General features: G+C 33.0%; 1 pseudogene; it reads left to right on the forward strand.

Moving 5' to 3' along the window:
* The first annotated feature begins 9,079 nt into the window (after positions 1–9,079).
* LOC117020660 (protein EURL homolog) lies at positions 9,080–52,836 on the forward strand (annotated as a pseudogene).
* The last annotated feature ends 19,253 nt before the right edge of the window (positions 52,837–72,089 follow it).

Raw genomic sequence — 72,089 nt, forward strand, 5'->3', positions numbered from 1 at the left:
AAGGTTGTGTAGTAACTTGAGAAAGTTAAAAACAATGCTTCACACTAAGAGCCCAAGTGAAAGTTATTATTTGTTTAATTTACTTGTTTTAATGGGAAGGGAAATGAGCAATTCATTTTGCAAGAACATTAGAACAAACTAGTATATAATCTATGTTTAAAAACGATAACATTTAGAATCACAAGGATAAATTTGTGGGACTAGTTTTAATATTGAGTGGGATTTCAAAGGAAGATAGTCACAGCAGACAATAAGAGAAGATCCCATTAGGAAGGCAATATTCCAATGTATAGTAGTTCTGTTCTGTCTCTTACATTTATTCTTTCCAATATATCAGAAAGTAATGTCTGGCATTGTTTATAATCATTCAAAGCATTGTGATTTCAAAGTTTCAAAAGTAAAACTTAGACCTTGCTTTACTTCAATTTTAAAAAAGTTGTATGAACAATTTATATTTGTTTTATTTAGCTAAATTACCAAGACAAAATGTTCATTCTGAAAGTCTCTCTCAACATTAAGAGTCCTCCATGTGAATGTTCAGATTAGTTCACTAATCTTACATTTACATAAATGTCTAAAATGTAGCACCCACATGGAGTAAGCATTACAACTGATTGCAACAAAATTTTTATTCATGTTATGTTGAATAAAGTATTGTTTCTTTATTCTTAGTTTCCTTATTCTTCAGTAATTTCTATCAATATGGGAAAATCCCTTGAGGTTGTGTCTATTGTGTATATACATGGTAGAAGTATTACACACTGCATGTCTTCCCAACTTTGTGTCCAGTGATATCACTTTGGTAACTTGAAGTCAACCACAGTGGTAGTATTTACACTAGAAAAATCAGTAAATACCACAAACAAAGGCCCCATTTCTTTTATCCCTTCCCTTCTCTTCCCTTCCTTTTCTCATTCTCTCTCTCTCTCTCTCTCTCTCTCTCTCTCTCTCTCTCTCTCTCTCTCTCTCTCTCTCTCTCTCTGTTAAGTATCTGCTAACAAAACACTAGTGGGGACCAAGAGAATTGGATGCCAAATGACATCAATTAATTGCCAAAGATAACGTTGACATATTTACCATAAAGGGCAAAAAGGATATGTTAGAAATAAGAATTCCTTGGTTTTCAGGGATCTCTGACAGTGGTAAATCAACCCTGGTGTTCCTAAAAATAATAAATAAATAAATGGTCAATCAACTAGAGTGTTACATGATCTATTAATATATAATAGGGGAAAAAAAACCAAAACACCTCTATCAGGTAGACAGGAACCTAACTTGAGCAATCACAATGGAGACTCACAACCATATAAATTTTTAGGCCCAGAATCCCTTGATTTAAGGGGACAGTGAGTTTCTTTGAGGAACGACCCTACACCATTGCTTCCAGTACATGTAGTAAATATTCCAGCCCTTCTCCGAAGGGACCTCAGACTATTTACTAGAGTTACTGTGCATTGAGGAAAAGGAAATGCCCAGATTTTTCAGGTAGTGCTTAGATACTAGCTCTGAATTGATGCTAAAACCTGGAGACTGAAAATACCATTATGGCCTATGTATCAAAGTAGGGGATTAGGATAATCAGGTGATAGAGTCTTAGCTTAAATTTGATTCATACTCACTCTAATTGTTTTTCCAGTTCCTGAGTATATAATTGGAATATATAATAGACAGAATAGGCAACTGGCAGAATCCTTGCATGTGCTCTCTGAACCATTGGATGAAGGATATTTTGGTAGGAATATTTAAGTGGGAACTCCTGGAACTTTCTCCTCTTTATGAATATTATTTTATGTTTCACAACAGAAGAAATTTTTGCAGAAATTATTGAGATTGATGCTACCATCATGTCTTGAAAGACACAAGGGTGGTGATATCTGTCACATCTCTATTTCGCTCATAAGTTTAACCACTTGGCTTGAGTAGAAATTGGATGGGTCTTGGAGAATATCTGTAGAATATCATAAACTTAATCAGGTGGTGGCTCCCTTTACAGCTTGTGTCCTAGATGTAGTTTCCATGCTAGAAAAATCAATATGGCCCCTGCCACTGGGTACATGGCTGTTGACCTGAATAATGTCTATTCCCATACCTATTTGTAAGGACCACCAGAAGCCGTTTGCTTTTTATTTTACAGAGTCAAGAGTACTGCTTCGTAGGCAAGTTCAAATATATCTATTTTCCTGCTCTCTCTCATAATATAATCCCTAGAGATCTTGTTCCTTTGACATCCCACAAAATTTCACCCTAGTCCTTCACTGACTACATTCTGCTCTTCAGATCCTATGAATGGGAGGTTCAAATACCTTAGGTTCCTTAATAAAACATATCAGACTAGACAGTGAGAGATAAACCCCACATCAGCATCCAGAAGTTGCTGGAGTAACTAAAAGGTAGAACAGCTTTCTAAAGAATCAGTTACAGTGCCAATTGGATGAAAACCTCTGAACGGAAAAGATTTTGCTTTAGGTTGCAGTATGTTTTAAATCAGAGATTATTTTATGGCTCTATGTTTCCCATTGCCAGTATACTTGGGTCTGGGAATAAAGGGTGGAAGTGTGAATGTCTTCTTTCACTATTCTGCGCAATGAATTGAATAAAATAAACATATTTACCAATATAAATAATAAATTAATAGGGTTAACAAAAAGCTTTTTAAATAATAAAGTGCCAACTAATGCATTTAAAAGGAAAGCTAGAATTAGAAAACTATAATTTGACAGCTATCACAGTAATAATTCAAACATAAAATAACAATGGATGTTATAACAAATAAAAAGTTGGTGAGGATGGCTACTTATGTAAACTTAAATACTTCATTACAAATTATGTATTTTAACTATAAATGGGAAATTAATGGCTTTACAGTGAGAGAAAACTGGCATATAGAAGCTTAACCAAATGATCAAAAATAACATCATCAGTAATGGGATAAATCAAAATATTGTACCACCTGATGAGATACAGCGAGACAAACCAAGGATCACTTCTGTAATAGTCTGCCAAAAATGCTTAGTATGAAAATACTCATGAGGCAACTTCTGACTAACCCAACTTGGGCGACAATCTATAAGGTACTAATGTTGTGAAAGTCAGGGAAAGACTGAGAAACTCTTCCTGGTTGAAAGAAATCAAAGAGACATGATAATGAAATGTAAAATGTGGTCCTAAGGCGTAATCCTTTGCTCTAAAGGACATTAGTAAACTTGAAGAAACTGGAATGTGGTCTGTGATTATATGGTAGTAACCAGTGTTAAGTTTCTGGTTTTGATTGTAGTATTATATGCAGTCCTGTGAAAGAATATCCTTGTTAAGAGAATTAATATATCTGGGAATGATGAGGCATCATGTTTCTAACTCATAAGTGTTTCAGAAAAAAACAGTTTTTGGATTATTGTAACTGCTGTATAAATAAGAAAATGTTTCCAGCTTAAGATTGTTTTTCACATTTAAATAATTGTATATCTATAGATTACTGATTTTAGAGTTTTTGTTAAAATAGAAATTTAACACATAGGACATAGATTTCTTTTATATAATTATTGTAGGAAAATTGTCCATCACTGTATTAAGATTTGGAAAGGGCAATAACTATCCATGTAATAATATAAATATATATTTTTCATTCAATTTCAAGTTAGTAGTGTATGAAGGTGGGGAGAGGAACAGATAAGGAGAGGGAACGTATGCTCTTCACTTATTAAGCCAATTTCAATCTCTGTTAGTCTGCAGTCAGATTACTGGCATCATAATAATCATCACCATTGCCACTATCCTCAAAATAAATTAGCGAATTGTGTACAGTTCTCTATAAAGGTGCAGAGAACAGTATCAATAATTGAAAATAATCTCTCCTTAATTCAAGACAGAAATTACAAAGTGAAAAAGGTTGGTGATGCCAGTGGGAAAGTTTTTAATCTATAACAATGTGACATCTCGCTTAGCATAATAATTTCAAGATCCATCCATGTTGTCGCAAATGGCACTATTTCATCTTTTCTTATGGCAGAATAGTGTCCTATTGTGTATATATACCACATCTTCTTTATCCAATCATCTATTGAAGGACACTTTGGTTGTTTATGGAAACCAGACAACCAAAACATCGTCTTGGCCACTGTAAATAAAGCTGCCATGAATATCGGAGCCCATATATTTTTACAGAAAAAGTTGAGAACCATATGATTTCACTGATATGTGGTATATAAAATTGAAAACGATGAAGGAAAAAGACAAACAAATGAAGAAACAAAAGCTCATGGACAGAGACAATAATTTACTGGTTACCAGAGGGTAAGGTAGATGAGGGTAATGAGGATCGAATATATGGTGATGAAAGGAGAACTGACTCTGGGTGGTGAATACACAAAGTGCTATATAGATGATGTATTACAGAATTGTACACCTGAAATCTATGTACTAACAATTGTCACCCTAATAAACTTTAATTAAAAAAAAAGTACAGGTAGATCTCATGTTAAGTGTTCTTAACTACAATAAAATAAAATTTAAAAAAGTAAAATAAAACAAAAACACACAAAAACCCACAATGTGACATCTTTAAAATAAACTATTTCTGCTTTTAAATATATCCAATTTAACTCTTTTTTATTAAGTTCCTAATACATTAAAACTTTTTCCTATTTTTGCTCTCAAGTCTTCATATTTCCTGAAAAAGAATAGGAGAACGGGGAGGAAAAGAAAGAAGATAAGGTGTATTGATGATAATAGAACACCCAACAATTGATCTATTCTCACTCTATGTTAACAGAATGTAATTTCAGATTAATCATTTATCTAGTGTGTCCCCCATAGGGACTGGTCAGAAGTTTCCTTGAGAGTATTTTCATGTTAAATATTTTGGCATGGATATCACAGAAGTGATATTACATTTAACTCATTGAATTCTGTCAGGTGGCACAAGATTTTGATTTATTCCATTAGTGATAACCTGTAATTTTAATTATTTGTTTAATCTAGTGTATGCCAGTTCCCACTGTAAAGTTTTTGCCATGACTACTTTATTTTCACGGGCTCTTTGAGCAAGAACTGGATTGGTTGAGCAAAGAAAGATGTCCACAGAGTCTACCATTATGTCTACCTAATAATTAAGATTCTCCTCTGTTGTGGATCCTTTTGATGAGTTTTGACATTGGACAAAAATATATTTGTAATCTGTACCCCTATGATTAGTTTAATTGAAACCATGTAGGAATTTTTGAGTTTATCAATTAAAATTGATAAATCGGATTTATAAATTATAAAAAATAAATAAATCCACATTTTAGTTACCATGCGTTGTATCACACCAAGAATGTAAGGACAATAAGAACACTAAAGCACTAGAAATCAACAGGCCATGTTTTTTTTTGTGACCTGGGAAAAGTCTTTTATTTTTATGTGCTTAATTTCTACATTTTCAAATTAAGCAAGTGGACAATCAAGTAATAAGCATTTTTAATGTTTACCATATGCCAGCCATCATACTAAGTTTTTTTTTTTTATTATATTACTTAATTTAAAACTTATCATAAAACTATGTAGATGGTATCATTCCCATTTTACAGATAAGGTTATTAACACGGAGAGAGATAGATAAATTTACCACAATCAAACACTGAGTACATTGCACAGCTAGGACTCAAGCTTAAGAGTGTCTAACTTAGAGTGCAAGCTCCAACCTTATTCTACCTCCTTGCTGACTTACCCAGGATCCATTTTAGCTCTTATAGTTTTTTTTTTTTTTTTTAATTTTCATGAATAAGAAATAGCAGATAGAGCTGAATTTTGTAATGTCACTTGGAATCAAGTAATTATAGTGTACAATATAAATTTTGTGTCCTCTTTCTCAACATATTTAATGCTCTATTTTTAGATCCCTGTCCTCCTTTGCTCCCAAATATTCAAAACTGGTTTTAATCTTTTTACATGTGTTTTAGCCTCATTCTTTTGGCTATCTCTCCTGAAATCTGTAGCAACACAATAGTGCCACAGATCAGTTGACAGCTTTATGTAGAAATTTCATGTTTGGCAGTCTTTAATCTAGAAAAGCCTAGAGGATATTTGTCGTCTGCCAAGTGAGAGCCTCACAGCTTCTCTTCTCTCACATTCAGAAATGATATATTGTGACCTTGTACACTCCTACACTCCTGGGATTTCAATGAGATGCTTATTCTACTTCCACAAGCGTTGTTGCTAATCTTAAAACTGTAATAACATTTTTCACATTTAATTTTTTTCTGTCTTTTATTCAAGTTATTTTTAAATATTTTTTTTTTACCCTGCATTCACATTTCTTAGGACTTGCCACAGGAACATCTGTGATTCATGTATTTGAATGAATTTTGGGGAAAACTGAGCCAAGGAATGGGAATCATATTTATTTGTCTTGTTAAGAATGAAGGTACTTATGTATTATTAGTTTTATCCATTTTTGTATTTTTAAAATGGAGCTTATTGGATATCGCATATTAAAATAAGCAAAACAAAGCACTTTATTGAGGAAAGCTTTATTTCTGTCAAAAGATTTGTGATCTTTTAATGTAAAAGTTTTAAAAATTGCAGGGGTTCAGAACAAGTTACCCCAAGATGTGCCTCTGTGATATGCAGATTATTTTGAGCTAAAGGCAGCCGAGACCCTGCAGGCTCATGAGAAACTTTTACCTCTCTCTTAAAGAATTTAAACTAGGGACCCTGTCCATGATAGGAGTTATTACCAGAAACAACATTTTTTTTTTTTTTTTTTTTTACCTACATGTATGGCAGGGAAAAATACTAATTACTGAACATCTAGTCTTCTTATCTTCCTGCAATGACCTTTCATCCTCTGACGCCTCAAAGTACTTTACCTCATCTTTAGCTCCGAATGTCATATATATTTCATTTCCCTTTCTGTCTTTGAACCATATGTATTTGTCTAATTAAATTTGGTTATTTTCTCTGGTTAATCTGTCTTATGTAAATTTAATTATTAGACTGACTGAAAGAACATTGAAGTGTAGAGGAAAGTTTTTTTCTTCTCCAACACAATCAAGACTTTGTTTTGCATACAAATGGATGCTTTTTCATAACATTAAAATGCAGTGGTCTATTTTTTTCGTATGAAAATAAAACACAGCCATGATAACTTTTTTACTGTGAAAGCAATGTATTTCTTGTATTTGATATTCTAAATATTCATATATTTTTGTTAGTTTATTTTAATGTGGCATGTATAACATTTGGAAAGAGGATAAATAAATGTCACATATATATTGCTGTGATTTTATTTAAATTTTACATGTAAATTAAACCTGTACTCTCTGTTTTTTAAATTTAGTTTCAAATGATAAATGTTGGAGAAAATATTTGCGGTAAAACACTGGCATGTATTGCTACATCTTGGTGACTAGTTTGGATATAATTTATTATCCAAACTGGAACGCCTTTTAGAGTAAAGGGAGGTACTAATCAGAGGATGACAGGATAACAGGTGTACACTGGGAAATGACCAGAGCAACGGGGACATAAATTTACTCTAGATGTAAGGGACAAACTATCCATACATTCAAAGATGAAGTGCAGAATTGTACAGGCTAAAGGGTCTATATATCTATCCCAACACTTCTCAGATTTTGTTTCTTATGGATAGAATTCCTTTCTTTTGTCTACACACTTGAGTCTCAATAATGCTCCTGGCATTGAATTGATAAATAATAAATGAAGTGAAGCAACCATTTGATATCCAGAGGTTATTTAAATTACGTTCCTTAGGGCTTGACGGGATTATTTTCCTTAGGACCTTGACAGGTATATGGCATGGAAAACTACTAATTACTGAACATCTGCTCTTGTTATGGTCCTGCGATGATCTTTCTCCCTGTGAAGCCCCAAAGTACCTTGCCTCATTTTTAGCTCCAAACGTCATACATATTTCATTTTCTTTTTCTGCCTTTGAACCTCTCAAAAGAGAGTGTATCAGTTTGCTCAGGGTGCCATAGCAAAGTACCACAGACTGGGTGAGGTAAACAACTGAAATTTATTTTCTTACAATTCTGGAGGTTGGAAGTCTAAGACCAAGGTGTCAGTAGGGTCGATTTCTGCTGAGTCCTCTCTTCCTGAATTGTTCTATGCCATTTGAAAAAAGATAACTCATAGATGCAGCAATAATGCTTCCAATGTGGCAGGTGTGAACCCATCCTGGCACAGATGAGTTATCTTAGTGGATAAGTACTTTTCTTACCATTGGCTCCAAATACACCCTCTCTCCTCCTCCCTATTCAACTTAATATCCCTAGTCAATTATTATAATTATTTCATGGTAACTCCTCACCTTCCTTACCCCTTTCCTGCTTCATGTACTTGGTGAGTAAAAACATGACCAACTCAATCTATCTTTCCGTGTGCTCTCCACCTGCAAAGTAAACATGACTGGAAAAAAAGACATAAATCATACTGACTTTTAGTTTATGACCACAAACTTCAAATGAGCCCCCAGAGCTGCCCAGAAATCACTATATTTCTAGTCTATTCATTCTCCTACTCTTTTCAATACTACACTTTTTTCTCATTAAAATTCCAGAATCTCCTCCCCTTCATTCAGTGTCTGCTAATGATCTTACTTCCTAGACCATTGAGAAAACAGTAACAGTCAGAAAAGGGCTTCCACAAACCTCTACTATCGCATGTGCCCAACTAACGTATTCTCCACCCTGAAAATTTCCCTACCTTCTTGACACTGTAGATAAACTGTCCATGTTCTCCACTAGGATACTTGATCCCATCTCCTATTACACATTCAAGGACATCTTTCTACCAATTGCCCTGTACATTATCCATTTTTTTTCTCTCTACACTGCAGTTATTTCTTTAATTTCAAAAACCATTTCTTGACTTCAGTTACCCTCCAGCTACTGTCTCATTTTTATGTAATCTATGCATAATTTTATTGTAGTGTATATAATTAGCATATACTTAGGAAAAAATGGAAAATTATGTGACCAAACTTTTAAAAGTGGTCATCTTAAAGTAATGGAATTATCAGATAATTTATATCTTAACCATTTATGTCTATAAGTTTAATTCATTTAATATGTATGTTTTCATGTGTGAGCTAAATATTGAAGGAGTACTAAAATCTAATCTTTTGTACACCAGATCATGAAAGGGCCCGTAAACACTGCTTTGAAAAATACCATTTGATTGCAAACTGGGATTGTCCTCCATCTAAGTTTTCTAAAAGTACTTAAGAAGGAGTTAAATCCACCCCTAAGAGGAGAGGGGGTGACAGATGAGGGTAAAAAGGATCAAATATATGGTGATGGAAGGAGAACTGACTCTGGGTGGTGAACACATCATGTGATATATTGATGATGTATTGCAGAATTATACACCTGAAACCTATGTAACTTCACTAACAATTTTTATCCCAGTAAACTTTAATTAAAAAAAAAAAAGAAGTTAAAACCATTTTGAGTAAGAAGCTAAACTGGATTGTACAATATGCATAAAATAAGAAATTTTCAGGCATAAGTCAGATAAAAAATTACTCCCACTATTTGACTTCCAACCACCAAAGTATTCTGCAAAGTGGATAGATGGTAGCATGGGTGGCCTCACAGACTGTACACAAAGAATAGTGGAGCAGAGGGAAAACATGGATTTAGGGCTTGCTCTGTCACAAGATTCAGGTACCACTTTATGCCACAGTAGTGTATTGTGGCCTCATGGTTACAACCAGGCACAGAAAAAAGAAGAGATAATCTCTAATCCAGAGGCTAACATCCTGACCCTGCATCCACATTACAGCAGAGAGGAATTGAATTTGATGACTTTGGTGAGGTCAAGGGACCGAATACAAAGCTGCAACAGCAAATACAGAAAATTGTTGCAGAATTAACACAGGAAGTGCAAGGAAAAGATTCTTTAGCCTCAGAACTCCATGTTCGCCATGCCGCCATGGACCACCTTTGCAAAAACTATTCCACGTGACCACGTCTGCCAGTGGGCCAACAGGAATGAGCACCTACCCATAAACAACTGCACTAAACCTGCACTTCATTCCTATGGCCTCCCATTTACTGGTCCGTCAGTCATGCCACCTTTGAAGAAGTTGAAGAAAATGATGGTCCATTTTTTTATGGTCATTAAACCTGCAAAACTGAAAAGCAGTATATTTATTTATTTATTTAAATTACAGTTTATTGGGGTGACAATTGTCAGTAAAGTTACATAGATTTCAGGTATACAATTCTGTACTACATCATCTATATATCACATTGTGTGTTCACCACCCAGAGTCAGTTCTCCTTCCATCACCATATATTTGATCCCCATTACCTTCATCTCCCACCCCCTCCCCCCTTACTCTCTGGTAACCACTAAACTATTGTCGATTTCTATGAGTTTTTGTTTCTTCATTTTTTGGCAGTATTTAACATCTTTGCAAAAAGAAAAAAAGAAAAGATCATTACATTCTGGTCTTCCAGGTTTAATCATTTTGGTTTATTTGGGGAATCATTTTTTCCAAAATTACTAAATGACCCTCCCTAATTTTTACCACATGTAACTACTGAAACATACTGTTAAAGTGTGATTTTTATTAAACATAGTTTAATGTAATTCACCTTTCAAAATAATAGAAGGTTAACAAACTCCTTAGATTATTCTGAACTACTAAAGATAAATTTTAAGAGGGAAGTGGATTTCATAATATTACCTCTTATTTATTCTGAGCAATAGTTTAGTATGAAAATTTTATGTATAAAAATGCTATTTTAGGTACCTTTCCATTCTCTTTATAAATGTGTATTTGAATGCCTCCATATATTATAGTTACACTTTCATGTGTGAATGTTACTTGTATTTCAGATAACTGCATTTCATGCTCATAAGACACTGTTTTTGCAACTATTACCTTGTTTTCCAAAGATAAATGTATTTCAAAGTAGAAATTGATCTAGTTGGATTGTTTGACTTCTAATAACTTATGAAGGAGAAATTAATAACTTTTTAAAGCAAATAGTCAAGAAAATAAAACACAATGTGGAAATATCTAGCAGACTTGCAAATGTGTGTACCCAAGTATCCAATAATTCTATGTCTGGAAACATACTCCAGAAGTAAAAGGACAGCTAAACAAGGATTTGCATTGCAGAAATAATTGTAATCTTGGAAAATTTAGATCAACCTAAGTATCTGTTGATAATAAGATGCTTAACATGTTGGTGCAGTTCCAGGTAAATCAACATGGGAGATGTTAAAAATAATGTTGAATGAAAATGGAAAGATAGAGGATGATACGCACAACACATTGTATGTATTCTTTTAGAACACATGAGATAATCCTATAGTAAATAGATTGCAGATGTAAATAAATATACATCTAGTAAATATAGTAAATAAAAGTCAGATGGTGATTGTCTGGGGGGTTTTTGAAGGGGAATAGTAATGAGGATATTCATTACAGGAGACTAGCCAATCTCTAAAGTTGTATTTGATTTAAATAGAAAGAATAAGAAACAAATATGACAAAATATCAGCTGTAGATATTTAGGTGGTGAGAATATGTTTACATTTTATGTAAATCTTCCCCTTTATTTTGAAATTTCTTTAGAAAATAAGAAAACAGGGAAAAGAAGAAGGGAAACAAATCCATGAAATTGAAAATGCATGTTCCATAAAGTTTGGGAATATAAATAATCTTAAGAGATCTCACAAATACTGAGATGAAAGTTCTTTCAATTTAATAGCTTCAAAACTTTATATTTTTTCAGATCATTATTTTGTAAATGACATGGACAGGAAGAGTCATTTTTATGTAATTAAGATGACCAACAATAATAGGGCACCAATAACTCCAAGAATGAGAACTATTCTGAGAGGCAGCAAAATTTGTCACCCCAAAATATGCCTATTGAATGAACTCGGCCTGGAGGCTTTGCTAGGAATAAATGTAAAGATTTATTCAAGGGTCTTAGGGTTTTCAAACCAGAAAAACAACCAGACCATACCCAGAGTGTTCCCAAGAAGAAGGAAACGCTGATGGTTCTTATAGTAAAAAATACATTCTTGAGAAGAATCAGTCCTATAGTAACCTCTGAATAGGTTGTAGATGATAATTCTCTAGATAACCGGTGGTCTTGATAATGGATGAGTCAGGTGGTCCGGATATGTGAACATCCTTTCCTTAGTCCTTCAGAGTGTAATCTGAGGGTAATCTGGAAATTTGATGTATATATTGGCATTGATGCAGGACTGGAAATTTCAAAAGTTTAAGTTCTCAGACTAGTTAAAACAAGAATAGAATCATTTCCTTTCCCTAAACTGACTTGATTTTAGTAATTTAGCAGCTTGACTATAGTGATTCCATTTTACTTCTTTACTATATTCCTCAAGGCTTCTTTAGAATAAAAATATTTTAAGCTGATCATTTCTTAAAAATGATTACTTTTAAGAAACAGTAGACACAGGAGAAGCTCTGAAAACTGAGTAGATGTTACCCTTTTATAAGAGACGTTTACATTTATGAAGAAAATCTCCATTTGGAAGGTTGTCTCCCTCCCTGTACCAGTAAGAAGGGAATGACTAAATCTCTAGAAACTTATTAACGGGGAAGGCAGAAACTTAAATCTTTGTAACAACTTTACCCTCTTTTATTGTGCTTTGCTTGAAAACTTTCCATAATTGTCTCCCTATGTCCCAACATCTTTCTTTGTCTTTAGCTAGTGCTGGTATTTAAGGTGATGGCTTGGGCCATTTTGGGAGTTAATCGGTTTTCCTGAGTATCTCCCATATATACAGGCGGTAGGCATGCTATTAAACTCTGTTTGTTTTTCTCCTGTTAATCTCTCTTTAAGTATAGAGGGTGGGGGTCTCAGCCTAGAACCTAAAAGGGTAGAAGGAAAAGTATTTTCCCTCCCCCATAACTCTGTGGAAGAATAAGACATGCTTTCTTTGAAGGGATAACATGGAAATGTTATTTTTATTACAACAATATTATTATCAAATGGAAATAGCTCATTTGTTTTGTGATTGAGGTCAATTATTTGTGATACTCTAGAGTACCATTTAAATTAACTCAGTCTAGGCTTACATTGTAAGAAACTAACAGAGGTCCAGGTAGCAATTGTCCCCTATTAAAAATCTGTAACTACTATTTCTAAATGCTGAAAAGAGTTAAGAATTATGTTATGTTCTTAAATTTCATAGCCTTTTTTTTTGAATGTTTATGTCAATCCTCAATTGTTGCTAGAAGTTTAAACATTGACTGAAGCCTGAATACCCTTTATTAAACACATATTTGAGACTTTACCTGTCTAAACACACTAAGAACACTTATATTATAACTTTTAACAGTAATTGTGGATTTATGTCTCCTTAATCCTTTTAAGTGTGTTTATTTCTTATAGATTAGAGCCAGATGATAGCTGTCTACACCTAATTTAAGTAACCAAAACACATATATAATTAGCTTTATTCAGAGTAAATTAGAATTGTTATGGAGCTCTGTCATGTGAAAAAATTGATGACTGAAACCTACATACACAACCATTATCTGCATAGTCTGAGAAGTGAAAATGATGAAAACAAGGAGAAAAAGTTTTTGTACTATCATTTTCTCAGTGTAAATTTACTATATGTTATTTACCTGAAAAATTTACTAAAACATATTAGGAAGATATATGATATCATACTATTGGAGTCTGTTTGGAATATTATCTCACAAAAAAAAATAAGAACATATTGTTTTAACCTTTTTTTTATACTCCAAATTTGGTCTACTAATAAAATGTCTACACGTTAAAAGTATTACTACGAAATAAATGCTAAATTGCATATTTTGAAAAATGCTGAAGGAAGAGTGTTTTGTTTCAATGTTGGGCAATTTAAGAAAAAGAAAAAAAAAAAAGTAAATCCGACTCATCATTCTCAAATAGTATTTATGTAATGACCACACGAGTAAACTATCACATCAAGAAATTATTGTGTAATCAAGTTAACCCATCTACATATACAACTTTCTGAGTTCTAATCTGTATTTTACACCATTCCAGAAGGCATTGAAAAGAAGGAGAAAGGAACAAACGTATTTTAAAACGAATAATTTTTAATGAGTCTTGATAACTTTCAATTTAAGGAGAATAGTTTCAGCATCAGCTTTCAAAGTTTAGCAATGGTCATGTAAAATAAAGGAATATTTAAACCAACTCTGCTGTTGCAAAGTATTTATAAAGCCATCACTTGACCTCCAATTTGATCATACATACATGGAGATGAGTAAGTGAAAGCATTTTTATTTTTGCAAATAGATTCAATAAAAAATGAATCACAGGGGCAGGGGGGACATATCATTTTATAGATGGATCAGTAAATGCAATAAAAATACATTTCAAGCAGGCTACTTTTAAAATATTTTTCTTGATTTTCGAAGCTTTAGGCTATTGGCCCACCTCTCCCTTGACATTTGAAGTACGTGTTTTGAGAATACCATTTCATGAGGAAATAATACTTTGGAAGGTATTAAACACAGTCCAGAGTATTCAACCATTGCAAAACACAGGCTATGTCTGGTCTGTCCACTTACGTATATTCTACACCTCTATTCACCACTCCATTTTTTTCTCTCTGATCCTGTAAGGAGGTTTAACAATACCCTAACCAGTAATGCAGCTGAAACAAAGCACATGCTCTGAAAGAATTGCTGCACTCAACTGACTTGTAAACCAGTGATTAGTAATTGTGCATCTATAACAATAGGGTAAATTAACTAAAAAATAATTAGCAGAATGAAAGCGAATAGTCCAGTGTATTTTTGAGGTAATATTCCAAACTATGAGCATGTGAAAATAGATCAAACTTTTCGGATGGGGTGAGAATAAAACATTTAGAATTATTATTTTTCGAGATTTTTATCTAAATTGGTAGTTGTATAGGAATTTAGAACTAAATTGGTAGTTGTTTAAACATATAAATCTTCACCTATGCAATAGAAATCATTTCTTTACTTACTTTTCAATGATGTTCAAAGAACGAGTGGAAGTACACATGAATCACAGCATATTTAAAAGAACATGAAATAATCTAAAATAAAGCATAATTTGGGTATTGTCATAGAATGAGGTGTTCGTCTAAATAAATGTTATAATAAATGAACTTCTTTTTTCTATTTTGTTAGAAACATTTAAAAATGTTTTGCATTCTGTCCTCAATAAATGGATTATAGAGAACTTTGCACATTTTTAAGTATTAATTCCATCGTTAAAAACATGGTCTTATTCTTTGTGCTGCAATAGAAAGATGTCGAAAAGGGCCATTAAACTTCTAGAGCATTTTGTCATTACAATTCCTAAATCTGCTTTGTATTATTTTTTCTCTATTTTTCTCTCACATTTATGCAATTAGCAATCTTTTTTCACTGCTATATGTGTACTTGGTACTTGTAAAATCCTCTCATCCATTAGCACCTTTGTAATATGCTGCTTCAAATATTCCATGAGCTACAAAAAGTGACAAATAATTTTGTTAGACATGTGGCCAAATAAAAGGGAATACATATTGATTAAAAACAAATGCGCTGCCTCTGAACAAAGTAAGTGAGATTTAGAGCTTGACATGCATACCAGTTTTCTTGACTCTTGTGATGCTTAATTTTCTAGTTTATGTTTCTCAACAGTATTTCCTATAGTTGAAAATGTTCTGTATATTAAATTCAATTTTATTCAACCATTACTGAAGTCACATTATATTTAGCGAAACATAATCGTAGGCCCTATGAATGATGGAATTGTGACAAAAGCAATCACACAAAGGGTTTATAATAAGGAGAATGATAAGAATTCTTTACAATGGAACATTCATTGGGCTACTATAATGTGAAATACCTTCTTTCAGATCACAATTTGTAGACAGAAATGTATCTTAACCACAATAGAGAAATCTTATAATAACATATAAAATACTGTTAGTATAAAGGAGAAATAAGAGGGAAGATAAGCAAGTAGGAATTTAAGATATCTAGTCATTTTAAATCAAAAATGAAAAAGGAGGCTATGTTTAGTCATAGGGACTGATTCTGAAGTTCATAGAAACAGTCTAATCAATGTACAATTGAGCAATCTCTCTTGCTAGATGTGTATATACCATCAGTAAAGACTAGAACTTGGCCACATTTCTTTCAGAAACTCTAGAATGTTTTAAATTGTTTTTGTTAGGGAATGGATTCACATTCATTCTAGTTTTTACATTAACTTAATATTCTCTATTAAAAATTTATTTTTTTATTGGTTTCTGGTGTATAATGTAATAAACAATTATACCCCTCACAAAGTGATAACCCCCCCAATCTATTACCCCTCTGACATTGTATACAACTGTTACAATACCATTGACTATATTCCCTATGCTGTATTTTACATTCCGGGAATGTGGAAAAAAATACATATATTTTAAAATTATAGTTGACATTCAATATTATTCTCCTTCAGCTTCAGGTGTATAGCGCAGTGTTCAGGCATCTACACAGTCTATGAATTGATCCCCCTGATAAGTCCAGTGCCCATCCGGCACCTTACATGATCTTTACAACATTGTTGATTATATTCCCCATACTGTGTTTCATATCCCCATGACTATACTGTAACTACTAATTTGTACTTTTTAATCCCTTCACCTTCTCCCCCTCCCCGTCCCATCTAGCAACCATTAGTTTTTTTCTCTATATCTCTGAGTCTATTTCTGTTTTGTTTGCTCATTTATTCTGTTCTTTATATTTCACATATAAGTGAGATCATACAGTATTTGTCTTTCTCAGTCTGACTTATTTCATTTAGCATAACATTCTCTAGGTCCATCCATATTGCTGCAAATGGTAAGATTTCATTCTTTTTTATGGCTGAGTAATATTCCAATGTATAAATTTTTCGTTATATATTTTTCTTATTTAATTGAGCAAGTTTCTTTTTATTCCACACATACCCACTAATTTGGAAATCACATCATGTACTTCTATTTGTCTTCTATTTATCATTCTATCTTTAAAGAAATATTATATCTATATTTTCTTACTACTTTATAAAATTTAAAGAACAAACACCCCTCCATTTATGTTTGTTTACTTACTTTATTTTCTCTTCGTCAGTAAGATAAAACCTTTATATGGTTTTAATTCTCCTGATGATGTTTAATTATAAAATCTTTTGAATTTTTGGTTTATGCTATTTTTTTCCTTACTTTAGTGTGTGTGTGTGTGCGCATGTGTGTGCGATCTTTATTTAACAAATCTTACCAATACTGTTACATTATCATTATATTCATATAAATTAATCTATAATTATTAAAATATTTATTGTTCACCATTATTTATTATGATCTTCAGCTTTCACTATTTTTGAGATTTACTTTTAATTTAATTAGAATAGTTGCCTATAAAATTTCCTCATATAAAGTAGAGAGATGACGTACATTCTGATCCTTCTATATTAACAAAAAGAAAAAGTTTTTTTAGTTCTTATACAGGGCTACTCTGGGTGTAGAAAACATGGATACACTATTTTTCGTTATTGAAGTCTATACATTTTGCTCACTTAGATTCTAGTATTGTAGGTAATAAATTAAAACACTGGTTTAATTTCTTTAAATAATATATTCTTTCTGCCTGGTAGAGATATGTATTGTGAAGAATTAGGCTCCACTTCAAGGGACATAATACTGAAAAATGGTAGCTCAATACACTAGAAGTTCTTTTTTCTGTCATGTAAAAGAAACAGAGGTGGAGTCCAGTGATCGCTCTTTCTAGATATGTATATCTCATCTGGATTTGCATGACTCATGTATATCTATTATGGATCTATAACATTTCAGGGACTGGAGGTCTTTCATGCATGTCTCCACTATCCTCTAAGAAATAGATCTTGTTTTCGCAGTCCAGTATAGCTGCTGGAGCTCCAGTTATCACATTCCCATTCTAAGAAACAAATAGTAAAAGAAAAAAATGGCATCTCTTTTCATTTTATAAAGTCAACTTTATTAAGGTATAAATTTCATAAAATAAAATGTACCTATTTTAAGTTTTCAGATCAATGAATATTTTTTGTGTATGCGTGTATTTGTGTAAACACTACCACAATCAAGGTATTCAACATTTCCATTGTTCAAAAGAGTTTTCTTATGCCTTGGCCAGTTAACCACTTTATCCCCATTTCAAGGCAAATACTGATCTGATTTTATGAGTCTAGAATATTATAGCCTATTATAGAATTGCATACAAATGGAATCATATGTATTATTTTTAATCTGTCTTCTTTCTCACATAGTGGTTTTGAGATTTATCATTTTTCTTCTTGTGTATTGGTAGTTTATACCTTTTTATTGCTGAATCCTATTTTATTTCTAAGTTGTTCCATTTAGAGTTCCCAGTAATTATTCTTTGTCTGGTCTTGTGGTGCATTGCCCTATGAATGTAAAGTTAAATATTCAACCAATGACTCAAGAAAAAACTCCATGAAGATTTCTAGAGTTATTTTTCTACATATCTCCCTCCTCTCTGGAACTATGCCCTACAAATTCCAGATGACCAACAATCTCTATTTCCTCAGCTCAGTGAGATATTGGTCTCTGTTTGAATTTTTAATTTCTGCACCAATACCTAGAGAGTGCTGCCAGGTAAAAATCTAGGCAATTGTTGGGCTTGTCTCATTTGTTTCCATTCTTCTTGCATCACAATTCTATGGGTCTCTTGCTTAATTTCTAAACATATGTGCTTAGTTATTTCATTCAGTTTTTAGTTGTTTATATTAGGAGAGCTAGTCTGTTATGAGTTATTTCACATTGACTAGAAACTTAGAGAGGGCCCTTTGCCATTTAAGTAGACATTCTGGAATTTTCATTTAACATGTCAGCTTATATTTCATTGACCAGAACTTAACTCATGAGTACTCTTAATTTAAAATAAGCAACTTTGGCATATAGTAATATGTGTAAGTGACTCAACTAAAACAGTTATTTTACTAAAAATTAGTGGACAGTGGGTACTGGAAGGCAACTAGAAGTCACAATCACAGAAATCTATATGATTTCCCCTTGATTTTAAATAAAATATATGGGAATATTGTCAAGAAAAAATACAAACTTTTGGAAAAATGGAGAGACAAATCACACAAGAGGCAATAAAAACTGTGATGCATGAATAAAGAAAGCTCAACTGTCTAGTAATCAAAGAAATAAAAATTAAAACTACAACCACCAAATGGCACACATTGAAAAATCTGGCAATAAAATATTGGAAAGGATAGGAAGCAATGTAAACTCTTATAAGTGGCTAGTTAAAGTTAAAATTAGCACAATTTTGAAATGCAGCTTTGAAATATCTACTATAGGTAAAGATATGCTTAATGTATTTTCTAGCCATTTTATTTCTAGGAATTTTCCTTGAAGAAACTCTTCCATAGGAACACAAGGAGACGTACATGAGGTTGTTAATAACAACATCCTTTGTAATAGCAAAAAAAGCAAACTAAGTGCACAAAAAATAGATAAATAAATTGTGATATACAATTATTTCATATAATAAAATACTTCATAGCAGTGAAAATGAACTAAGAGCTTTCATAGAACATAGATTTCTTTGCCAATTCATGTTAGTATGTGTGAAACCTCTCGATATGGAAGTGAAGCTGTTGGTGTCCTTTGGCTAGTGTTGGATTGAGAAATTACAGGAACTGAGATGAAAGTTTCTTCTCCAAAGGCTCAAGAGCGTTTTGGGTAGGAAGCTGTGTTGAGACTACTCTACTCTCAGGAGAAATGTATAGGTTGTTCTCAGCCAGGTACTATAATTCCCCTCCAATGCTTCAATCTCTAGGAGGGAATCTCCACAAAATCACAGGCATAGCACCCTATCTATCCTCCAAAGAGATTTTCACACAGATCAACTCACTCCCTTTCTCCCACCTGACATCGTTATGATGGCTCCACCTATAAGCTTTGCCTCAGATTCCGCCAGCAGTGCAAACTTTTTTTTTTTTTTTTTTTAAGTATCTGGGGCCTCTTCTAGATTCTATCTACCAAGGTCTTGATCAAAGATACTTTACTTTAAAGGTCTCAGCTATATGCAATATAGCTATATGTGAGCTAGTTATACCTATATGTATCTCTATACATCTATCTCTAGATATATAGATAGATGATAGGTAAATGATAGATACATTGATAGAGATATATGCTATATTCTTCAGGCTGTGTCAGCCATGGTTGGATGAGCCACGGAGAGGGATAACAGACAGTGTACCAGGATCTTGTTGATGCTACATCTTTCCAGTTTGCAGATTTACAGTTCTTACTGTTTTCAGACCACACCAAAAATAAATAATAAAGTCTCCTAAGACATCAGGGATAGCATTTAGATTCTTACCAGATATAGGAGGAATTGTTATTTCAAAATTATTGATGGTATTAAAGATTCAGGCCCTTCTTATTATCTGTTATATTGATGATATAATGGCATTTTACTGATGTGTATTCTCAGCCATGCCCACTGCCAAGTGATAGTGAAGTCCTCTTTGCCAAAACAATTTTATAGACAATCTTCAATGATCATCTAATGATTGCAGTTTCTCAATTTTATCCACCCTGTTCATTCACTGGACTTAGTTTTAATGTCAATAAAGAAATATATTTTCACCACGAGTAGTATAGTTCACCCAAATCACTACATTCTTTGCATGCCCAGTATAGATTTTCCTTAAAAATATAAAAATGAAATGAAACAAAACCTCTGAAAGTACAAGTAACCTTCCAAAACAATTCCAAAAATAAACAGAAAGAATTCATGCTACCTACCTATTAAAATTGCAGAGAGAACAATTGAAAAAAAAAAATCTGTTTTGTCCATTACTGAATAGTATTAGAGTTGTTAAGAAAAATAAGCCAAAACATTTTTTGAAAAGGAACATCGATTGGCATTAGCTAACCTGAATCTACCCTTGAAACTTCAAATCAAGCAAGTGAAAATAATAATCCAGATGAATTGGCAATAAAATTGAGGCTGTGTGTCTGTTTTTAACATTGACAGCTCCCGATATTTCCAGTTTTCTGAATAATTTACATCACAAATGTTTAAAAAGGTAAAAAAGCAAACAAACAAAAAACAAAAACACACCAAAAATGCCATATATGTGGACAGATAGATTTATGAAGAAATGTTATTTTGTGCCCCATACTTGGTGCAATACTTGAGTCCAATCAACCTTACATACTCCATTCTGAACATCTCCTATTTCTGTTTCTTTTTAAAGATCTCTCAATAGTTATTTTGTAGGTTTCCACATTTTAATATGTAATTATTATAAAATAACTAAATATGTTGATTTGAAAGAAGCAACCTGTAATGCACATTAGTATCAACTGGGGAGATTTTAAAAGGCCAATGCCCATATTGCGCCTCAAACCAATTAAATCAGAATGTGTGGGAATCAAAGCAGATATCAATAGTTTCTCAAGATTCCCTAAGTGATTCTAATATGCACTGAGCTTTGGGAGTCAAGTATCATTTTTTTTTTAAAGTTCCCCAAATTAGTGTCATTTTGAAATCTGGGTTTGAGAACTTTGGCCCAAATTGTTAATGGAGTACTCAGTAATACCTCTCGTGCCTATTCAAATGATTATTTGCAACGAAATGATCAGATAAAACCTATTTATAATTTGTAGTATTAATTTAATATAATCAGTAGATTAAATTATTTTCCAGTATTTATTTCCTCAGGAATATCTCTTGTAATTGTATTAATATCATGAAAATACTTCAGTGATTATATCTTCAGCAATAGAACAAAGATAAACTTCAAATCAACATAAGAAAAATTATCACAATTAAAATGAAGTTATTATTCTAATAAGACAAGGATGAAGAAAAATTCTCTATGTACTGCTTAATGTATCTTTGATTATCCACCATGTCTAACTGTGGTAGAATTGAAAAGTTAATACCCAAACAGTACGAAAAAAGTAAAGCCTGCTAATCCCCAGTGAGGATGAAATTTGATGGATATAAACTTGAAGTTAGTTAAAGCCCTGAGATTTCATCCTATGATTAAAAATTGCTCTGTAGGAATAGTGTTAAAATAATATTTAAAATGAATGCTCCCTTTTTCATAGTGACATAAAGTCTGTATATCATATCTAGAAATATGTCTTTATTTCAACCATATTTTCAGTCAAATAATTAAAAAGTCATGAATATTTACAGATAAGTATTTTGAAATCCTAGGTTTTACAAGACAAGAAATGAAAGTCCAAAAGATATGATTCATCTGAGAAGGGAACATTTATTAGTAGCAAAGCTGGGTCTGGGACCCTGATTTTCTGACTCCTTCCATGAGACTACGTTCATAGGCCAGGCAATGGAAGACTGTAAATATGGCACAAGCTGGTGGAAAATGGTGGCTTCCAAATTATATATACTATCTTTATAATGCAAATAGGCCTGAATGTCCCGACCCGCGGGACACTACACGAGGGACCCCGAAGCACCTAGAAGGGAGGAAAATGGGAGACACAAAGACCGGAGACAAGACAGGAGTTCTGATCAAGTCTCTCTTTACTGCAGCTCAATCATGGGTTATATACATTTTTGTGCTGGGTGGAGGGGCATTAACGTAAGTAGGGTTGCCGCAGGCTGATGGTCTTAAGCCATCTGGACATACCCTACAGAATGTGGGTGTTACCTAAAGACCCAAGTAACTTCCTCTATCTCATGCTTCTCAGTCATGTGATGGTGCCTTACAGGCACCCGCCCACTACACCTGAAAATTTATCTGAATAGAGCCAGAATTAAAGAAAAAACTGGAAGTAGACAACAAATCACCAAATGATTCTTTTATACTTTGGTGCCAAAATATCAGAGCTTTGTATTCTTTAAGAGACATTAGGGGACTTATTCTATTATCATTGTGCTTATAGGCACCCAAATCCCACAGTAGAGCATCCCCTTCAGAACAGGGATGGGATACAACCTGAATACAACTGGTCAACCATACTGACTTTTTATAGCAGCAGCTGCTCTGATTAGCTGTGGCATCCTGGGGACTAGTGAAGGAATCCAAGGTGACTGGCTATGCTCTTGCCTTCTTATTAAATATTTTTTCTATTACTCCTGTTAACAAAGCTTTAAAAAAGCACAAAATTACAAAAATGCTTATGAAGACACTTATTGCATTATATAAGCCAAAACGAGTATAAAGACAAAAGGTTGACACCACTGAAGTTTTACCATTGAATTGTAAGAAATTGCTAGGCCTTTTTGAAACACATACTAGTATGTAATAGTAGTTAAAGATTAAAGAAGTAGTCTTTGAAACGTGAAATATTTTAAGCAAAAAGGGGAAGAGTAAATTATAAGTTGCTGTATTATTTTTATGATGGGTTAAATAGCAATCCCATCTGAATACACACAATGCTAGAACATATGTAAGCTTTTGCATATCAGCATGCACTATTAATGGTTTCTGAAGATTCATAAAACATAATAAACTGCTTTTACCCTAAGGAAATTACACTTGCAAATGTACTACATAAATAGAATATTCATGTGCTTAGAATGTGTTTTGTTTTATTACAAAGCTAGCTCACTCTGTACATCATTTAGAAGCTTATTTGACTTCATTGCCCTAAATATCTGATTTATTATTCTATACAATGGATGGTTGCTAGAACGTTCATAGGTCACCAGATGGTAAAACAATAATTTAGTATTGCTAAACCAAGTCCCAAGCTAACCAGGAATAAATGAGAGTCCTCTAACTTGACTTCTTTCTGTAATATGACATTATTAAATGTGGCATTAGTATGGCACTTAAAACAGTATGTGATACCAACTCGTACTGATAAATGTTTGCAGGTATTGAGAATTAAAAAGCATCATTGGAACCTGATTGATAAGAAATTTTGAGCTGCTGTGGTGTTTCATGACTTAAACTTTACCATGTATTCTTTTATTGTTAGATCAATCAGTGTCTTGATTGCACAAAGTAAGACCAGACAGAATTTGTTGCTTTCGAAATCAATGGACTTTATAGTGACATGTGGTAAATATGTGCCCCAGGAAACGCTTCTTGATTCCGATATTCTGGTGACTTAAAGGTTTCCAGGCATCTAGTTTTCTAGTCACTGTTCATTAGATGGCTTATTCGTAACAGACTTTCAAGTTCAACTTGTTGAGTTAAACTAAAATGAACATAAAGTGACACTTGTGGCAAGAAAGCTGCTCAGAAATACAGAGCTGATGATGATGAGTGGCGAGATTACACAAGGATTGTCTTCAGGATCCCAAGGGAATTACAAATACTTGATGGAACTACTCAGGGTTTTGGATTTTCCTAGAAGAAAAAGTGGAATGTTTCAACAAATTTGTGATTTCACCTGCTAATCAATCCAGCAGAAAATTAAAGATGGCATGATATGATAGTGACAAATCATACTTAAAATAAAGCAGTGTTTTCCCATTAGTTTTTCCTTCTGCTGAGACCTTCTTTCAGATGAAAATGCATCATTTTTAAAATAAGGCTGAACTATCTCGCTGGCAAGCTAGAAAAGCACCCTTGTCACCAACCTGAAATACTTGAAGTCAGAAACTCAGAATTTCTCCAAGTGATATATTTCCCAAGTTCTCAAGGGTTACCGCATACTTCAAGATCCACAGCAGCATTCCGACCAGGGTCAAGGTAAGAAGATATCAACTGGAAGAGGGAAGAGAAGGACTCCAACTCTCATAGAAGGGATGACACAAACAAAAGCTCAAAGATAGCAAAATGGAAAGTATGTTTGGAAAAGGAAGCGTCATTTAGGGTGCCCAAAGGATAAGATTCTGCTTTTAGAAATAAATATGGGAAAGCAGTTTTTCTACTGACAGTCAAAGCCTCATATGTGAGGCTAAGGAATTTTGAATTTATTTAATGGGAGATGTGAGTCACTGACCGTTTTTGAATAGAGTGAGGAAACAACTCTGAACAAAGTTGGGCTCTCTAGAGAGATCACATTGTCTTGAATATGCATGAAAGACCAAAAGAGAAATCCTATATTTTAGTCTTATCAGATTTTTGGTAAAGAGGTGAATAAAGATGTAGCAAGAGCATTACCCCCAGATGGGAGGATATGGCCCACTTGACTCAATCTTTTACTTTTAGAATCACTAGGGATAAGGGGACTCTAGCAAAGAGTGATAAAATGAAAAAAAGCTGTATAATTACTAGAAAATATTTTTTGGTTTACAGTTTAGTATCAAGGCAACATTAATTCTAATATTGAACACAATTGTGTCTTTTCAGACTTAAGATTCTAACAGCAGACCTCATAGATGGGTTCCTAAGGCAAGTTAATATATGAAACCAATGATACTATAAAGAGACACTTCTAAACATATTTTCTTTTCTCATGTGGGAAAGTGTCATTTCTGGAAGGGATAGCAGAAAGAAAAAAAAATATTACACCTCTTTGATCTTTGAAAGTTGAGAATAAATGATTCACATCTTAAATATAAATAACCTCTACTTTCATACAATTTTGCTTCCAAATACATCTCTTATTCAATGAACTTTTAAAGTTTTCTAAAGAAGAATAAAAATATTAATAATGTCTAGTAGATATAGGCTGAAGGAGTAAGGAACATTAAGCTTTAGGAGTAGGTAATATTCCTGTGATCTCTGATTAATCAAAGAGAAGAAACTCTAAAAGGAAACTGTCATAAGTCTGTGGCATGCAAATATGGTGATATTGGTTTTATATCGAATATATCTAGCACTTAAAAGAAGTAAAATCTCAGCAGTTAATGGACCCCTCTGAGGAGGCAGTGTGATTTGGAATCCTAAGACTTGAAATCAATATTGCCACATTCATTAAGAAAAGTATCTTACTTGGTCAAATGATAGTTAAGATTCTACCTTCCCAACAATGTGTTGAGAGAATCAAAACATTATTTAATATAACAGTATTATTTTGACTGTTATAGTGTGTGAGTATAAGTTAATATTCTATAAGAATATTTAAAGGAAGTAAAAGTATTACTAGTGTTAATAATAGACATAAAATATATGTATACATGAGAGCTTTTATGTATTGAGTGCCTATCTTATGCCAGTATGACTTAAGAAAATATACCTTTTCCTTTATAATTCTTAAAGTAATATTATCCTTTTGGTTGTATTATCCTGATCTATTTTATAAATAAATACCAAGAGGTGCACAGAGTACAAATAGCAATAGCTTACTCAGTAGGAGGGTTTGGTTTCAATCCCAGGGCATTGCTTTCTTTTCCTGGTCGTGGCAATAATCTCCACTGATATGTAGCCTGAAAAGAAGGTATGATGACATTATTTTCATTTTTAATTAAAATAAATACAAGGAAAACAATTATGTATACTTTTAGGACAGTAGATTACCAAATACATGACTGCCTCAGATATGACAGAGGGAGATTCCAGCATTAGTGTTAGGATACTCACAGTGCCTGCCAGGTTGTGACTATAGGTTTCCTTAAAAAGATACAAATTATCAGAATGATGTTGCTCTCCTGATCTAGGTCCTATATGAAAATATATATATAAAAAAAGGAATTGGAAAAACAATATATATTTACAAATGTGTTAACAGTAAATATAGGTTAATTATGTACCATACCAGCCAAAACCTGGATTACTCCTCTCTTCAAAAATCTAGTTCTTACTGCTTAAATATGTGTAATCCATTTTTTCTCCAACTCTGCTTTAAAATATTTCTCATATTTCAAAGCCTAACAAAATCTAGTTACTTTCTGTTTTGAGAAGTACAAACTCAAGAGAATGAGAAGACAAGCCACAGACTACAAGAAAATATTGCAAAAAACACATCTGCTAAAGGACTGTTATCCAAAATATACAAAGAACACTTCAAACTCCACAGTAGGAAAACAACCCAACTAAAAAAGGTGCCATAGACCTTAACCAACATCTCACCAAAGATATACAAGATGGCAAATAAGCATATGAAAAGATGTTTTGCACTATATGTCATCAGGGAAATGCAAATTAAAATAAAAATGAGATACAACTACATACCTATTAGAATGACCCAAATCGAGAACGTTTAACAACATCAAATGCTGGTGAAGACATGGACCAGTCAGGAATTCCTATTCATTGCCGGTGGTAATGCAAAATGGTATAGCCATTTTGGAATACTGTTTAGCAGTTTCTTACAAAGTTAACCTTATTTTTACCATATGATCTAGCAATCACACTCTTTGGTATTTACCTAAAGGAGTTGAAAACTTATGTCCGCACATAAACCTATACATGCATGTTTATAGTAGCTTTGTTCATAATTGCCCAAACTTGGAAACAACGAAGAAGATGTCCTTCAGTAGGTGAATGATAACCTGTGGTACATCCAGAAAATAGGATACTATTCAGCACTGAAAGAAATTGAGCTATCGAGCCATAAAGAGACATGGGGAAACCTTATGCTGCATACTGTATGATTCCAACTGCATACTGTATGATTCCAACTATATGACATTCTGGAAAAGGCAAAACTATGAAGACAGTGGAAAGATCAGGAGCTACCAGGAATGGGGAGAGGGGAGGTATGAATAGATGGAGCACAGATTATTTTTAGAGCCATGAAAATATTCTGTATAATATTATTGTGGTGGATATATATTATTATATATTTGTGTAAGCCCATAGAATTTAGGACACCAAGAATGAAACTTTTGTAAATTGTGGACTTTGGCTGATTATGATGTGTTAGTGTAGGTTCATCAATTGTGAGGAACCAGGAATTCAAAAAAGTACCATTTGAAACATATTGAAAGAAACTGAAAATTGTTAGACAGGAAGAAAATCTAGACAGAATGATTTGGTTTGCTCCATTTAATTTGCAGACTGCTGAAAAATAGACAATTACAGGAAGCCAAAGATAAAGACGAGCATTCTAAAATAGATGGTGTCCAAGAATGGAAGGCTTATGCCATGGACACTTTTACAGTCACAGGTGGTTTTAGCAGATGTTGAAATATTGTAGAGAGACTATCTATATTTAGCAGACATTTTTGAGAAAGGGAGGTGAGGGGTAAATACAGATTTTTCAATGACTTTTCAGGAAGATGTTGCGTTACAGCCTACATTGCAAACCTTCAAATTTATTCTTTCCTCAAATGATCAAGCCGTACTTCTCACTTTTAGACATTATCAACAGAAATATTTGAACCTTTACATCGTGACTCTGACACTACCTTCATAGTCTTTAAGCTTAAAAACTTTCTTTGATTCGTGAATATATCATAAATTTTTATTTTTACCCACATTTGTCAGCTAATAATATCTACTTATTTACTCATGATCATGAATATAAATAGAGTATCCACTGATGTCAGCCTGGACATAAGGAATCTTTTAGAGACAGCAAGAAAGAAAAAGTAGGGAAAACCATTTCTTCCGCCGTCCCCATAACAATAAATAAAGTGACCAATATTCCAGGCTTAGAAAATTTCGAGTTAAATAACAAATAGTGATAAGTTTTTATTATTGTTGCTTTTTAAGCTGTTACAGGCTACTAAAGTGGGTGACAATTGAAAGTAAATTCAGTTAGTTTAAATCAGGAATTTAAGTTTTTGACATATTGCATGTGTGATTACTGACATTTTGCATATATTGTAATTATTTCTGCATATATTTATTTTAATTATTATGGTGAAGCTCTTATAATCCTTTACCAAACGTTTTTTAAGAAGCTATTATTTAACAAAGTATTAGATGTAATCTCTAAGTAATAGACCTCCAGATGTGTTTAAACAGATATAATAAAGATTTATTAAAAGTTTATATAATGGAATTTGCCAGAGATCTTCTTTTAAACAGTTTTTGTTCTTTTTGATACTTAACATGGGTAATTTTAATTTAAACTATGAAAAGTGTCAATCATTGATGTTTTCTTGGGCCTAAATACCATCTCAGCAAAAATAGAGAAAAGCACACATAGTATAAAAAAATGATAGCTGTACTTAAGATTACTTCCATTATATGAAAGTGACAATGTTTATAAATATACTTAAATTATTATATCATGCACCATTAAACTTTTTCTTATTAAAAATCTCTTTGGCAGTATATTTAAAATATTTAATACCATTAGTTATAAAATATTTAACACCATTAGGTGAATAGTTTTTGATGTGGAATGGAAAGATACTAATTTAATTTATATACTTGATACACATAAACTACATTATTATAGATAAAATGACTGAATTATTTCTATAACATAAAGCCTAATTTAAAAAAAATGGGTTCAAATTCTATATCATATGTAGAATTTTAGGTAAATAACCTAACTTAAGACCCAATCCACATTTGCTTTGTAATAAAAATGATTATTAAATGATTTTAAGAGTGACTTTGGAGAATTTTTAACTATTATTTATTGAACTTACATATATCAAACACTTATGTAATATAACACACTTAAGTCAGTTTATAATTAATATTTAAGGAAAATTCAAATATATTCAAAAATAACTTGGCTGTGACTGTATACACAAAAGAAGGGCCCAAACTCTTCATTGTTTTTGACTGCCTCTTGGAAATTCTTGCCATCATATCTTCCCTTCTAGTTTCTAAATCTTTGGAGAAATCTAAGGAAATAAGAGAGGTGTAAGGGAAAAAAATAGCTAAGTTGTTAATAGGAGTGGAGGTTTTCAAATATTAAATATAATAGACTACTTTTGGGGGTACTTTTTCTTCTACAAATTTCTAATAGTTCAGATTGGAAGAATTGTGGAATTTTCCAGTTTCCTTTCTTCTTTCCTCCCCATCATCACACTTTTGTCATCACATATTCTTATTCTTTTTGATTATTTTGCTTTATTTATAATTCAAAGAAGAAGAAATACTTTAGATAAGAATCACAGTTAAACTCTGACGCTTACTAAGATCTAAATGAAAACCATACCTTAAGTGCCTTATTAATCATCTAAAGTTAGAAAATTTTGGACAAGTGATAATCATAGTTCTAATAATATGAAATCCCTGTATGTACACTTCACAATCTGTTAAATCAGAAATAGAAGCATCCTACTGTATCTTGTAATTATTTACAAGATAGACAAAAGAAATGCTTTAGCAAGGGAGTTTATAATATAAAGAAAAGTAATGTGTATTTAAGATATCACTGTCTATTGAAATCAGTAGTAGTAGTTGTGATCATTTTAAGCCTAAACCACAAGTATTTAAAACTAATCCTCTCTGCCCACTCACACCTTAATAAACCATGGTGAAATTAGGCATTTATGTAATTTCTGGATTGTTACATTAAGTTCTGTGAATTCAAAATCAGGTTGCATTAGAGCTCATGTACCAAGAACCTTAGGGGACTAAAAGTAATTGCTCTATTTAGATGGTGGAATGCAATTTTAGGTCTGCCATTCTTACTGCATTAGGACCAGGGTTGTATCAACTTTCTATAATTTAAAGCCATTATTGAAATCTTCATAGCATGAGATAATTCCTTTTGCATCTTTCAAAGCATTGGTATAAATCAGCTTACGTCCAAGGATTTTTCCCACAATGACATAGTAGTTCACATAATATGTAGACCAGAAAATATGTTGCATTGAACACTTATTGAGTATATAGAATGGCTAATTTTTGCTATATATTTTATCTGAGGACAGTTGAGTAGGACTCAAATTTGATGATAAGACAAAATATGCCTAATCTGGGGGGTAGTTTTCTATGCATCATTACAGCTTCTCTCTTTAATGAAAAAGAACTTTATTATTACACAAAGAACATTACCAAATTTCATAACAATATATGACATTTTTTGAAAAGCCTTTTTCAGTAGTAATGAGTTGAAACTCTAATTGAAGCTACCAAATTCACCTTTTTATCCTACCTCATTTGCTATTAAAGGTCAATTTTCTAATGGAGAAATACCTCTATTCTAAATACCACTCTAAATAAGGTGGTGCACTTATGTAGGATAGGTCACAAAATAGTCCAGTTAATACTATTTGATTTGAATCATGCATTCAGTCAGAGTTTCAACCAGAAATAGATGATGAAATCAAAGTGAGATAATTTAAAGAGTACTCACAAATGATTTGTTTACAAATATGTAAAGTGTGAAACACAAGAAGTGCAGTAACCTAATACAATGCATCTAAGTTCTTACCACTCCTAGGCTACAAGGGCATAGGGACCGTGGAGTCCTTGGGTCTCTGATGAAGACAGTTAATGTAAACTCAGTAGTGTTCTTCAGTGGAAGGACACATTCATCTCCATATAAGTGCTTCAGAGAAAGTCAAAAGCAAAAATACACTGACCTCCTTCTTCTCCATTCCTTCTGCTGGCCTTCCTAAATATAACAGAAGTGAGGGGACATGAGCAGCCTTTAAACATGATACACAAAGCTAAGTCTTCTAGGAGAGAGAACAAGAGGGAGAAAAGCAGAGAGAGGATCTGGAAGGGCACTTCCGGAATTTACAATACAGGAAAATGTGGTTAATTTTATTTTCTCTTCTAAACTTGAAAAGCTTGGAATGTATGTCCAACAATGAGGTAAAACATTTTGTCTTTCAATTTAAAGAATTGTGCAAGGATAACATTCAAACACATTCAATTAGAGTATTTTTCAATTTGACAGGAATACTGAATTACTGAATGACAACAAGGAGAATATTGAAAAAAAATTTTTTTCAAGAATAAAAAATGAAACATATTGCCTGTATAAAAATTCATCATGGTATAGACTATCCCTTTTTACTAGTCATTATTCTTCCTCTTCAAGTTGAAAAAACAATGGCAAAAACAAACAAATAAAAATAAACCAAAAAACCTCCTCAAGAACACTTTAAACATAAGGAAATTGGGGAGGTCTCTAGTGTTGGTTTTATTTTATTAACTCAAATGATGATACCAAAGACCTAGTTTCTCTTTGTCTCTCTGCTGGCCTTGGTATCAAGGTGGCAAAACGGCTGCAGCACTTCCAGGCTTCACATCTACACAACACAACAATGTGGAAGAAAAATGCAGAGAGAGCTGGTTCTTGCCATTCTGTTTTTTAACCCTCCAGAGCCTCCAGAAAATTTCCACCTATCTGTATGCATACTTGGCCTGAATTGAATCACTTGAACCAATTTATGTGGTCAGAAGAGAACCATATGCAGATTAGTTTAGGATGAGGTTATAGAAAGCAGTAACTGACAGAAATAGGATTACTTTCCCTCAAACTGATGGCTAAAGTTAGTATCACCTCCAAGGCACAGTGATGACCCTTAGGAACAGGCAGAATTAAGATTGTGAAGACAACCTCAGTATCTATTGCACCTTTACTCTCTACAACCTCTTTAACAGATGAGAAAATAGGCTTAATCAGATCAAGAATATTTCCTGATGACATTTAGCTACTAAATAACAAGGCTGGAATTACATTTTTAATTTTTTAGTTTAAAATCCTGTATTTTACAACCACTATAAATTCTGTAAGAATTAGATGGCATATAAAAATGTCCCATAGTCTTCTGAGTAAGGGCTTTTAAAATATAAAACACACACTCAAAAGCATAGATAGAATTGGTAATTCAAGTAAACCCACTGTAAGAAAGTATTTTTTTTTAATATAAGCATTGTTAATCAAATTTATAATAGATTAAGGACTAAGGTTTATTAACACGTTTTTGGAAACAAAATTTGGAACAATCTGAGTAACTGAGAAGAAGAACTACTAGTACTCACTGAGTACAACATATATAAATATTTGACTATTCTAAACATAAAATTAGGAATATCTATGCATTTAAAAAAATAATCGGATACAAAAATGATAGACAGGAAAGAAATATGTAGTTATTGCATAAGGATTGCTTCTATGGGTAAAATACCAAGTGTTTAATATGTATTAAACATGCATGTATATTTTTGATGTCCTGAAATCTATGAATTGCTTAATTTATAATTATCCTATATATTTTTATGTTTTTGTGCCTTTGAATTTTTATACATGACAGATAATAGTTTTATATTTAGTAAAATTTACAAAATACTTAATTCTAAAGATATTTAAATGTATCCGTTTCTATTTATATCCTGATACTATTTGACCAATTATAAATCTAAGTTTTTTACTTATGGTCTCATTTACGCCTACTGAACTAGACAAGTATCAATTTCTAAGTAAAAAAATCTGACTTCCATTCCCCAATGACACCGTTTCTTCCGCAAAAAAGCAAGAGATCAAAGAAAAAGATGGAAGCAAAAGGCAAGATCTTACCGGCTCAGAGAGACAGTTTCTCTCACACTGAGACATATTTCATCCTTCTTTGTCAGGCACTGCACATCACTAAATAAACTTGAAGAAACATCACATAGATAAAATGTCTGGGTTTATATCACGCTCTCTGGGAGTTAATAAAGGTGTATAACCTACTTCTAAGCCCCACATGTTGAACACAGTATTAAGCTTACTGTTGAAATAGAAAATGAATACAATATTTGGAAGCGAAAAGGCATAATTTATTGGTAACAATGTTAGATGTTATGTGTCTGATTTTTTCTTTGTTGTTAAGTTTATTTTTATATAAAATGGTCAAAAATTTTATAATGTAGCCAATAGTAATGCCTATCCTTTCCAACAGTTGAAAAAGACAGTTGGTACTTAGATTGGAAATTGTGGTAGTGTTTGGTAAAATATAGGCTAGAAGCATGTTGAGATTTCCCCAAAAAGCTCATTATTATGGCCAAATTGTAGTGACAAAACATTTCTCTTATTCATATTTCGTTTCTTTTAGGAGGTTTCCTTATAACTACCAGGGAAGTATTTTAGCTGTGTGTTGACATACTGATATTAAATTTGGTATTACATATAGCTTGACAAAACCAAATATCCACTAAACCATGCTATATTTAGAGAATACAATTCATACTTGAAATTAATCATGTATTCATATTTACTAAGCATGGAATGAATATATACTAGCTCTTGGAGCATTCCTTTCTGAGTAAGCAGAACATAGCACATTTGTTAAGTTATATGAGATCGCACAGGCTCAATTTATCCCCTCATATGATGAAAGTCTTATTGGGATGTTGTGATGGTCCAGAGCTCCTTCCTCCTCATCTGCTCTTTATTTAGGCCAGCAGTGCAGAATCTGTGAAAAATCAATGCACTCAGTGAGTCAGCAATGGTGGAAAGTATTGGCAGAGTCAATACCAGGGTTAAGTTTCTCTTACAGCCTTTGATTCAGTTGGCAATGCATCCACTGCGTAGTTGACCTTTGTGTTGCCTTCGGAGCATGCCGAAGTTGACTTTCTTCATAAAGGCCACATTCCTGCCAAGGAACAGAGTGGGTCCCCAAAGCTTTGCTGTACAGAAAGCTATGGAGAAAACACAAGGGGCATTAATTAACAATATAAATGTGCTCTTTCTCTGAGAGTTTTAATAAGAGATGGAAGTAGCAATCTGGGATTGGAAAGTGCCAGATACATTTTATCCTCAGGCTCCCAGTGCCTCTTCAGAAAGCTACTGTACATTTTTTTTTAATTCACTTTATCTTTTAGCAACACCCTCTTTTTATTAAAACAATCAAAATCCCAGATTTAAACCTGAAGCACAATTACTTTGTTAAGCCTTTTGTATTTATTTGTATAACTAAATAGAAGTAGGAAAGGAGTAAGTAAATAAACATTTGTTAACCAACTATTGTCCCCTGTTGACAAACTGTTAAATATTTAATTCATGGAAAAAGTTCTTGAGGAGAGCATCAGAAAATTAATTATAATTCACCCCCTATTTATTCCTAGAAGACAGAATAGAAGAACAATTGACAGGGGAAATATATGATAGAATGGAAATTGTACAAAATAATATACTGTTTATATTAAAATATTTAATAATTTAAATAATTTCTTAGTAGGCACATAGTAAGTTATTTTAATTTGAGGGCCTCCCTCATTTGCCACTGTATGTCTGTCTTTTCAAAGCCCCTCCATATATACCTATACATCTTCATTTCCATTTGCTTTCAAAACAGATTATAATACACAAGTTCATAGGCTTTTCATTGATTACAGTTACTCCATCCTTAGACTACGAACGGAGGTAAGATATGCTCATCATTAAGCTGTCTTTCCATGATTGTCAGGATGGATTATTGTTGGAAATGTTTATTACAGACAAGTAAATCCATTTCAGGCTTAATGATAATGTGTTAAAGTATATCTCAGAGGGTCAATTTTCTGACTAAGTTTCTTTCCCAAAACTAGGTGTCTAAATTACTTCTTGCTTTAAACCTTAGGATTTGTCTTACTCTTGCACTTGTGAACTAGGATTCTACCAATTGATTATAATTTTATTTACTAGTTTAGTTTAATAAGCAAATATAAAGAGATAGTGTAAACATAAGAAAATCAACCTCCCGTTTTTAATGTGGTCTTAGATATTTAACAACTCTGCTTTGTTTGGCAAATTTAATATTGGTAAAATCACAGCAAATATACTTAGCATAAATCTGAGAGAAACTCTTTGCATGGTAAATTGCTTTACTTTCAAAATGAGAACATGATATGGAAGACTTTGTTTTTAATTATTTTTTTTAAGATCTTAAAGCAAAGTAAAGTCACAAATTGTTTATGTTTATATAACACTTTGGACAGTTTTTACACTATATACAGAGATTTTTCAGAATTGAAATATATTTGAATACCATGCTGATTCATTATTCCTGTCTTTTTATATTGACAGCTCATTTTAATAAAGCTCAGTATTTCTCACAAAATGTTACCATTTGATATAAATTGGAATTATCAGTACATTGCTACATTTTTAAACACTGCATTACTATCAGGTCTGCCCGAGTCTCATTTCTCATTCTAGTCCCAAGGATATCTCAAATTTTCATGCATATTCTATTGTCAAATATGTATGGATGGCTTACAAAGTTCTATTTTCTGCTCAGCTCTCCTTCGTAAGTCCTAGGCTGTAGCTATCCTACTGGTAATCTTCACATAGATGTCTCCCAGATTCATTAAACTTGACTATCCAAAACTAAACCTTCCTCATTTTTAACTCTCTGCATTCCTCACTTCAGTGAATGGCACCAGAGTTCACCCAGTTCTAAGAAGTACTACCTGAGAGCTATTTTTGACTTTTGCTTCTACCTTATTCCCCTATGCTTAATTGATCACGGACTCCTGTTGACTGTACCTCCTAGACCATCATTATTAAAATAGATTCTTTACCACATATCCTGCCTCCTGTTTTGGCTTCTCCTAATTCACTCACAGAATGGTGCCAACGTGCTCTTCCTGAAATTAAAATATGGCCATGACACTCTGTTTTAAATCCCTTATGTTGCTGAATATTTCAAGTGTACTCACAGGATTTATGAGACCTTCCGGCACTTGACCCATGGCTGGCTCTTCATGTTGTTCTCTAGGCAGTCTCTTCCCTTCTACTACACTACAGACATATGGAACTCATTCAGCTCTTCAGCTGTGCCAGGCTCTATCTCACTGCCATGTCTCCCAGCAGGCAGTCCCCATGTATGCCTGGAACACTTTTCACCTTCTCTCTCCCTCTCCCCAGTCACTGGCCTAACTCTAAATCAAACATCTGTCTCAGTCTGTATGTCAATTCCTCTAAAACACTTCTCATGACTCTCAATTAAATCTCCCCTTCAGATTTGAGTAGAGATCCCTTCAATGTACTCCTATTGCACACTGTATTTTCTTCTCATATTACCCATTATATTTTACTGAAATTGATTTTTTAGTTGCTTATAAAATTATTTTATTATATCTCTCCCACTAGATTGTAATCTCCACTCAACACTTTGTCAATCTTCTCTCGATATTATATCTCTTTTGCCTAGGATGATGACCACATATAGGTGCTTAGTGAATATTTATTGAATATATGTGTATATATATATATATATATATATATATATACACACACACACACATATATATATACACACATATATATATGTTTGAATATTGGTGTCAATAGTAAATTTTAGCTGAGTGTGACTGATAAACAGTTTTAATACTTTTTATGTATTCTGATACATAGCTCTCAACTCTAAACAAAGTCTAATGAATTAAAATTGATTCAGAAATATTACATTTAAATAAAGCATCAATTTGATATTTTAATTAGAAATATATACCTAGGACCGAACTGAAAACTTATTACACAAATACTAACAGATATCATATTGATCTAATAACATAATATTTAACTTCATTTATAATTGAAAATTAGTTCAGCATAATGATATGTTCTTTTTCTTTTTAAATTTAGGATGTACTGCTCAGTGTCTTGTGTTTATTCTAAACATGATCATTCCTTGCATATCAAGTTTTATTCAGGTGGGAGAGTTTCACCATCATAACCAAAGGAAGATATTAGCCAATTGGCTATTTCCATGAAGCTCCAATTATTAAATGTTATGGTTTTCCTTTTGTTGAAAATATGTTTTCTCTCTGATAAATTTGTGCAGAGTAACTTGATTTCATATGGGATGAATCAAACATGTATCACCTATGATACTTATTTTCCTTTACAGAATGAAAACAACTTTCTAATATATGGTACAAATTTTAAAAAATAGGTTTTATATTTTTATTCATTTAATTAAGATCCTAAGTACACAGCCCCAAATTAATCATGTTCCTCAACCCATACTATGCCATTATTGGCTCCTACACGAATCTGTATATTTGCCTTTATCTCTTGATCTCAGTTTTATCTACTTCTCCCAATAGGGATCAACTTTAGTGAATTTAGTGTGTACCTTGCAATTTAAGATGAAAGTAAACTTTTATTTTTGGGGAGCTGTCCAATTCTAGCTTAGAAAAGGACTAATCTATGTTCATAAAGTAAGTTCCAAGAAAATGATTACTGTCTGGAAAATTGTCATGGGAACTGTCCAAATGGAATTTAGATTTTTAAAGTGTTTGTGTGTAGTATGTATTAGAAAATGATAGACAAGTTTCCATAATTTAAATTTTTACATATATGTAAGGATATTCACATCAAAGAAATTTTTTCGTCTTCTCTGAAAACTAATGCACTAGTTATCAAGTCTCTCACAGAGTAGAACAGTAAACAACCACTGCAAAAGTTTCCTGGTTATATGGTGATATTTATTTTTTCGTGATGTGAATAAGAAAGAATATGCAAAGAGAAATGCAGGATATTGTAATAATATTGTCATTATAAAATCCCAAACCCCAACTCAACCCTAATATATACTCTGTTGCTTTTGTTTGTTTATTTAAACTTTTTTTCTAGACTTCTTCCTTAATACTGACCATTGGCAACCCACTGTCATAAATTTTCTAAACAACTAACTGCCTTATTTATATCTACTGTATATGTTGCTTATAAAGTTTATTTTGAAGATAATATGATCAGTTATATTTAAAACCCAGGAAAACATGCAAGCTATTAAAATAAATAACATGTTTGATAAAGTTAGTAAAACACAATCAACATTTATAAAATAAAGTAATACATTTTCCTTTACACTAGCAATAATTAACTGAAAAAGTAACAGAAAGTAAGATAACTATTGCAATAGTCAAAAGTAACTATTAAATATTTGGTGTTTAGGAATTACTAAGGAATGCTACCAATGTAATGGGGAGCATTTTAAAACTCTATAAAATAATATAATAAAAGACATGACTATGTGAGGAGCTTTATCATGGTCATGGATGGAAAAACATTAATTTCCTTTTGAGGGAAATATAAAATAAAAACATATTAAAATATATTTAAAAAATTAAGATATATTACAAAGCCATAGTTATTAAAAGACTGTTATTGGTACCAAAAAACTAATACACAAATGGAACAGAATAGTGAATGTACAACATAGTTATATTCTGTTAGCATATAACAGAAGTAGCACCATATTTATATTAAAGAGTAGCTTATCTAGTTGATTGCATTGAGAAAGTTGATTCCCCATGGAGAAAATTTTAAGAAGAATTTCTATATCACATATGCCTATATTGAAAAAAAGATTCCAAGTGATTTAAAACCTGACTGTGAAAGGTTAAAAACAATAAATCTAATAGAAGAAAATGAGGGAGGGGGTGGTAGGTGAGGGTAAGTGGGATCAAATATATGGTGATCGAAGGAGAACTGACTCTGGGCATTGAACACACAATGTGATATATAGATGATGTATTACAGAATTGTACACTTGAAACCTATGTAACTTTACTAACCATTGCCATTCCAATAAACTTTAATTTTTTAAAAAAGAAAATATAAGAGAATTTCATCACAATTCTTAAAGACCCCAAAAGAATAATTTGTAAAAACAAAAACAAAAAAAAGTAAATTGTCAAGTTAGTAGGGGATATTTATATGATCAACAATTGCAAAAATTAACAGCTAAAACAGAGAAAAAACTTTTGCTAACATGTTAAAAATAAAGAATATCAATTCATATAAATATTAGCAAAGAATATGAACATCAGTTCACAAAAGGGGAAGCTTAAATGGTAAATATGCACAGTAGGAAGATATCCAAATTGACTGGTAATCACAAGATCACAAGTTAATTCAATGAAATACTACTTTATATTTTTCATGTTGACAAAAGTTAGAAAGTCAGAGAGCATTAAGAGCTGGTAAGGATACACACACACACACACACACACACACACAAGCTATATATATATGTATATATATAATATGTATATATTATATATATACACACAAATATATATAATATACTATATATCCATACATATATACACATACACATAAATATATAATGTATGTGATCCACTAATTATATAGCCCAGAGAATTGTTCACATTGGTTTCCAAAGAGGCATGAATGAGATTATTCTGAAAGGAAAGAATTAGAGACAGCCTAAGTATCATTAAGGAAAATTATATTTAATGTGTTCTAAATCTACAATATGCACTAATGCATAGCAGTCAAAAGCAAAAAGCTATGTAAATAAGAATGACATTACTAAACATATTAGGTTGGGGCAAACGTAATTGCAGTTTAAAAGCTTAAAAATAATTGTAAAAACCGCAATTACATGTGCACCAACTTACTAAAAAAGAATGTTGAGTAAAATGTGAGAGAGAATGTTATCAATAGGGTTATATCAGTTATAAAAATTTCATTGACACAAAAATGCGTTATTAGTTCTGAAACACACAAATATGAAAATATATGATTGGAAGATAAATTGCAAGGTGTGCATTAAATTCAGTAAAGTTGGCGCTTATTGGGAGAAGTACATAAAATTGAGATCAAGAGGTAAAGGCTAATATACAGATTCATGTAGGAGCCAATAATGGCATAGTATGGGTTGAGGAACATGATCAATTTGGTGCTGTGTACTTAGGATCTTAATTAAATGAATAAAAATAAAAAACCTATTGTTAAAAATTTGGACCATATAGTAGAAAGCTGTTTTCATTCTCATTATTTGCTAAATGTTTCTAGTAGGAGATAAAGCAAATGACTACATTTGAGGGAAAATTAAATATAATGATTTATTGCAATCAAATGAAAATAAAAACATTATACCAAGCTAAATACTAGTTCTTCCATGTAACAATACCTATTCAGCTGTCATTGGTGAGTAACACACCCATGATGAAAATATTAACTATCTTTTTATAAAACAACTTCTAACACTAATAACAACTATTACTAAGAGGTGAAAGTTTTGATTTACAGCAGCATAACTGGAATACACTAAATAGTATAGCTTCAGCATACAAAAAGCAGAAGTTTACATAACTTCTAGAGATAAATTTGCAAATGTCTATTACAATGCAATATTTTAACACACATCTCACAATTATTTATACTTCAAACAATAGCAAAGTTTTTAAAAGATTTGTAATATGTAATTTTAAAGCTTGATTTATTGGAGATTATATTCCTATAAAAATATCACTTACCAAAACTGATCCAAGAAAAATAAATAACATGGCTTGTAAAAATAAACACAACAAAACATGTATATGTAAAAGAGTGTAAAATTTTATTAAAAAGACATTATAGATAATGTCTTCATAGGTAAGAAGATTCTATATCATAAATATATAATTCTCTCCAAATTGATCTAATGTAATTTAATGTAATTCCAATGGTATTGTTAGTGGACTCAAAATAATACAGATACTCCTGAAAAAAAAAGAATAGGTTTTAAAGCTTATTATGACCATGTGGCATTGACACAGGATTAGACAAGAAAAATGCAATGGAATAGAGATATCAAAAACAGAACCAAATTTGACATGTAAGACAAGTACCTTTGAAGAGCACTTGAAAATAAATGGACCAGTGAATAAATGGAGCTTATTTATTGTATAATATTTAAAAATAAGTGAAATGAGCTTTGTACCTCATACCATACATCAAATTAGTGCTTCATAAATGTAAAACTCTAGTGCTTATGTTAAAATGGAAAAAAAAAGAAGGCAGCAAATGATATTAAACAGTATTTCATAGAAGAGGCAGTAGAAATGATCCATGCACACAGGAAAGATATTAACCTTGGTTAAGAATCACTGAAATAGTAAAGACCTCATTGTAACATTATTTAGCACACACTAGTTGGGCAAAATTTAAAAAGTCTGATCATTTCCAATATTGGATCAATGGAGATTTTATACCATTCTGATAGGAGTATAATTTGAAAACATGGATCATCATATAATCTATAGCAATTTCACTATAATGTGTGTACTAGAAATTCTAGAAGATACATTAAGAGACATATCCAATAATGTTTATTGCATCATTATTCATTATTGCAAAATCTAAAAATAGCCCCGTTTCCTCAATGGATGATGGATAAATAAAATTGTGCCTTTGAAGAGGAAAGTATTAAGAATAATGAAAGTAGACATATGGACCTATATTAAAACTATTGAAGAAGAAGCATGAGAATAAAAAGGGTCAGGAGAAAAGAAAGGGAATGCAAAAGACGGATTCAAATAGTAGTTACCACTTGAGAGGAAGCAGAGGAAATGAGATAAGGAATGAACACATAGACTTTGATAGTTTTGATGATAGTATTCCGGTCCTTGGATTGGGTGGTAGGTCCATAGGTTTACGTGTGTGTGTGTGTGTGTGTGAACTTTATAGCATATATATATATATATATAGCATATATATATAGCATATATATATATATATATATATGCTATATGGCACATTTCTTTGTATAAAGTTAATATTATTATGAAATGTAGATAATCTAAAAATCATGAAAAATGTAATTCATCTTCATATTTCCAACCCATAAACAGTACTAGCACACCAGACCCTTCATATATGTTTGATAAACCAAAAGATGAACAATTAAAAACATTTTACAAGATAAAAATATTTACAGTGGAAGGAGTAAGACTTCAAAATACTTATGAAAAGGAGGAGGGCAAAATAGTGTAGAACAATAGAGCATTTTGATAGAGAACAAAGCCCAAGTTAGGGCATAAAAGAAAGTCTACAACTGAGAGGCAATACTTAAACCACTGAATCCACTTAACCAGATGTCATTTCACTTGCAGGTAAAGAGAGCTGTGGAGCTCTTTGTATTCATAATCTTAAAATCTTCTTTTTAGGACCAGAATACTAAGGCCAAACAGAAATAAGCATCATCAAGAGGCAGAATTTATTTGTAAAACATGTAACAGGAAATTCAATTCATAAAACAACCTTTTCAGACAGAGGCTGTCAGAATTTTAAGATTGTTAACAATTATCAAATACCCTTTCAAGTTACTAAAATGCTGAACTTGTTTTTAGGTAGAATGAAATTCTCAGTACCAAGATATCAATTACCCCATTTTTATTTTAGGTTGACAAAGGGAAATTAAAACTAATTACTGTGTTTGTGTGAGTGCTACAATTTGTTGAAGGCTTGTAAACGAATAATGTTCAACTGATAATTCAGAGAAAAAGCCTTTATCAAATGGATATATTTCTTTTGGGTGGTTTTGCAAATATGTGATTGTTTTACATAAAACTCTTGGCTAAACCACAGAAAGAGCTATATTACAGTCTAAAAATATACTTCTCACACAAATCACATAACATGGCAAGACTTTCTCATCACTATCCAGCAAACCTCGTAACATAGTGGATAAAAGCCCTTCTGCAGAGCCAGGTTACCTTGGTTCAAATCTTGGCTCTGAAAGAATTACCTGTATGACTTTGGGTAAATTACTTAATTCCTCTGTGCATTAATTTCTTCATCTGAAAATGGGAAGTGATCATAACACTGAATTCATATTGTAATAATTGATGTCCAACACATGGTAGAAAAATCAATAAATACTTGTTTCTCAAATATTTCCATGGTTATAATAAACAAGGAATAATTTGTCAAATAGCATCAAATATTATCTTTGAGTCTTAATATTGCCAGACACATCACTTGGCATATAGTGGGCACTTAGCATATAGTGGGCATTACAGAATAAATATAGTTAGGGATATTGTTCATCAATTTTTTAATGAAATTCTTTCTTGACAACCTATTAGCATTGATTGTAAAGAAGAAAACAGCACTGAGAAATGGCTGCGGCTGGGGTTAGGTCACAAGTCTCAGTGGAGGCACACAGCATAAATGTTACAGGTATTCTACCTTCTCTATCATGTTGTCATCTCTGTGCTTCATAATGACAGTAGCTAATAGGCTATCGAGAAACTCACTAAAATCTTGATTCATTCAAACAACATTATTCAAGAAGGTTCTAGACAACGTCACTATGCTGTGGTTAGTAAACAAAATGTTCTAAAAACGTTCTGGTTCCCATGGAGCTGTTGCAGGTACAGGTGGACAAAGAAGTAATCAGAAGAGTATGATTTTTAAAGTAATTTTCCTTTAAAAATCCTTTTTTTTTTTTTTTTTTTTTTAATCTACTGAAAGTAGGGAAGGAGCTGAGTATTTTCTATTATCTGTTATCTGGGCAGGAAGCAAATTACCTTATCCCAAATGTATTTTTGCTATAGTGGTATGTGGTGGTGAGTCAACTTAGAAGTTATTCTCAATCATGAGGACCAGAGACACTGGTTTATAGAGCTTTAGAGTGTTTCTCGAAAAATTACATGTAATGTGCCATCATAAAGGTTAATTTATTGAGGAAATATTGGTGAGAATTAGAAGTCACATAAAGTTACTTTTTCAACCACTTGGCACGTACTATATAGATAGAATACATATAAAATTAAACCTCTGGTATTAAAAATGACTATGTGTGTACAGGTCCTCACTGTATGGCTATTCATGGTATACTTGGTTGGATTAAATTTTAGTACAACGTGAATTTAATTGCTATGATTGCTTATACTATTTCCTGAGGTTAAGTCAGTTCCTTTTGAAAGGGTCTTGCCATTGCAGATACTGAATTCGATGTTTGTTCACTTTTAATCGAGGTTTTATTACTCAGTCTTTAAAAAGCTATTCCACATGAAAATATCATTGCCTTCTCCCTTCCTTCTCTGCAGCCACCAACCCAGGAAGAGGGGGATTTAAGTCTGTTTCCAGAAAACACAGAAAATATTATGATACAGAACGATCTGGCTTTCACATCTTAAAAGCTGAAACGTGCCTTTGCTAACTTGCAGTAGGCCATGAAATAATTATGTTGTGTGCTAAATGGCACTTTTCACTTTTCATTTGTGCTTCAACACTCAGTTTTCAGTAGATCATTTAGAGAGGATCAGCATTCTTTGGAAACTAAAAACACACCACGGGTCAGGGCAGCACGGCCCGATGGGAAAAGAATGCGGCCCACAAAGGTGGTCTTTGTGAGACGTGACGACATGCTGGTGTCTGTTACAGAATTGGCAGGCTCACCACTTCCCCTAGTGTCTGCTCTGAAATACTAAACTCATCTGTGTTGCAAGGCACGGCTCAAGGAAACAAGTAGGCTTTTAAGGCACCCAACCCTCTGTTTCAGAATAAGTATTAATTTCACACATTTAGGTGAAATCCTTCAGTAAAGGGATTTGTGTTTTGATGAAGGACCATTCAGTTTGTTGACTTCTTTTTAATGGAATTAATAACTCCTAAGATTCAAAGTGATCACTGGAATAATAGGAACATTGACAATTTCTAGGGATACATCGAGTGTCCTTATTACATTATTCTTTTCAAGGAGGCTTTGGCTGTTTTGCTCTTAGACAACTACAGTATTTCATATTTGGTTTTCATTTCTTCAGGCCTATTTTGAAAATGAGGCACTTTGAAGTTCTATAAAGCTACATTCAAAGTGACTTTATTAGTATTTGAAAATATTTTTTATTTGAAAAAATCTTAGGGATTTACCCTGTAATTACCACATTGAATTCTTTCTTCTCCTTTTACCTCACTGAAAGAATAGGCAGCCTGCCAACTTTAGCATTGAAGTTGAGTGATCTAAACTGTCACATCTAAATAAGGGCCTAATTCCAGTGGCTAGGTAACCCTGCGTTCTAGTTCTTTGTCTTTTAATTCTATGTTTATGATGTCATCTTAACTCTTTTTTGTCATTTTTAAGTATTTTTCTCTCAATTTACAATTACTATATTCTTCAGCCATGATGGAATATGCATGAATGTTCTGTGTTAGAATTATGAGACAGCAAATATCTTTAGCACCTTATTTTTGAGGCAATTCAAAATATTTTAAAACATTGAATTATTTCTGCCATTAGTGTGAAAAAAAAAGAAATGTTAAACATCAATTTTATTTACAAACTGAATTAAAGTTTTCTAAAACCACATGGTTGATTGGAGCCAATAAACATCACTGAGCTCTACAATTCCAAATAAAACTTTGGCATTTTCTATAAAACAGGGATTTTTATTTTTCCCTCTTCTCTTTTTTACCATTATATGTGGAGTTTTTTCTTAGTATTTATTTAAATGTATGTCAATACTTTTACACCCATCTCACTCTGTGTTTTCTTTATGTTTCTGTAATAATGATGTGCTCTATAGTTAATATGCGTATAGGATTTTCCACAAATACTTTCGTGTGTATTGTCACATTTGTTCTGTACTCTCACTCTAAGTGGTGAATGACTTACTCAGGGTCATACCAGTTCTGCCTGGCAACATGGAGACACAGAGTCAGAAGTTGTGATTTCAGATTCTCCGACCTTTCCTCGTTTCATAGCTTGCTTTTGTTTTAAATAATGCAGTATGAGTTTTCATTTTTCTATCTTTAAAAATATAGTGCATATTACTATTAGATGTCAGTTGGAAGCTTTTCCAAAGTATCCTGCTTGGTGACACATTTGCCTGCAAAGACCAAAGATTTCTGTTCTTCTTGGTCATGAAGCCAATGATTTACAAATTATTAATAGTTGTAAGTAAATGTATATCAATCCTTGCAAAGGGAATATATTTTCAAGTAGAATGAGGCAAATAGAAATCCCAAAGGTGAGAAAAATCAATGTGAAACTCAACTAACAACTGAGGGGATAAAAAGTTTAACAGGGATTAAAATAAAAAGAAATATCACCTTATAACTGAATGCAAGTTGTTCTCTAATATTAATACTTTATGGCTATATCTCTGTATGAGTAAATAATTACCTTTGTTTTTTCTGTGATTTTCTTCTCTTGTTTTTCACATAGAATGATGTAATAGAATTACAGAAAACATAATTGAATATTATGTCAAAATCTAATTCCAATATCTTTCTACTCTTTCTATTTTTCTAAACTATATTCCACAATTATATTTTTATTTAAATTTTTGGACAATATGTATGTTCTATTTGGCATCCTACTGTTATCATATATTATTATATAGGAAAGATTATTCTGGCTTATGGCAAGTGGTTGTGTTTAATTTAATTGCTTGATGTCCTGTCAATGCATATTTTTCACACGCATTTTTTCACTTACTTTTTGCTATATAAATAGATTAAAAGCAAAAACCCAGTGTTTCAGTCGCTGGCAGCCCACTGTTGCTTTTGCAGAGAATTGTGCTTAATTGTTACATTCACCTTTTATTTTGCCTGGTTTGAGGATGAAATTGATGCTGTTCATCTGTGGGAGGACATAGATTTCAGGTAGTGGGATCATATAATTTATCCTCCATATAGGAATACGTATAATACTGAAAGAAGACACTAAAGTAATTAATTTGGGGCAATCAATTAAAACTTCTTTTCTTGGGAGAACTGAGATATGTGGTCACTCTAGTTTTAAATAAGTTTCTCATAATATCCAGTTCTTTTATAAACCATTTTCTTAGTCAAAGACAGTCACTAGAAATCCTTTTGTTTACATATTTATGGTGCATAATGCCAAATTATCAGGAGCATTGGAGAGGAGATGCTAACCATTGGGTGAGGACGGTCCCAGGCTTGGCCTTATTAAGCAGATAGCAGCTTAAAGGTATGCAAAACACAAAATCCTGTGCACGACTTTTTAACTCTCTTGCTTGTTTGTTTATTTATTTATTTATCAGAAAACCAGTTTATTTCCAAAGCTCTGCCATATATTTCTAGCGGGTGCCAATGGTCACCTGCCACACTCACATATCCCTCACACAGTGATAAACCCCCTAAAAGTTAATGCAATTAAATAATAGGTGTATACATCCATTTCTTGATTTTCACAATAGAGATTGTAAGGTCTATGAATACTACTCACTGGGTGCTGACATCAGAGAGAAACTCCTAAGATTAATCCACTTATTTGGATGAGGTCAAAATGACAAGAGAAGCCTCCAACAGCTGACCTTTAAGGAAGATGTCTTTTTCAAATGGTAAGATACATTCATAAGATGCAGCATGTACACATAAATATTCTAGAAACAATAGTGCTGAGGTTTTCTCACATGACCTACTAGCATCACAATTGTAAGATGTCTATTGCATTCCCTCCCTAACCTCCTCCCGTGCCATGGTGACTCTGCAAGGAGCAGCCCCCTCACAAGACAGCAACTGGGTGCTAGAAGTATCTTTTACTTACAACCATAATGCATAAGTTGGAGAGTAAATTTAAAATGTGTTTTCTAAAAGAGAGCTCTGCATTTAAGTTAGAAAAATGAGTGCAAAATGTGACATAAATTCAGAGGGGTACAGTGGCTGAAAGTAGGAAACTGGAAAAGAAAGAATGGAGATAATGTGTCACAAAGTATTGAAAAAGCAGAGAGAGTGAGCCCTAGAAAGTTCATATCAGATGTTTGAAACTAATTTGAAACAACATAAAAGACTCAGTCTAAAACACATGAGTGTATTGTATGTGTTCCTAGGAACTGTCTAGAGCATTTATTTAAGACAGAATTTATGAATATGGAAAGAAGGGTAAAAGAAATGAACCCATACTATGGGTTGAGAAATTTATATATTTTGCTTATATAATAATTTAAGTATAAATATATTATTCATCAACTTTTAATTACTATAAAATGGAATTAACATAGGACATGATAGTTCTCCCTCATCAAAGAATTGGTGGTTGCTTTTGGTCAGTCTGGCAAAAATAATTAGAAGTTTCCTTCTTTTAAGTCCCTATTTTCACTCAAAATTGGTCCCAGCCTACTAATTTGTTGTTTTCAAATGATTTTTAAGAATTACCTATGAAAATTAGTATCATCAAATGATTTGCTTCCATCAACAAGCCCCGCAGATTTCATCTACTGCTGCATAGACCATAGCTGTGGCCACGGAGAGTCACCATGAACAGTGGAGTCCAAAAGCAAGGCTGGACCCAAGGCTCTTTCCTTCATTAGCTTCCTGCCTTTCTGGCTTAATGCCCACTCTACCTCCAGCTTTGTTGACTAAGTTTTCAGTTTTTAAGAACTCTTTTTTTTAATTAAATTTATTGAAGAACGCTTAATTCTCCAAATGTCCCTCCTTAATCTGTGAGAATCTGTAGGTTCCTCAACCCTGTTTTGTTCTTCTGCTTTTCCAATGTCCTTCCAGAAAGTTCTCAAAAAATTCAGACTGTTGATAACACCGTTACTCTCTTTCTCTAATACTATTATTGATTTTGTTTTTATATTTAAATATGGTATGCCCTTTCCAATAGCTTTTGGGTACAAGGGGATATTCAGATTGTGGACTATTGGCCAACACGATATGGAAATTCTAAAATATAGAAATATTCTGGTCCTTGATAGTTTGAAAGCAATTTTCCATATAGCCATTTAGTTGTAGCATCTTTTTTGAAGAATTTGACAATTTGTTTTAACATTTAGCCTTTCAGTTGGTTTATTTCAATTTTCCAGTGCTCAAGAAAATCAATAACTTATATTCTTAATTTATATTCTTCTAAAATAGAGACCTATTTTTAAAGGAATTTTTAAAGGAATTAACATAGAGTTGTACATAATATTATCTTACAATTTTCAATCTTTTTTATTTATAGGCATATTCAATTGTCATTGCTTTTTTAAATGTTTTATTATGGAAAATGATACTTACACAAAAGTAGAGAGAGAGAGAATCTAATGAGCTCTTCTTGTGCCTGTCACCTAAGATCAACAATTATTAACTCGTGGCAATCTTAATTCATCTTTACCCCCATCCTTTTCTCCGCTGAATAATGTTGAAAAAAATCTAAGACATTATGTCACTTTATGTGTTAACTATTTCAACATGTAACTTTAAAAGATAAGAACTTTAAAAAACCACAATCCACCAGCATTATGACACCTGAAAAAATTAACTGTTACAATCATTAAATATTGAGCAAGTGTTCGCACTTGCCAAAATAGCTTTTTTTAGTTACACATGTTGACTTATTTAATCAATAGGTTTTCCCTCCATTTTTTGTTTAAAATTTTCTGATTATTTTCCCATGAGATGAACATGTTGCTGTGTCCCTTGTTTAGACTAAATTGTTTACTCTCAATATTATATGTTGAAACCCTAGCACCCAAATGACTATATTTGGAGATAGGAAGGGCCTATTAAGAGATAATAAGGATTAAATGAGGTCATAAAGGTGAGGCCCTATTCTGATAGGACTGATGTCCTGATAAGAATTGGAAGAGACACTAGAATCTCTCTCTCTCCCTCTGCACACAGAAGAAAGGCCATGTGAGGATATAGGAAGAAGGCAGCTATCTGCAAGCCAAGAAGGGCTTCACTAGATGCCAACCATGATGGCACCTTGATCTTGTTCTTTTAATTGACAGAACTGTGAAAAAATACCTGTCTGTTTTTTAAAATTCCTGATCTATAATATTTTGTTATGGCGGCCTGAGTCAACTAAATCACCCATTGTATTCCAATGTATTGGGAGTCAGAGCTAGAAATTTACCAGTTTTCAACATATTGCCCCTCGGTTCCAAATCCACCCTTCATTATAGTGCTTGCGATACTGGAACATGTTTTTCCCTTGCAAGTAAGTGGGCATGATGTTAAGCTTTATCCGTAGATAGTGGCAAAGGCATCCTAGAAGAGAAAAGGAGTTCTGCTTGGTCCTGGTGCTCTTTTGGCATCTTCTGCAATGCAAGTAGCTAGCAGCACAAGGCATCTCCCTGTGGGTGATTACCCTGGCACAGTTTGGGGCAGTTTTGCAGTAGTTTTGGACACAGTACCTCCCCTTGGGCAGTTTCTCAACCACCCCATAGAGTGCTTTCCCCATGAGTTTCTCTGATGTGGAGTCTCCTCTTGGACAACTTCTCCTGGGACACCAGAAAGAAGATTCCCTGTGAATACCCTCAATGTGGCATTTTGGTAAATCTGCCAGTAAATGTGCCTTAGCCACACTCTCTCTCCCATGAGCTCCAGACCTCATACCTGGTTGGGAGTATTTTCCAGATATGGTCCTTGTTTTGGAACCCCTAGGAGCCATGGATGCTCCCTATCTCTGATACTCCTATATTATTTAAAGTTATTATTACTTTAAAGTATCCAAGCCCTCATTACACCAATCCTCAGGTAGAGTTCATAATTCTTTATATTAAATGTCTCCTGTCTGAATTACTATATGGTTTTTCTCTTGATTAGATCCAGACTAATATAAAAGACTTAATCAGATTCAAATTCAGTTTTTGTTTGTTTGATTTTTAAAAGGCAACTTCATAGATATTTGCATATACATCTGGTTATAGGATGTCTGGATTTCTATCTGTGATGGAAGCAGTCATTGATCATTACTCATTTCATTAATTCATAAGGTTTGCAAAAGGTTTGAAAATTAGTATTTTTTCCAGGTTTATTAAGATATAATTGACAAATACGATTGTAAGATATTTATAGTGTACAACATGACGATTTGATGTATGTATACATTGTGACAGGATTCCCCCATTGAGTTAATAAACACATCCATCATTTCACATATTTACCTTTAACTAATTTATTTATTTTGGAGACAACACTTAAATTCTACTCTCTTAACAAATTTTAATTATATAATACAGTATTATCAAGTTATTCTAATCTTCTCATTCCTTTTTCTAGTGAGTAATTGGAAAACTTCTATGAAATAGAAATATATTCATCAATAATTTAGTTACTCTAGGATACAGATAATATAGAAAAGATACAAAAAATGCATAATTATGTTGACTGTTCCTTTCTCCTTGAATAACTTTTCAAATCATACTTTATTTCCTTTTCAAAATAATAATTTTCACTTGCTCGTATCCGTCAAAGTGTCTTTTTGTTTTGATATAATTTTGAACCCATGGAAATAAACATATTTGATAAGTTCAATGAGTTGCAGTTATCCTGATTAGTGTTCAGATTTTCCCAACTTGGCCATTGGGGTCTTTTTGAGTTGATTTCTGAGTCCTTACTTTCTACTATGATAAGATATTCCATTTTTATTATGTGTATTTCCATCTTTAAATCTAGAACCCACCATTTCTCTAAAGGATATTATCTTTAGGAGGAAATGATATTGAGACTACCAAATCTAGGTGTTTGGAATGCTTATTGTATAAGGTTAGTATAGGTATTTTAAGTGTTCAGAAGTAGGAAATTATCTTTAAGAGAAAATATACGTTATCTTGAATTTATACTGATATTTCAAATTCAGGATTAGAATTTTTTTACTTTTTTGATGTTATATGTATATCTCTTTTATTTTACACTAAAATCTTGGATCCTAAACATTAGCAAGCTTATTCTACTTCTATAAATCCTCCCCATTAATTTCTAATGTCTCATGGTTGTACTTTGTCTACCTTGCCAGGACATCTAACAATTTTTATTTGCCACAGTGTTTTTATTAGGAATGAGTGTTGAATTTTGGCCAAGTTTTTTTCAGTATCTATGGAGATATACATATAATTTGTCTTCTTAGACTTGTTATTCTGTGTTATATTAATGGATTTCCTGACATTGAACCAATTGTGCATCCTTGAAATATATAATTTATTTTTTGTTAATGTGCTGGTGGATTCTGTTCACTCTCATTTCATTTAGTACTTTTGCATTGACATTCATTAGTGGTAGTAGTTTTTAATTTGTTGTACTATTCCTATCAGATATATATATAGGATATATATATATATATATCCTATATATATATATATCATATATATATATATTATACTTCATAATGTACCAGACATATATGTATATACATATATATATAATATATTACACTTCAGATATATATATATATATATATATATATATATATATATATATATATATATATATATATTTTACACTTCATAAAAAGAATTTGAAAGTTTTTCTTCCATTTCTATGTTTTGGAAAATTTTAGGTAGCATTGGGACCTTTGAAGTTTTGTTAGAATTTACTATGAAATCATCTGGGCCTAGTTCTTTCCGGAGGTTAAAGTGCAGTGGTGTGCTAAAGCTTGCTCAAACCAGTGCTCAAGAGCAGACTGTTGTATTTCCAGGAATTTAATGAGTTCATTGTTGAATACAGACACTGTTAAATAATATAGAATCAAACAATGTCCCACTATTTGCAGCTATACAAAAAGATAAGAGTTAACAAGAATGCAGTCAGTAGTGAACAAAAGTTTCTTTGTGTCTCTTTGTTATCCTTCCCTCTGATCTCTCCCTACTCCCATTTTCCAGGCAAGCATAATAGCATAATTCTTTTATTCTTTTTATTCAGCATAATTATTTTGAGATTCTTCCATGTTGTTCCATGTACCAATAATTCATAGCTATTTATTGAGAAGTAGTCCATTCTGTGAGTATGCCACAGTGTGTTTATCCATATATCTCTTGATAGGCATTTGGGTTTTTTCCATTTTCTGGTTATTACTGACTATCATTCCATAGTTTATTTGCCACCTGTTTATTTTATTTGGTGAAGTGTCTATTCAAATATTTAGCCCATTTTCTATTGTGTTCTTTTCTTTTTTATTAAAGAGTTTGAGAATTCTTTATATGTTCTGGATATACATCCTTTATAAGACATATGCTCCACAAAATTGTTCTTATATTCTGTGGCTCATCTTTTCACTTTTGTAATTTAAACAGGAAAAAAATTTAATGTTCATGAAGTTCAATTTATCAGTTTGTTTTTATGGATTTTTTTTTAGTGTCACATTTAATAAATTTTGCCTAACCCAAAGTAATAAAATTTTTATCTTTGGAGTTTTTCTAGAAGTTTCATATTTTTAGTTTTTAAAAATTTCATATTTAGAGCTATGATTATTTTGAGTTAAGTTTTGTATATGATGAAAGTTTGTATCAAAGTTCATTTTTCACATGCAGATATGCAAATTTTCCAGCCTCATTTGTTGAAAATTCTGTCCCTTTCTCCACTGAATTGCCCTTTCACCATTGTCTAAAGTCAGCTGTCCATATATGTCAAAATATATTTCTGTTCTCTTTCCTCTGTTCACCCATTTGTCTATATTTATGCCAGTGCTACATTGTCTTGACTACTCTTAGCTTTCGAATTTTGTTCTTTTCCAATATATTTTAGCTCTTGAAGGTCTTTGGCATTTCCAAATAAATTCTAGATGATGTATATCAATTTCTACAGGAAAACCTACTTGGATTTTGATCACAATTGTGTTCAATATATAGACCATTGGGGGAAGAATTGACATTTTAATAGTATGAATCTTCCAACTCCTAAACAAGGTATCTCTCTCCATTTATTTAGCTCTTTCTTAAATTTTTCTCATTGTTTTGCAGTTTTCAATGCAAACGTTTTGTACTTCTTTTATCAGATTTATTCCTAAGTACTTCATATTTTTGATGTAATTGAAAATGACATTGTTTTATTTTACTTTCAATTTCTGGTTTTCACTTGTCATCTAGAAATATATTTGATTGTGTGTGTGTGTGTGTACATTTAATCCCACAATCTGGATAAACTTTCTTAGTAGTTCTAGTAACGTTTTTTGTAAATTCCATTAGATGTTTCACATAGATGAGCTGTGTTCTACATTGCATCAGATGACATAGATGTCATCTGTGGTATAAATACTTTACCTTTTCTTTTTCTAATATAAACACCTCTTATTTCTCTCTCTCCTTCTCTCTCTCCTTCTCTCTCTCTCTCCCTCTCTCCCTCTCTCTCTCTCTCTCTCTCTCTCTCTCTCTCTCTCTCTCTCTCTCTCTCTTCCCTCTTTCTCCCTCTTTCTCCCTCCTCTCCCTTCCTCTCTTTTTTATTTTACCTCTTGGATCATGTTGTATATACATGGTCAGAGCAGATATCCTTGCCTTTCTTAACCTTAGGAGAAAAAATATGTTGTTTTTGTTTTTTATCTTTAAGTATGGTGATAGCTCTATTTTTCATAGATGCACTTACCAAGTTGAGGAAAATTTCTTTTATCCATAGTTTTCTGAGAATTTTGTCAGTAATGTACATTAGGTTTGTCAAATGTTTCTTCTGCATCTATATGGTGAATTACATTGATTGATATTTCAAGTGTTAAAACACCTTGAATTCCTGGAATAAACCCTTATCTTTTTTATATATTGTTGCATTCAATTTGGCTAAAGTTTTATTTAGAATTTTTGCATCATTTTTCATAGAGAATGTTGATCTGTATTTTTTGTTGTTATTTTTTGTTTGTTTGTTTCCCTTCTAACGTCTTTGTATAGTTTTGGATTCAGAATAATCCTGATTTCATTGAATGAGTTGGGACCTACTCTCTCCTCTTGATATTTCTGGAAAGTTTTCTATAGGAGTGGTAATATTTGTTCTTTGAATGTTTGCTACAATTCAACAAGGTTTCTTAGTGGGAAGTTTTTTAAACAAATTTAATGTCTTTAATTGATACAGAGCCACCCACATTATCTATTTCTTCATGATTTTGCTTTTATAGCTGATTATCAAGGAATTCGTCCATTTCTAGTCATTTAAAAAAAAAATATGGTCATGTACCTCAGAATGACATTTCAGTCAATGAGGGACCACATATGTGATGGTGATCCCATAAGATAATGGAGCTGAACTTCTTGTAAGAAATGGAGGAATATGTTGTTTAGGGAGAATTCTTTCTCAGATCAGACCAATATCTGTAGATATTGGTAATAGAATCCCTCTGATTCATAACACCTCATACTTGAGTACACAGATAATATCCTAACCAGTCAGTCACTGATCTGTTTCATCACAGAGGAGCCTGTTCCCCAGCATTACATATTCGGAGGGTGCTTCAGGCCTTCCAGATAGCCTGATGGCCTTAGAGTACATTGCTGTAAATTTTTTGTTAAGGACCTAAGATCCACTACTAAGAGACAAATCCACAGGCGCTAACTTAACAAGTAAGAAGTGCCACTACATCTTTAGTTAAAGATGTCTTTTGTAGTAGGGCCAGCCTGTCCCTGTCCTTTCAGGTTATAATATTGTAAAGCAAAGATAAGTTTTATTTCTTCCATCAATTCAATGCCAGAAAGAGCCCTTTGTGCCAAATAGGATCAATGGAACCAAAAACAAATATCCAAAGTCAAAATATTCCATCCTCAGTTCTACTCCTTCTCCATGTTAAAGACTCTCTCCTTTTTTTTTTTTTTTTTATTATGAATACCACAAATTTCCTTAAACTGGCCACTGCTCCAACATGCACTAGCCAAAACCACATTGCCATGACAATCCCCTAGGTTGTTCCTTTATTTCTCTCTCTTTATTACTTATTCCTACTGACCCTCAGGCTGCTTTTTTCGCTCCCTATGCCTTACCTACCCAATTTCTTCTTGATATTTCTTTCTTTCTTTTTTTTTTTTTTTGCATTTTTTTAATTAAAGTTTATTGGGGTGACAATTGTTAGTAAAGTTACATAGATTTCAGGTGTACAATTCTGTAATACATCTTCTATACATCACATTGTGTGTTCACCACCTGAAGTCAGTTTTCTTTCCATCACCATATATTTGATCGGCTTTACCCTCATCTACCACCCACCTCCCCCCTTGCCCTCTCGTAACCACTATACTATTGTCTGTGTCTATGAGTTTTGTTTCTTCATTTGTTTCTCTTGTTCTTTTGTTGTTTTCAGTTTTATATACCACATATCAGTGAAATCATATGGTTCTTGACTTTTTCTGTCTGACTTATTTCGCTTAGTATTATAATCTCAAGATCCATCCATGTTGTTGCAAATGGCACTATTTCAGCTTTTCTTAAGGTAGAATAGTATTCCACTGTGTATATATACATCTTCTTTATGGAATCATCTATCAAAGGATACTTTGGTTGTTTTCTTGTCTTGGCTATCATAAATGAAGCTGCAATTAACATAGGAGCACATATATCTTTCCGGATTTATAAAGGTTTTCAGATTTTTTGGCTAGATACCCAAGAGAGGGATTCTAGGTCACATGGTAATTCTATTCTTAATTTTTTCAGGAACCTCCACACTGCCTTCCATAATGGCTGCACCAGTCTGCATTCCCACCAACAGTGTGTGAGGGTTCCTTTTCCTCCACAGCCTCTCCAACACTTGTTACTATTTGTCTTGTTGATGATAGCCATTCTCACTGGGGTGAGGTGATATCTCATTGTGGTTTTTATTTGCATTTCTCTGATGATTAGTGATGTTGAGCATTTTTTCATATGTCTATTGGCCATTTGTGTGTGCTCTTTGGAGAAATGTCTCTTCAGGTCCTCTGCCCATTTTTAAATTGAATTGTTTGCTTTTTGTTTTTGAGTTGTATGAGTTCCTTATATGTTTTGGATATTAGCCCCTTATAGGAGGTGTTGTTTGTAAATATCTTCTCCCATTCGATTGGTGGCTTCTTTATTTTGCCAATGGTTTCTTTTGCTGTGCAGAAGCATTTTAGTTTGATATAGTCCCATTCATTTATTTTAGCTTTTACTTCCCTTGCCTTTGAAGTCAAATTCATAAAATCCTCTTTGATTTCAAAGTCCATAAGTTTAGTACCTATGTTTTCTTCTATGCAGTTTATTGTTTCAGGTCTTATGTTTAGGTCTTTGACCCATTTTGAGTTAATTTTGGTACACAGAGACAGATAGCAGTCTAGTTTCATTCTTTTGCATGTGGCTTTCCAATTTTCCCAACACCATTTATTGAGAGGCTGTCTTTTCTCCATTGTATTTTTTTGGTTTCTTTGTTGAAAATTATCTGTCCGTATTTATGTGGGTTTATTTCTGGGTTCTCGATTCTATTCCACTGGTCTGTGTGTCTGTTTTTCTGCCATTACCATACTGTTTTGATTATTGTTTCCCTGTAGTACAAGCTGAAATCAGGGAGTGTGATACCTCCAGCACTGTTCTTTTTTCTTAGGATTGCTTTGGCTGTTCAGGGTCTTTTTTGGTTCCATATAAATCTGGTGATTTTTCGTTCTATTTCTTTAAAAAAATACCATTTAGATTTTGATGGGGATTGAATTAAATCTGTATAGTGTTTGGGGTAATATGGCCATTTTAAACTACGTTGATTCTTCCAATCCATGTACATGGGATGGCTTTCCATTTCTTTGTGTCTTCTTCAATTCTTTTAAAAATGTCTTACAGTTTTCAGTATGTAGGTCTTTCACATCCTTGGTTAAGTTTATTCTTAGGTATTTTAGTCTTTTTGTTGCAATTGCAAAAGGAATTTCCTTTTCTTTTTTCTTTTTCTGAGATTTCATTGTTTCCCTGAAAATAAAACCTAGCCGGACAATCAGCTCTAATAGGTCTTTTGGAGCAAAAATTAATGTAAGACCCAGGCTTATATTATATTATGTTAGATAAGACTCAGTCTTATATTATAATAAAATAAGACTGGGTCTTATATTAATTTTTGCTCCAAAAGATGCATTAGAGCTGATTGTCCAGCTGGGTCATATTTTCGGGGAAAAATGGCAGGAATGTAATGGAATTTTGTACATTAATTTTGTAGCCGGCAACTTGACTGTATATTCGTTTATTGTTTCTAATAGCTTTGTGGTAGAGTCTTTAGGGTTTTCTATATATAGCATCTCAATCCAACCCACATCCCTATTCATGGAGCAGCACTGACAGCTTCAATGTTCTATTTCTGACCCTGTCAAAAAGAAACAGGGGGAGGGATTGTAGTACAGTGATTATCATGTCCTAGGCCTTCACATTCATTCGCCTCTCACTGACTCACCAAGAACAATTTCCAGTTTTGCCAGCTCCATTCATAGTAAGTGCTCTATACAGGTGTACCACTTTTTGTCTTTTATACCATAGTTTTATCGTAACTTTCCTATGTTTAGATGTGTTTAGATACACAAATACTGTCATTGTTTTATAATTGTCTATAGTATTTGGTACAGTAACATGATGCACAGGTTTGTAGCCCAGAAGCAATAGGCTATACCATGTAGCCTAGGTGTGTAGTAGGCTAGACTATCTAGGTTTGTGTGAGTGCATTCTATGATATTTACACAATGATGAAATCAGCAACGATGCATTTCTCATTAAGCAATGAATGACTGTATAATTTTTTATACTTTTCTGACATTACTTTTTCTCTGTAGAGATTGCTATTTTGTGAGTATATTTTTTTCGTTGATCTTTTCCTCCTCCCCACCTCTCCTTTTTTAAATAATATCATTCATGGTATGTATTTACTTTTACAGTTCTTCTAGTTGAGTTTTCATTTCTGACATGATTTTTTTTCTTTCTTTAATTGTTGTCCTGAGATCTGTGAGTTTCTTTTTCAAATCTACTTTTAGTTCTGATGTCTCATTTCTAAATTCTTCCACCTCTGCATTATGCTCTTCTTTCATATCTTATGTAATTGTCTTAATTTCTTTTAGCCCCTCTTAATTGTCTTGTAGTCCCTCTTAAAATATGAGATTATAGCTTTCCACTGTTTTGTGGCGATGTCTTTCTAATCAATCTTTTCTTTCTATAGAAACAGTTTTTTTTTATTTTTAATTATAGCGCTTTTTATTATAATAGCTTTATATGTAATATAAAGTACAACCCTATGCTGCTTATATTTAAAATGTGGTTTCCTGTGCTCTTAGGAAAGGGAATGATCTGCAATAACTTTTCTAGCTACCGGGTTCTAGGGTTGTCTTCTGTTATTAGACCTACCTCTTGGAATTTTACTTTTATTATTCTACTCTTACAATTTCATCTGGAATTTCTCTCTCTTGTGTCTAGTGTCTCTTCTAGCTCAATTTGGATTTTATTCCAAGCAGTTTCTTCTCAGTGAGACTGTATTCTGGAAAGGACTGTATTAGTCAGGGTTCTCTGGAGAAATAGAACTAATAGGAGATCTATCTGTCTATCTATCTATCTATCTATCTATCTATCTATCTATCTATCTATCTGTCATCTATCGATCATCTATGTATCTAATCTAAGAGATTTGTTATAAGGTGTTGGCTTACTCTCTTATGGAAGTTGACAAGTTCCAAGTTCTGTAAAGTGATGTGGCAAGCTAGAGACCTGAAAGAGCCAATGCTATAGTTTCAGTCTGAAGGCTGGTAGGCTGCAGTTTGAGGAAAAGCCATGGTTTTAGTTTAAATTCATAAACAGGACAAAGCTGATGTCCCAGTTTGAAGGCAGTCAGGCTGGAAGAGGACTCTTTCCTTCTGGGAAAGTCAAACATCTTCCCTCAGGGAAAAGTCAGCTTTTTTGTTCTATTCAGGCCCTCAATTGTTTGAATGAGCCCCCAAATTAGGGAAGACAATCTGCTTTACTTAGTCTACTGATTTAAATGTTATTCTCATCTCAAAACACCCTCACAGAAACAGTCAGAATAATATTTGCCCTAATATCTGGACACACATGACCATCAAATTGACACATAAAATTAATCATCACAGGGACTTTGGTTATTTTTTTAGTGACCTTTTGGCTAAGAACAATCTAGTCTTCCCGAGGTCTTGCAATACCCCCTCTGGTTTTGGATGCTATACTCATATTGACCTACCAAACTTTGCATACAGAATAATTTGTCTTCCTTATAAGAGTAAATGTCTGCTGGCAATTTCTAGGTTCTCTGGCATTCAGGATTGCAAGAAGCTCTTTTACCTTCTCTTTGCTTCTTTCAACCATTGCTGATACTACATAGGTCATTTGGCAGCATATGGCTGCACGTATATTGAATTTTGCAGGATGGGGTCACCTTTTTAACCTATGTGTGCTATAGATGCTTTGTATTGGTTTATGTTTTGCTGTATTAGTTGCTGTGTTGTTGATATGGATTGAAACAGAGATATTCAAAGATTATGTCATTGCTGCTGCCCTAGTTCCTCTTTTGCTGGTAAATATATTGAGCACCACTTTCTGCTGTTCTTAGTGCTGGGAGAAGCAGTGAAAAAGACAAAGACTTTCCTCATGGGCCTTACATACTCGTGGGAAAGAGATAATTTCATAGAAAATGAAATGAAATGAATAATAGTATTTCAGTTCGAACTAACTGCTAGGTATATGAAAAAGTAAAGTAAGTTATAAAAAGCAGAAAAATCCAAGGATAAGTTATTTTGGGTAGGATAGTCAGAGAGGGCTTCTCTGAGGCAGTGCTTTTCAGCTGAGACTGAAATTCAGATTCAGAGAACTGTAGATGAAAAAGAGGTGCTGTAATAAATCATAAATTTCTAAATGGGCAAGTCATGATGGGTAATTCACTCCCCAGGCCTATAACATTTTTAGGGAAATATTTTTAAGCCATATGTTCTGTGCATCTAGGTTACACACCTTTGAGATGCCAGAAGTAATACCCCTATATAACCACCCTAAGAAAACTAATAATAATCTTATCAACTATCCTATAACTCAATCCTCACCTTGCCTTTTTCCACCTCCAGGTAATCTTCCTTACTTTCCCTCCTTAACTTCAAACGCATAAAAGAAACTGCAAAGCTGTTATTCTCTGATGGATTTGAGACCTTACTCCCCAGCATATGCTGTACGTTTTGCTTAAGTAAACTCATAAAAATTCTCTATAGGTTTGGATGCTTTTTATGTTGACAGGTCTAAAGATAAAGTATTTTAGACATAGGGTAGATCTAGTTTAAAAGCTGTGAGGTAGGATTATATTGGCAGGAAGAAGTCCACTGTGCCTAGAGCACAGAGAGGAGACTAAATATAACTCATAAATCTCTTAGGAATTGGGTTCACGTAAACCAGTGCCGGGGAGACTGATTATCTCAGAGTGCACTTACCTTATTGAGTTTCTAAATGTCTTACACAGAGGACTAGACTTTGGTTGCTAATACTCAAAGTATTACCCTTAGAAGACCCTGACTAAGTAGCTAGCCAAACATATGCAAACACATTCTTTCCTTGATTCCATTTTAGGGATCCTGACTTTAAAGCAACAGTAATATTTTGTGGATTCTAAACTGTACATATAGGCATGTAGCCATGTTATAAAACATTAGCCCTGTTGTACCCTAGAAGTCCCTTGGAAGGAAATATTGGCTCTTTACAGTGAAAAAAACCTGAAGCCAAAATTAAATATTTTCTTTAAAGATTGTAACTTGGCTCTGATTTCTTGTGATAAAATGCTTGATCTTCAGAGCAAAAGATCATTGGGCATCTTGAACTTACTATCTTAACCCCCAAGAATTAATGTTAATTCAAACCAAATTTAAGTCTGTTTTTCAAACTCAGAGCAAGGTAAATATCATTCTATTTAAATAATACTACATTTGAAAAATAATTTGTCTATATTGTCTACTTTTTCTTCTTGATAACACACACTCACTTCGTTTCACACATATCTTTGTGGTTGCTCTGTATAGTCCTTTTCAGAAAAAAATATCGGGTTTCAAAAGAATAACTAATACAAGTAAAAAAATGTCTTTCCTAGTTTATCTATGAAATAAAAATAAGAACATTGTCAGAATTGGCAAATCTCTTTGGCTTATCATTCATGAACTTTTTCCCTTGAAATAAGCTGACAGAGAGGAAAACATTGACTCAGTGGAAATCTTACTTTACATGCCAGTTTAAGATTACTCATAAGAATAATCAAGGTAGTTTTATACATAGATTTAAACATACTATATTTATGTGTCAATTTAATTAATCATATTTATGTATGTTTTTGAAAATTCTTGGGTTAAGCACTTAAAAAATGGAAAACTATACTAATTCTGCCAAGACGAGTATATTTTATCTGTCTATAATGGCTGAAGAGATTAAGATGGGAATAGAAGGTAATTTAAGAACTCAAGAAGTGAAAGAACATTTTTATTTTCTGACATAAAAATTGAGATAATCTTTTCTTTGCCAACTGGAGAATAATAAAAACAACTTAATTTATAATATTTTAAATCTGTTATGGTGACAGAGCGCTTTGGATATATATATATATATATATATATATATATATATATATATATATATATATATATCTCCATATATATATACACACACACACACACACACACACTCACACACACACATATATAAATCCATCTATCTTCATATAGATGGATAGAGACAGATCTCTCTCTCCATATATATATACACACACGTGTGTGTGTGTGTATATATATATATATATATACATATAAAACATGTAACCTACAAAAGGCTTAGAAAAATGAAAGAATTTTAGAGCTATTTGTTTCAAGAGACCCTGTTAAAGAAATTTACATTTTAATTAAGTTATTTATGAATTCCACCACTGCTTTGGTAAAAGTACATCAGAATGAATGCAGAACACCTTTATTTCCATCTCTTAATAATTCAACATTTCATTCTGACACAGAAGCTAGTTTTGAAAATTGATTAAGGAGAAACTGTTAAGACTGAAGATTCAGTTGATCTGTGAGGTAATCCAGGGCACTGAATATCTTTATATAGGTAGGCTTATTGATGTTCTTCTCAGAATATTTTAATTATATATAAAAATCTGTTTTCTGGTCCTTAGACCTAGGAAAATTGTGTAAGGCCAGTCCCATGCCTCCCTTCATTTTCAATTCCCTTTCTTCTGTCAATTTGTACTTTTAAAGAAAATTCTTGTTCCTATCAAATGAGTCAGACCAGATGGGAACACTATTTTTTATGAATGAATGTGTATCAATCCAAAACTGAAGGGGTTCTGTTATTCTGGATGATAAATAGCACAGATCCTAGCAGCCTTTGTGTTTTGGCAGGAAAGCCTCTGCCTTAGGTACTTCTTCTACCTCGTTTCTGATTTATTAAATTATTTTATTAAGGAACAATATCATCGAATCCACCATTGAAAATATAGTCTCAAATCGAAATCTTCCTATTAACGTGATAAGTTTAAATAACCAATACAAGTACCTAACATAACCAAAGTTCATGTCTTCCTTCAGCTCAGATTTTAAGAGAGGGAGAGTAGGGCACTGAAAATTTAAAAGTTGCTTTCAGGATGCTAAACAAACATGATATTTCCCTCTTAGATGTAATTTGAGATTTGTTCAAACCAGTCTATGTGGGCATGAAAGGAGTGAATTTTCACCTCTTGTGTGCCCTAAATAAAGGCAGTCCATGAGTTCCATTCAAGGTCCACTTTGATGAAGTCTCACAGAGAAAACATCAGACAGGGAGCCAGGAAGTCTGCATTCCACAGCCAGTGTCCCATCTCTGTACCCTAGTAATACCCTTGATGGTCGTTTACGATTTTGATGTTCCTTGCCTATAGAATGAATCTCAGTTCCAACCTTCAGGCATGTAAACAATGGAACAAAACAGGGTCAACTGCAGCTAACATTTGAAATCGCATACATCTTGCTGTCTATCAAATCTGTGAGATAATACCAGTGAACTATTAATATAGATGTAACATGTCACACAAATTAGATGCCCCATCTCCAGGTTTGAGGCAGAAAAGGGATGAGATTTATTCACTCTTTGCTTAGGAATGAATAAGAAAGTACTAAAATTTTTGTCCCATAATTGAGAAAAATGAAACATAATTTTAAAAAAAATATATTTTGTTCTCTTTTCCCCCAATTGCCTCTATGTATTTCTTCTATAAAATATATTCTTCTAGACTTTTCCTTCAATTTTAACTAAGTATGAGTTGAATCCATGCACAATTCTGTCCTTGTGTGTGCACTGTATTAATGTCCACTAGATACAGATATGAAGATAGGAGGAAATTTGTATGAAGCAACTAGTTTTTTAAATACAATTATTGAGACATTTTAAATGTACAAGAGTGTTTTTTTCTTTAGAAAGATTCTTTAATACTGAGAGGTTAAACTTGGATTCATCTTGAAAAACGGCATCCAAACTTAGTGCTGTGTACAGGATATAAAAAAGTCCATCTGGCCACATTGGGGAGGAAAAAAAAAACAGCCTGGAAGAGAGTGAAGGAGAGGCTGGACTTCAGGCTCTGTCATATTTTGGAAAGACAGGGCCTTCCTCTGACCGTGGGGCCTTTGGTCTGCCAAGTAGTAACAATGAGGAAGAGAGCCAGACTTACTTAGACATGGTTCAGTTGAACACAACTTGACCTATTGTTTGTGTTAAAGCAAAGAAAAGCTGAGGACCATTCTAAACTGCTTCAGTCTGTATAAAGTTTCAAAGATTCTTTAAATATGTTACTGATCTTAAATATATGAAGACTGATTAGGGTGGAATTTACCTATAGGAAAACGTGATTTTTGGAAATAGGAAATGAAAGGGAAATGTATAAGTCATCTTTAAAATATATTGCATTTGTGAGGTTAGAGATAAACCATAATTGAATCTATGACATACCAGATTGTCAGAGGTTCTTTATTTCATGTGTTTTTAGAGGGGTCAATTGAATATGTTTCCTATTGATTCATAGAGAAGGGAAAAACAGAATAAAAGTAATATGATGGCCTCTGGAGAAATGTGGTTTGAGTGCTTGAGAAATAAGTATGTATTTTTCTCCAACTATAAAAAAAGTTAAAAAGAAAAAAAAAAAGGAGGGGGGAGAAAACTCGATTGATTGTCTCTAATGCCTACTACTTTCAATGCTCCCCCTCTTAGTTAATGCCTCATAAGTAATCAAATTTTGTACCATGTAAACAAGTATGGCAAAAACTCTTGAGGCATTAACTATAGGCTGAATAGGAAATGCGGAATGGCCTGGTGAGAACGCTACCCAAGGAGTGTGATTTGCTCTGAATGGCAACCAGTCAAGCCAATAAGATCACCTATCTCAAAATATGTCATTAATTGACAAATAGAGACAAATAGCTGTGACCCATAACCCACAAGACACAGAGAAATCATCAAGCAGAAGATATAAGGAACTAGAAATTGGAAGCAGCAGGAAAAATCAGTAAGGAAGAATTATGATTCAGAGCAGACAAAGCAAGAAGCTGTTAGCAGCAAGAGTAGTATGTTGAAATATATGAAATATGTCCTTTTGCGGCTCAAATACAGTAAAATATCCACAATTTTATAGGATTCAACCTGGAAAGACTACTTTTAACCAGAAAGTAGTTGGATCAATGTAGTGGTTGATAGTTTGTAGTGGGAAGATTGCTTCTAGAGTTGGCCAAGCCACCACCAGGACTCCCAATAGGGGATTATATCTGGTATCTTTTATCCCAAAAAGTAAAAGATTGCATTCTGTCTCCATTTGATATGGCAGTTAGTGTCTTTGTTCCATGGGATCTAAAAGAATCTAACATAGTCATCTGAAGTGATCAGGGATCAGTCACATTGACATGTCCCCACCACAATCAATAGAAAATAATCACCTAAAGGGAAGAACATGCCCCTTTTTGAAGAGATACCATAGCCCTTTTATGTCTTGAGTGTAGCATACGTAGTATCCTAGACATAACAAGATTTTAAGAATCCAAAAATAAGCGGAAGAGAGACCTGATAACTCAGTATATAATCTTTCAGCAATGAAAGAACGGTGATTATATGAGGTGGTTTAAAGTTCTCACCGGCAATTTTTTTTTCTTTGAGAAATTTCAAATTATGCAACTAGAGATCACACCAGAAGACGTTCCTTAACCAAAGGAAACACTACAATAATAACTATAAAGCCACTGGGAGCAGTGATCCTGAAAGGCTATGGAAGTGGAAATGTGAGTCAAGGGGTAAAAAAGAAACACCGGGAACCATGAGGTGAATAGGTCCTCATCCAAGATGTAAATGAGGTTAATGGGAACTTGAGAGAGAATGACACGTCTCCAAGGCTCCTTTAGTTTTGTGCATCAATTAGGGACAAAAATACATTTTTTTAACTTGAGCTATAAAGGCTTGTTCCTGGGGAAGTGCCACACTTTCAGGTGGATATAATAAATATATTTTCCTTCACTCATCACACTGCTGAAATGGTAGTCCAATAATGTGTGCTTAATTTTCTTTATAGCACTTGACATTTGTTCAATCATATTTGGAAAGTTCTTGTCTCTTTAGTTACATAAAATAATTCTCTCTTTGGCTCTGCATCTATTGCTTGACCTTCTTTCCCTTTTGTTTTCAATACAAGGTGTGCATTAGACTGTCCTTGAACCAAGTTGTTCTTAGTTAGGGGGAGGACAATCATAGACTTAATATAAGTCTTACTTCAAGTTCCAGCTCTGCCACACTTTACTTGTGAACACTTGGAAAATTCAATTGTGTAAGTCCCACATGTGTAATAACTCTCACAAGATTGCTGCCCAAATTTTTAAAGAGTACCTATAACATCCACCCTACCCATTGTGAAGGTCACTTTGCTCTGTGAAAGCCACAAAGAGGAAAAACTGAGGGTTGCTAGATGGGCGGGAGGGGTGGGGGGTGGGGGGGAGGGTGAGGGGATTGGAGGGCAGTCGGTGACCACAGGATGGCCACGGGTTTGAAAATTAATCTGGGGAACGTAATTTGGTGGTTACCAGAGGGTAAGGGGGTTGGGGGGTGGGGGATGAGGGTGAGGGGGATCAAATGTATGGTGATGGAAGGGGAGCTGACTCTGGGTGGTGAACACACAGTGTGATTTATGGATGATGTGATACAGAATTGCACAGCTGAAATCTATGTAATTTTACTAACAATTATCACCCCAATAAATTAAAAAATAAAATTAAAGAAAAAAAAGCCACATGGGGCATAGCACACCAGCTTAGGATGATAACCAGAACATCAGCAGTGAATTCAGACCAGCAGCATAGGTTTGTTTTATAAGCTGCTGTTCTGACATCACTGCTGATGTTCTGATGTTTCCATTTTACCAGTTATGTTATATCTAGATTCTGCTTCTGCTGACTGATTCAGCAGTTGAATGCTCTTCTGAGTTCCCAATTACATGTCTATTCCTAAACACTCTCTTAGACTCTCTCCGCTACACTCTATGACCCATGGACTAATCTCATTCCATTCTATGCCTATGTCTCATGAAACCTAACTTGGATCCAGGGCTCTGCGTTCGCAGTTGACTGTGAAGAGTTCAAATGGTTGTGTGAGAATAAAATTATGAGCATGACTCTCTTTGTAGACTTTAGAATACTAAAATCATTAATTCATTTAAAAAACATATATTGAATTCTTATAGTACACCAGACACTGTTCAAGTTACAGGATAAACATGAAATAATCCATCCTGTGCTTTCATGGAGAATCAGGAAACAGAAAGTAAAAATGTATAGATTCAATGATAGAATCTATCTATATATATTACAATATGATCATATTATAGGAAGTAATTAATTCTGTCTTAGAAATCAGAAGAATTGCATAGACAAATCTGTGGGACTGAATCTTGAAATATGTGCAGTATTCATTTGTCATAGAGCTAATGAGAGTAAGGCTGGAGAATAGTATAATCAGGGCATGGAGACACTGTGATGAGAGGCTGGAGTTTGAAGTTCAAAAGAAATAATCCTGTAGAGGTAAGTCATACCAGATCATAGGGACTTTTTAAATTCATTTTAAGAATTTTAAGGGAAGTTGATAATTGATGGCCTTAATTTTCTCAATGATGCAGAAAACAAGTTCATCTACTGAAACAGAGAGGAAGTTCTGTGAAGAGAATGATGAATAGTTGAATTGCTACTGTAGAAATGGCAGAAAGATTCACAGTTGGAAAAGGTTATTGAGGATATTGAGATTATACCCATTTAAATTTGCTCTGTTATATAGAATAAGTCCTTATGTCATTGATAGACTATTGGAACCTGTGACTGTAAGCAAAATGACATAACAAAAGTAATTTTACCATAGGCTAATTGATATAAACAAGATTTAAGTCCCTATGCCATATTTCTAGTTACAAAAATATCACCAAACTTCTAAGACACCAAACACTTCTAACATTAAATATTGGAATAAATGTGAACTGTATATACATTTAAGAAAGATTAATAAAAACAAGTAAGAGAATTATTTTCAACCCTTTTATTCCCCCTACCCCAGCAGCTCAGGGCCTAAGGCAGGACCCAACCATGGATAAGCCACCATTCTATAGTGGGCGCGCGGCGCGCGCGCGCGCACACACACACACACACACACACACACACACACACACACTCACTCAGACTGCAACTTTAGACAAGCCAATTCAACTGTCACGCACATTTTTGGGATGTGGAAGGAAACTGGAGTATACAGAGAAAACCCACGTAGACATATGAAGAACATGCAAACTCCATACCGACAGTGGGCCCAGCTGGGAATTGATGATTGTTCTTTTTTCGTTTGTTTATTTTTTTGTTTTTTCCTCATCAGTGTTGTAAAGAAACAGCATTCAATGAAACTACATTACTGGAGGACGTACGGTACCTCTCTCTCCAGGTCAATCAGCAGCCTTTCTCTGAATAAACAGTATCCTTCTGGGAACTGAAACCATTCCCATCATTTCAATTATAATTTCTACAGATTTGTCTTCAGTTTCTTGGATTATGTTTGTTTCATCTGTTAATGTTTTACTGATTTTTTTTCCTCTTGTCAATTTTATTGAGGACAAATAAATTGCATCTATTTAAAGTCGATATTTCAGAAAGTTTTGAGTCATATACACCCATGAGACCAACACCAAAATCATAATACAGAATATTTCCATTCCCTTCAAAATATTCCAATTGTCTCATTGGAATCCTTTCCTCCTTTCCTTCTGGCTCAATACAGCTGATCTACTTTTTGTTGACATAAATTCATTTTCATTTTATAGAAATGAAGTCATACAGAATGTGCTCTTTTGTGTCTGGTTTCTCTCACTTAGCACACTTATTTTAAAACTTATTCATGTCATTTGGGTGTACCATTTCTTCATTCCTTTTTACTGCTGAATAGAATTTTACTGTATGGATATACCAAATTGTATTTATTCATGCACCTATTGATAGATATTTGGGTTGTTTTCAAATTTAGGCTATAAAAAAATAAAGATAAGTTGTATGTCCATGTATAAGCCTTTATTTGGATACATGTTTTCATCTCTCTTGGATAAATACCGAGAAGTGGAATGAATGTGTCAAATAGTAGTTATATGTTTAACTTTTCCATGAAACTGCCAACTTTACATCCAACGAGCAGTATTAAAAAGTTCTAGTTTCTTAACATCCTCACAAAGTACTTGTTTTGTCAGTCTCTTCAATTTTACTCATCCTATCTCATAGGAATTGTCTAATGATGAACATTTTAAACATGTGCTTACTGGCTATTCGTATGTCTTTTCTTTATGAGGTGTCTATTCAAATCTTCCCCCTCCCTTTTTTTTTTTGATTTGGTCACTTGTCTTAATATTGAGTTGTAAGGTCTGATTATATATTTTGGATACAAATCCTTTGTCAGATATAACTTTCAAATATTTTCTCTTATTCTATGACTTGCTTTATTGTCTCCTTACTAGTGCCTGTAAGTAAAAAGTTTGAAATTTTGATAAGGCTCAACTTTTTTTTTTCCTCTCTATTATGGTTCAATTTTTCCCCTCATGAGGTCTGGAAGGCATCATTTTTTTTGTCATATTTTTTCTAGAATTTTATTTTTGCTAGCTTTTACATTTAGACTTTTGACTCATTTCAAGTAAAATATTGTGTTTTGTATGTAATATGGTTAAAGGTTCATTTGTTCCTCTGTGGGTATCCAGTAATTATAGCAATTTCTTAAAGACTTCCCTCTCGCCATTGAAATGCCTGGGCATTTTGTAAAAAAGTCAATTGACCATATGTATCTGCATCTCTTTCTAGACTGTATTCTATTCCATTGATCTATATATCTATCATACCATCTATATCACTGTATTTATTACTGAAGCTTTATAGAAAGACTTTAGTTCAAAGAGTGTAGTCCTAGAAAACTATTATGTTTTAAAATTGTTTTGTCTATTCTAGGTCATTTGCATTTCCATATAAAGTTTAGAATCACTGACAATTTGTGTAAAAATATTAGAATTTCTATTGGAATGATATTAATTTTTAAACACATTTGGAGAAAACAAAATTAAAAATATTGAGTTGACTAAAGTTTATCATTGACTCCTTTCTCCTTTTATTTGCATCTTTAATTTTTTTCAGCAATGTTTTCACTGTGGAGGTCTTGAATGCATTTTTAAAAACAAAGTTATTCCTAAGTACTTTATTTGTGGCCCTATTTTAGACAAAATTTCTGAACACTTTCCAAATACTTACTGCTAGTGTATGAAAAATATAATTGTTTTTTTAAAAAAACGTATTTCCTATACCCTCACTAAGTTCAGTTTTACCACTTCTTTTCTGATCCAGGATTCCCTCTACTGTAATAAGATATAATTATGTTGAGATAGAATTAACTCTATTATAGGACTTTTGCTAATAGTACAGAAAGGAGGGTAGATTCTGGGACCACTAATCCCAACTGACCTAAGGTTTCACCAAGCTCTACTCCATAGGCTCTATAGTAGCAGTATTCAATAGCCAACCTCCAAAGATGTACAAGTTTGAATCTCTAGAATTTGTGAATGTATTAGCTCATACGGGAAAAGGAAAATGAAACTGAGAATGGGATTGAGTTTGCTAATTAATTGACTATATGATAGGGAAATGATCCTGGATTATCGTGGTGGGCTCAATGTAATCAGATTTCCTTCAAAGTGAAAGAGGGAGGAAGAAGAAGAGAATCAGAGAAAGCGATCTGACTATAGAAGCAGAGTCAGAGAGATGTTATGCTGCTGGATTTTAAAATGGAAGAGGGGGCTTATGAGTCAAGAAATGTAGATAGCTGCTAGAAGCTAGAAAAGGCAAGTTGAATAGATTCTCCCTTAAAGACTCCCAAAAGAAACACAGCCGTGCCAATACTTCAATTTAGCCCAGTGAGATCCATGAAGGACTTCTGAGCTACAGAGGAATAGGAGGATAACAAATCAGTATTGCTTTAAGCCATCTAGTTTGTGATAATTTGTTTTCCACAAATTTTCCTGTTTGTGGTAATTTGCTCCTTTTCCCTCAACCTATATAAATGGAGGTGGTAATCATGATAGGTAGGAGGCTGGTTAATACTGTGGCTCTGATGATTATACCAAATTTGGTTCCATTTTCACCTCTTATTGGCTGTACAAACTTGAACAGTTTATGTATTTTTTCTTTTATAATTAAAAGGGAACTATTCTTTCTAAGTCTTGGTTTCCTCATTTCTAAAGTTGAAGAATTGTATAACTATAGGACTTTTGTGGAGATTTACACATTGAAAGTTTGCCCATAGAAAGGATTTGCAGCCCAATGGCTAACACATAGTATAAATTGTTATACAATATTAGCCCTCAAACTGAAGCTTCATAAAAAGGCAAATAGGTGCATGAAAAAGTGAGAATGAGTCAAGAAAATGCCACCCACACTAGGTCACAACAGAGAATGACTCAGTAATTTGCCCATGATCATCATGAGGAAAAT

This window comes from Rhinolophus ferrumequinum, chromosome 3 (assembly GCF_004115265.2).
Source record: "Rhinolophus ferrumequinum isolate MPI-CBG mRhiFer1 chromosome 3, mRhiFer1_v1.p, whole genome shotgun sequence".
NCBI lineage: Eukaryota > Metazoa > Chordata > Mammalia > Chiroptera > Rhinolophidae > Rhinolophus > Rhinolophus ferrumequinum.